Source organism: Onychostruthus taczanowskii, unplaced genomic scaffold (assembly GCF_017590055.1).
Source record: "Onychostruthus taczanowskii isolate IOZ18803 unplaced genomic scaffold, ASM1759005v1 scaffold6, whole genome shotgun sequence".
NCBI lineage: Eukaryota > Metazoa > Chordata > Aves > Passeriformes > Passeridae > Onychostruthus > Onychostruthus taczanowskii.
Genome location: NW_024503679.1, coordinates 3,386,311 through 3,458,399, shown reverse-complemented (window position 1 = coordinate 3,458,399; position 72,089 = coordinate 3,386,311). Strand labels below are relative to the sequence as shown.

General features: G+C 41.6%; 1 protein-coding gene across 1 annotated transcript; it reads left to right on the top strand.

Moving 5' to 3' along the window:
* Window positions 1-37,662: 37,662 nt before the first annotated feature.
* KLF13 (Kruppel like factor 13) lies at window positions 37,663-71,046 on the top strand. The gene is made up of 2 exons (XM_041418711.1): window positions 37,663-38,631; window positions 65,531-71,046. The coding sequence occupies exons 1-2, from the start codon at window positions 38,091-38,093 to the stop codon at window positions 65,821-65,823; spliced, it is 834 nt and encodes a 277-aa protein (XP_041274645.1). The 5' UTR covers window positions 37,663-38,090; the 3' UTR covers window positions 65,824-71,046.
* The last annotated feature ends 1,043 nt before the right edge of the window (window positions 71,047-72,089 follow it).

The window sequence follows — 72,089 nt, the reverse complement described above, 5'->3', positions numbered from 1 at the left end:
GACAAGACTGAAAGAAAGCATTTGCAGCTTTGAACACACACATATGTAATTAGTCTTGATGACTATATCCCCCCTTGACTCCATTTGCAGACACTTTCCTTAATAATGCATTACTCTTGCTTAGCTTAACCCATATTTTATCCACGTTGTCTTTGAAAGATAGATTCTTGGAAGAACTATGTTTGCCCACAACTTACTTTTGAACTTTCAATTTTCAAACTTGTGTGGTCCGATGAAAGGTTGAAGGCACCTGTTGGTATCATTCAGTTTGGTATTACTAGCAGAAAACTGTATATCAAGCAAGATTTCTGCAGCAAAATTAATAATAAATTTCAAGTAGAAAGGTACTTTGAAGAATTTCCCATTGACACCCCTGAAACTGGCAGCTAGGGCTGCAAAGAGAGTGTCTGAGCTCTAGTTTATATTTATGACACTCACGGTTCCATGAATACCCAGCAAAAGAGTGAGTCCTCGTAAACAAAAGCAGATGACCTTAAGACTGAGGTTTTATTGCTGCCATTGAGTTCTCCTTGGAGTTGCTACATCCATATTCACCAGTACTTCACAGCTCCTGTGCACCGAGTCCCTGCAAAACTCCCAGGCTCTCATCCCAGGAACAGTCAGTGCTAGTCAGTCAGTTTCTCACTTCAGCCACTCAAGGCTCAGCTGATGACTAAGGCCATGCCAAGCTCTGTTTCAGCAGCCACATAGTCAATACAGATATGAAGAAAGCTACTCTGATCTAATTTTATTTTCTGCTATGTGTTCATTTCAAAGTAACTGCAACCATAAGAGATTGCAGTGTGGATGGTAAAATAAGATGAACTGCAAATGTTCAGAGCTCTATCCCTTTGCTTCAGATCAAGGAGCACTGAACAGAAAAACATGACAGTGAAACAAAAATAACACCAGTTCAACAAAATCAATTAATTTGGGATCTTTGCCTTGCGTCATGCTTACAGCATCAAGAATTTTTCATTCATTATCTATTTCTTCTACTGTTACATGTATCAGCATGTTTTGCCCTAGGAGTATAATGAGTACCAAAACCCCTGAACTTCAATAAAGCATTTAACAAGTACATAACAAAACATATGTACCTCTGTACTTTCTCCTCAAGCATCCATCAGACGGCTAAAAACTTACTCTCATTATTCATTTTGAAAAAAAAAGAATTCCTCTCTTCTACTAAAGACAAGATAGGGAATGTCTTGATACATAAGAATATTATTGTATTTTAAAAAGCATTCAGATTTAAACTCCTTAGGATAAAGGAGTATCAGAAGACACACCAGAAGAGATAACCACCTCTTGGGAGAAAAACACAGGCAGCTCTCATCTCCCTGAAGGCAGAATGAGCCTCATTAAGCTTTCTGCTTTGCAAAAGATCTTTGACCCAAGCAAACGGCCACTAGAACAGTGGTAGAAAAGACAACCACATTTATTTTCTCACTGCACCCATTTATCTTACTTGTTTCCTTAACACAGAAAAATGAGAAGCACCTACCTCATCAGACTTGAAGAAAGCCCCACATCCTTGGGGAGTGTGTTAGTTACACATAGCAAGATAATGTTCTGTCTAAAATTAAGGTATTCCCCATAGCCTTTAGCATGTAGAGGTTCTTTTAGCTCTGGGAGAGGATGTGCAAACATCCACTCAGGGTATTACCAAAGGCTAATTCCTAATTCTCTTGAGTAAGCCTGCTTGCTGCTATGGACTACTGCAGGCTTTATTCCTATTAGAGACTTACCGGTTGCCAAAGGTGACAGTGCTGTGTCACAGATAATCATGAAAGTGATATGGTAAAGGGTTTCTGAAATTTTAACTTTGAATAAAAAGATCCAAATTTTAAGTCTGTAGCTGTTTAAGCCTGAGAGCCAAGCAGGTATTTATGTTTCAGTTTTCCAGTGTTAGCTGATAGGCAATAAGGTCATGTACCCCTTCCACTCACAAGCCAAACTACCACTGGAAGAATCAATGACAGCAGTTGGGAGCAGGCTGATACCACCCCCAGATGGCAGCAATTAGGAGAAGGTCAAGCCATGTCAGAAAAAGCAGTGCTTGTATTCAGTGTTCAATTTTGGGTGTAGGCCATCTAATCTTTTCTAACCACGTAACTGAAGAGCCAAGGCTGGTTACCAAACACGGGAACAGTGTACCACAACTTGTGTTTCTGTAAGAGAAATTCTGTATTCTACGTAAATTTTGTCAAAAACCTAAATGAGGCAGTTTTGGTGTAGGCTGACTTCTCCCATGGTGAAGTATGTTTAAACAAACTATTTTGTGACATTTAGCTTAGGTAACACAAAGCAATCTTTGCAGGACAGAGTACCAGATAAGAAGCTGTCTTGCAAATAAACCTTCCATTTTGTTTTTATTTGTAAGAAAAAAAGATTACTCTAATGGGCAGGTGAGTTTCCAAAGAGGTGACAAGAGAGCTGGAGAAGTTCTCAAAGTCTATCAGTAGCCACTGAGTTCTTACCTAAAATGCACAGAATAATACCCTTGTATGACTGAAATGACTCTGTGGCCTGCTACTTTTGAAACAATGCTTTAGTTTCCATAACTAGCAAACCATTTAAAATTAATCCACTTAGCAATTGTATTATTTTTCACTAAACTACCTTCGGAGTCCTATTTTCTGCACAGTAGTACATGCCATAAAAGACAGCATTATACAGATTTGTACACTGTTCTAATTATAACTGGCATCAGTACTTTTGTGTGTCCTAAAACCAGCTAGAAAGGTCATAATGAATGCAAACAAGCCCAAACCTTTAATTATTCTTTACGCTTTCTGCATCCTGGATGGTTCCCACCTGGTTTCTCACAGTCCGACGGCACACTCCGAGCCCGTTTCTCCCGCACCCTGCCGTGCGCGCAGCCAAGCTCCCGCACAGCATTCCCCGCAGGAGGCTCGGGCAGAGGGCTCGAGCCAGCCGCCGGCGAGCCAGGAAAGGCGGATCCGCACAGGGCCGGCGAGCTGGCTCCGCGCACCAGGCAGGTTTTCTTCTCACCGTCACAGCTTGCCAGCGGCGTGAATTCCCTACTTATTTACCAGTCCCAGATGTTACTAAACTGCAAAAGCGTGGATCTATCTTCATCCCAAAGGAAGGTAAAGTGACATTTCATTGAGGCTCGTCTGGCAGCAAGCCCCAAAGACCAAGAAACAGGTCAGAACACATCTGGTTTGCACCCCAGAACAAGACTTAAGGACATGAGGATTGTGGGAGAGAGAAGAGGGTCAATAACTCGAATTTCCAGAGGATCCTGAACTTTTTATTGCAGAATGAAACAAAACTTCCAACAGCAAAGAGGAAGCAACATATTCTCTGAAAGTTTCAGCTCTTTGGCTGCATCCTCAGGTACAGTGATCCTTTTCTTAGGATGCTGGATTAACAGTGCAGCATGTGCCAAATGCAATCGTGATTTCTAATCTGCTTTTCCTCAGTCTTTAATAAAGATCACAAACTGAAAAAAATTCTTGCTTGAACACTGGCCTTTAAAGTGAGCCTCTGAAAATGGGAGCTAACACACTGTGTCCCTCTTCCTAGCTAAAGCTGAGACTGTGCAACAGGTTCAGCCAGACAGTATGACCCCAAAAGATGTAATTTCATCTCCCTATACAGAACTCACTATAGCCCTGCTCTTCATACTGCTTAATTTTACTTCCCTTTTAGATCTGTTGGGCCATGCATCCAGTGACTGCCCAAGAGCAATTGTGAAGCCACAAGCAAGATTTGGCTAGCAGACTAAACATTACTTGCCTCAAAAACTCTTATGGCCGAAGGCAGATTCTAACTTGTCCATTTATTTTTCACAGAAGCAGACTATGAAGCAGATTCTCGGGGATAGGTTTCCAAATTAATTTTCAGGTAATGTTTTGAGAATTTTAATACAATCAAAATTCTACAAGCTGGTGAGGTGGTAAATGCTGTACTCACTGAAATGAGAGTAATGTAATTACAATCAGTTGAGACAGTTTGTGGATACTGATCTATTTGAACTACATGCAGTTAGACTGTCAGCAATGCAAAAGCAGTTGATGTAGCAAAATCTAGACAGTAATAAATTAATAAAGCAGATAAAAATTATTAAGAAGAAGCTACTGTTACAACACAACTACATTTTACAGGACCAAAACAAGACCTCTGGCTAAGAATCTACTGCCCCTCTAAGGGGCTCTGAAACAAAGAAAACTGCTGAAGCCTGAGTAACGCAATTAGCAGCATCTTGTTAGAAAATTAGACTTACAGCTGGCAATAAGAGAGCCTTAAAACTATTGTTATTACTTCTGGAAAATAAGGAGATTTATAGCTACCATAAAGCACAATTGCTTCACTGCTATTATAAGCAGTATCAAACCCAGGCATTAATGTTAAACTGCAACTAATCTGAAAAAAACCCAAGATTTCAACTCAGGCCTTGCTTTTAATTAGTTCAACTAAAAAAACCAACCAATAAAAAAGAGAATGAGATGAACATTCATTTTTGGGTTTGGTTAGTGTTCACAGACTCAGAGACTGCCCAGCCACTGCTTAGGATGCTGGGCAAAAGGTATTGAAATAGATTAATATACTTAGGCCCTCAAAGCCCCAGAGCATTTGCCAACGCCCAGCAAACCTTTCAGAACAGTCTAGCTCCCACTCTGGCCCATCAACCTCCCCCCAGCTATTCTTCCTCCTTACCAGAAAGGAAGCAGGTGCTTCACTGCATCGGGCAATTCCTAAGCCAGAGCCATCTCTGTGAGCAAACCCTACTGACACAACCACATGATCTTACTTCCCAAACCCAGGGCTACCTCCTGGGCTGCCAGCCCACATACCAGCTCTGTGCTTTTGTTCTTAAGGTTCATTAGGAAAGAAGAATTTTTAAGTCCCTGTCTTCCTCATCTGCTGCAAAGGTTCAGGGTGTTCCAAGCAGAAGGGAGCCAGAGCACACTGTGTTCATAACACCTCCAGCGGGGCTCATGTCACAGCAGAGACTGGCAGATACACTGGCACAGAGCCACCATCTTTTCTAAAAGGGTCCAAGGAACAATTAGACAAAGGCAAGTAAATGCTTTTCTCTTGTAAAGGATCTTCCTAAGGGACAGTTTCCACTTGCCTATCCCCCATGCTTTTATGCTGCCAACATGGTACAGAGGGAGAATGTATAAAAGGAAAGCTGATCTCACAGTCACTTTCTGTGATGCCTTCGTTGGAAATGGGGTGGGCCAAGGATTTTGAGATATCCTGAGGGATGTGGGGGGCTTGGGCAATAATTGATGCCTTTTTCATAAGCACTGAGTCAATTTCTTAACATTAAACTTAAATAGGGTGGGCCTCTCCCGTGGCTAGGCAGCTTCGCCACCTCATGGCTGACACAGGAAACAGGAACACAGGCAATGGATTGTTTGCTCCTTTTCCTCCCTGTGAGATCCCTCCCAGCCACCATGTGTAGCACTGCTGCATGACAGCTTTGCCTGCCACCCTGAGCACAGCCCAGTGACACAAGTAAGCCATGCACAGGATATACGATGTGATGCTTGTCCTCATTTCCTCTAGTAGCTCATGATTCAGCTCAAAAGTAGTAGTGCAAATCAGAGAGGAAAAAATACACATTTATTAGCTTTCAAATCTCTGCAGTGTCTCTTTTTTAGGAACTCCAGAGGCCTCAATCTATGTTAGGAACAAATTGAAGTCATGAGGAAAGACTCTCACCCATTTACCCAAGGAAAAGGCACAGGAGGAGAACGAAGTCAAGTAATGCACAATACATTGGTGGTTTCTGAGCATCCCAGTGACAGTTCAGTTACCAGAGGTATGCCAGGGACACTGTTGTTATCTATGTCACACATGAGATATTCTCTACGTAAGGTAAATCTCCTTAGCCGTGGAAGCTGTCTAGAATCATAGTAGCAGAAAAGGATAACTTAGGTCATCGTTCCCTTTACTGGAATGTGGGTATTGTGCTCTACACATGTGCCCCGTAGGTGAGGGAGTAAAAGTTGCATGAAGTTGAGGAGAGTACCAAGCAGAAAGGTGGGGAAGGAGCCATATTCCCTTTGGCATGCCATTTGCAGCAGTAAAATGCGTGGAGATCTGGGCTTTCTGGTTTGCAGAAACCTAACCCTAGGCAACACCTTAACACTAGCTGAGGAAGTAAAAGGGGCAGAGGATGAGGATGGACCCAAGTAAAATAGTAGGGAGGGAGTCATGTTGTGGCAGCGCTGTGTGCCCCTCTGAATGCCTTTTCCAACTGCAGTGTGCCTGGAGCCCTGGGTATCCGGAAACCTCACCAGAGGCAAAAGCCTAAGGATAGGTGGGGAAGTAAAAGGTGCATTGGGGTGAGAATGGTGACAAACAAAAAGGTGAGGAAAGAGCAATGTGGTGGCAGTTTTGTGTTCCCCTTGGGATGCCCTTTGCAGCTGCAGTGTGCCTGGAGCCCTGGGCTTTGTGGTTTGCAAAACCCTAAGCCTAGCCCTAACCCTAGCCCTAGGCAGGAAATCAGTCTAGGGCTAGGGCTGGTTGCAGGGAAAAAGCTGTGAAGGAAGGCATCTTGTGGCACTTTTGCGTTCCCCTTGGGATGCCCTTTGCAGCTGTGGTATGTCTGGAGCTCTGACCTTTCCGATTTGCAGAACCCAAACTATAGGCATAACCCTTACCCCTAGGAGCCAGAAGTATCTGTGGGCAATTGCAGTGTCTACAGTAATAATTGTGGATGATGCCACGCTTCTGAAGTTTTGTGTTCCTCTTGAGATTCCTCTTGCAGATGCAGCGTGCCTTCCAAACTGGCCTGTGTGGTTTTCATAACCCCACCAAAAGAGAGCTGGGGCCCCTGAAACCAAACGCCAACCCTTTTTCCTAGGGAACAACACTCACCAACCCAGGTTCCTGATGTCAGTTTGCAGGAGCTGCATGGCACAGTCAAAGCAGCCTGTGTTTGTGCTCGTGGCAGCTTGGGTCTGGAAGGCATCCTGCGATGCGCGGAACCTCAGCATGCAGCCGGCCACTTAGGCCCACAGCACCTGAACACAAATAACGGCCTTTATCCTGGGAAGCAAAAGTCACCAGTCTGGGTTCCTGGTGCCAGGTCGCAGAAGCTGCTTGGCACAGTAAAAGCAGCCCATGTTGGCTGTGGTGGCAGCTTTGGTCTGGGAGGCATCCTGCACCGTGCGGAACTGCAGCAGGCAGCCGGCCACTCAGGCCCCTGAACACCAATGCCAGCCTTTTCCCTGGGAAGCAAAAGTCACCAGGCCAGGTTCCCGATGTCAGTTTACATGTGGCACCCTTGTGGGCTCTTCAGTTTTACTGTCCAAACCCTAAAAATTCTAATAGGTACTAAAAAAAGCCGTTAAGATACCCTTAAAAAAATCTTTTAAAAGCCCTAAAGGTATCCTAGACATTCCCAGAAAATGCCTTAAAAAATCCTGCAAAAAAGCCCTAAAATATCCTTAAAAAGCCCTGAAAACACCGGGAAAAAAAAAAAAAAAACAAACAAAAAAACTACAAAACTGCTGAGCCCCCAACACCTACCTGTAACTCTCTAGCCCACAACCATCATCCCTACCTTTTAACTGGGGTCATTGCCTGCAGCTGCTGGGAGGGTTCTGGGGCTGTCCCACCATCGGGGTCACTGCCTTGTGCTGCTGTTGAGGAAAACTGGTGTTCAAGGGGTGCTGTTTAGGGCGAGCTTAAGGCTGTGGTGAGGGCTGCTGAACCTGTACCCTAACCCTGCCTGGTACCTTGTGGCCTGTCATTTGTACTGCTGACCCTCAGTGTCACCTCTCCACCTGTCAAGCCCTCCCCTCTTTTCCCCTCAGCCCACAATGTCTGTGTGTCACCCCAAGCCCCCGACATTGACCCTTGGCCTCCTAACCTCCACTGTGCACTCTCCACCCGGGTAGGGGTGGTTTTTAGGGTGAGGTTAGGGGTGGTTTTTAGGGTGAGGTTAGGGGTGGTGTGAAAGCTGATTCACTGGTCACTCTCAGGCACCCCCTGCCCCTCAGCCTCTTTGTGTCACCCTCAAGTTCCCCACTGCAACCTCTCAGCATCTCTGTGCCACCCTGGAGCCCCCCTTTGCTCCTAAAGGCCCCTTCTGCCTCTCAGCTGCCCCTGTGTCACCCTCCAGCCCCCTCCCCTCAGCCCACAGCCCCTGGTGACACCCTGCAGCCCACAGACGTTGTCCCTGCCTGTTTGATTTGGGTGCTGTCCTGCTGCCAGGGCTGCACTGTCCCCGTGTTCGGGCTCCCACGTGCTGCTGCAGGGTCACAGGAGGGCGGTGGGCAGTGAGGGATGGGGCAGGGCTGGGCTGGAGAGGGGTGAAGGGTGGAGTGAGGGATGGGGAAGGTGTGGTCACAAAGTACCCGTAGGGGTGAGGATTGGAGATGGGGATATGACAGAAGAGGGCTGAGGGAAGGAGCTAAGGGTTGGAGGGGGCAACTTGTATCTCCCAGACCCAAGCTGGAACAAATTAAAACTCTGGTTGCTTCTACAGTGCCAAGCGCCTCCTGCAAACTGACACCAGGAACCTGGGCTGGTGAGTTTTGTTTCCCAGGGAAAAGGGCCACATTCTAAAAACAATGACTATCAATTCAAAGGCAAAGAGAATAGAGAAGGGATTCTCTTGCTGACAGTGGTTTTTTTCTAAGATGACACATTTTTTTAACAGTGCAAAACAGAAGTTTCTGAATAAAGTTCTTTTATTGTGACTAGTCCTAGAATTAGAAGAGGAAAAAAAAAAATCCTCATTTGAAGTGGTTAGACTCATTGTTTTATGAATTCAGCTATACAACTAACTAACTATTTTAGTCATGAGCTGTGGCTGAATGGGATAATTATGAATGCTGCCAGGCCCACTTACACAGAGGAAACAGACTTCTGCACCTTTTTGTATATATTCTGTAATGCAGAAATGAACAGACTGTGTGCAAAGTCTGGTTCTCCTGGTCTCACACTGATGTCAGTTCCAAAACCAACATTTCCTTCATTCAAATTCCTTGAACACAGGCCTACTTTCCATATTTGTACTCAGAACAAAAAAAAAAAAAAAAAAAAAAAAAAAAAATTGAACAAATATAAGAATACTGTACAGCAGGTGTTGTGCAGCTCAAGATCTTTGTTCCTACTGGGATAGGTGGGGTTTTGTACTTTAATTGTGCTGTTAAAAAGTTTACATGAGTCATTGCCTCACCTCTTTCCTGCCTCATACTACATCAACAGGCATGTGGGGGTTGGACCCTGTGTGTAGTTAAAAGAAACTTGAAGAGCCTCTGCAGAGATTCAAGTGTAGTTGGAGACATTGCTAATCATGATTTTGAATGGGAGAAAAACAGCTAACACTAACAAAACCCAGAAAAGCCAAATCAAGAACTAACCAAATGTACTCTAGCTACTCTGAGTGCTGGCACTCCCACAGTTATTTGATAGCCAAGGCAGAATTAATAATCAGCCAATATTTTTCACATTAATCTCCTGGGAGGGGGAAACAGGAAGGGAATGTAAGTCGTTTTCGTGGAATGTTGTCAGATGAGAATTAAAATTCCAGTCTTTACTGAAGCCTCTGCTGGAATGTGCAAAACACTGGGTACATTCCCCCATGCACATACACACTTTGTGTTTTATTTTTCCATGGCATGCTGCTTTAAAGGCTTACAGCTGCATTCTTACTTGGTTTCTCAGTAATCTGTGTACATAAACACAGTACACCCAAAGCTGCCCTCCTCACCCTGGTACCTTGGCTGAAATAGAAGCTGTTTCACCCAAGAGTGTGACCATCTGGAAGTCCATGCTGGGACTAGGAGGAAGTTGATGTATAGAATCATCTTGAGCTTCAATCCAAAACCAAAAGCTTCTCAAACACGCTACCAACAAAGGCTTAGCAAATCTTCAGTGGCCAGCAGTGGGACAACATGAGGCCTGATTTCACTTTCAGAGTTAGAATTTGGCTTATGCACTAAACCACCACTGTTAAAACTAACCATCTATCACACTGTTGATTGCAGCTGCTCCCCAAAGCACTTACCTTTCACAAACAATAGGATATTCTTTGCAGGGAGAGAAAAAGAGGAGGAGGAGAGATGCAATTTTTCTTGCCAAGGCAATTTCCCAGAAAATGTCTGAACATCAGAGAGAAGGCAGGCCTGTAGAGGGGACAAACCCATCTCTTCAGAAGAGAAGTGTTCATAACAGAATTAGATAAATGTTTTTCCTAATACCAAATAAACAAACTATATAGGCCAGTCATTGTAGGCAACTATTCAATAAATCATAAAACCACACTGTGTGGTAATGAAGTCAGATGGCAATTACTTAAGTCTTTTTACAATCCTTTCCCACTCAAGTCAGAGGCAAATTTCTAAGACAATTACAAATGGACATTTGGAGCCAGATTTGTTCCAGTATTTTTTTCTCAATAGATGCCTCACGATGCAGACAATACTTGAAAAACATATCACTGTATATCTTAATACCATTTGCTTTGCTGTAAATGTTTGAGATGTGCAACACTGAAAATCCCACTAAATATCTGACCTTCTAGGAGCTTAAATAGCTTTGAAGAAATGCATTCCTGCATGAAATTCACCCTGTGCTGGGGCCAGAAGAGGATTTTGCCATCTTTGTTGAGAGCTAAGGAATATGGAGGCCTTGTGATGTACTGAGCAATGAATCTCATCCTGATTACTGTCTTTGAAGTTACACGTGCCATGCTCTCAATTAGAGCTAAAACTCAGATCACAGAGTGTAACTTCCGTATGTGAGAGGAATAGAACAGCTCACAGTACAAGCTGTACATAACAAACAGCAGCTCCTCCTCCTGACACTGTCAAATATGTTCCAGGAAGCCCCACAGTGCCAGAAGAGATTCCCCTTGCATGGGAACTCTTCAGAGACCTCAAGTAAGGTCCAGTTAGCAAGGGCTGGTGACACAGAGTCCTGCCCACGTACCTTATCACTGGTTGGAATGAGTCCTTAGTCACTACCTGCAGTTTCTGTTGGACTCACTGATAGCAATTAGGCCAACAGTTTAGTTTAAATTTTAACTCATAAGTAATAAACACTGTTTTTTCTAAGAGTAATTCAAGTACACTTCAAATTCCATACAAAAATCTCTATTTTCCATTGGCAGAAGAGCTTCTTGGGTTGGACAGCACTGAGCACGTTCAAGACAGCACTGTGCTCCACATGACTGTCACCAGATAACATCAATCAACACACTCCATGAGCACAGACACTGACAAAGTCAGTTTTCTGGGGACCTCACTGCTGCATAGCTCATGATAGTCTCCTTGTCACAAAACTATTTGATCTCTTCCAGCCTACAATGCTATTCAGCCTAGTTTCAGACACTGTTTTGCTGTCAAAGCCACACAAAATTAGCCAGGGAAATCCACATTGCTCAGACAAACAGCAAGGTTGCACTGGGTCTCTCCCTGATTTAGGAATCTAGGCTAAAAATAATCTATCCTCTGCACAACTATGGTTAAATTACTGTTAGGAAAGATCCGGACACTTTTGAAGAATAACATGGTGCCACAGTCTCAAGAGGTTCATAAAGTATTTGTGGAGCAAATCAATCCTCTGAAGACCAAAGGGCAAAAGCATTACAAATGCACACTTGAGACTCCTGTTCTAATGCTGAGGTTTGAAGTGCTGAGGGCGTTCCTGCACTTAAGAGATTACTTTTGCTCTCTTCACCCTAGATACCTCCAAGGTAAACTCTTTCTTTGCCACTGGTTGATTTCTTTTATATGAAAGGAGCTGATAGCAAAGTGTATGGGAAGGAACACAACATTTGTCATGAAAAGCGAGCAAATCCCGCAATACCCAGGGAAACCTATAAAATGAGTGTCTCAGATTCTCCTAACCCACTCCCACTCAGTGACTCATGCTCATTTGCTTTCACACGGCTTTGCTGGCAGAGGCATTAAAGCAATTGGCCTTGTTTTCAGCGCCTGTCACACTCGGGCAGTTGCTGATCAGTGAGATACCACTCCTGCCAAAGGGCTGGGTGGCTGAGTGCATCCACTTGTGCTCCGGGGTAAAGGAGGAGGGAAGCTGCTCCATAAAGTGGTAACAACCTGCTGCTTTTCAGATTAAGACTTGTAGGAAAGGTGCAAAATCGTGCTCCGGGGTAAAGGAGGAGGGAAGCTGCTCCATAAAGTGGTAACAACCTGCTTGTAGGAAAGGTGCAAAATTGAAAGCATCATATGTGGATGCCTGCTCCCCCATCTCTACTACTGACAGAGTGTTTCTAACTAGACTTATCCTTTGTTAAAAATCGAAAGCATCATATGTGGATGCCTGCTCCCCCATCTCTACTACTGACAGTGTTTCTAGCTAGACTTATCCTTTGTTTAAAACAGTGGCAATACAAAAATAACATGCAGGAATGGAAAAACTGTTGCCATAATCCAAAGGATTTAGAGTGAAATAATGCCATTTTTAAATTACTAACAGGAGTATTTTCATTGTATAGAAATAAAAAGCAAATAGAAATTAAGGTTCCAAGGTGCACACTAACTATCAAAGTAATTTTTGAAATATGCAACAACATACTGCAGTACTCTTGGAGTTTAAAAAAAAAAAAAAAAAAAGGAGATAAAAAGGAGATGCACATTCCCTTCCTTAACAGTGCTTTTTTTTCTGGCTGCATTCACACAGGATACTGAAGCAGATGGCTCTAATCCAGTATGGCAATTCCTATGTCTCATTCAGCACAGCCTCTTTTCCTCTTTGATTACAGGGGATATACAAATACATTACACAGTTACACAGCCTCTACAGTGAGACAAAAGCTCTTCACTGGTTTTACAAAGTACGGTTTGTGTGTAGTAAATGATATCCCTCTGCAAAAGGAGAGCATTCCATTCCTTTCTCCACAGCTCAGAGCGTGGGTGGACTGCTCAGTAAGCACACGTCGGCCTTTTTCTTACATGTTTCCCACTGACCAGAAAGAAGGGGAATATCCAGCATTAGCACTTAGAACAGGTGGAGATTCCTGCGCCAAACCCCCGGGAGAAAGAAACGCGGGGGAAGGGAAGGAGGCAGTGTTCTCTCCTCAGGGGACAGGTCAGAAACCCTGGCTGCTTGGCCTGCGGAGCAGCGCTGTTTGCTCTCATTCTCCTGCTCGGCGGGAGCTGCACAAGCCTCGGGGCTGTGCCGCGGGAAGGGAGGCCCTGCCTGTTCCCCGCGGGGAGAAGGAAGGGGCGCACAGAGCGCTCCTCGGCAGGGGGAAGGGGCACAGGCAGGGCGCTCCCCTCAGGAGGAGGAAGGGGCACACACAGCGCTGCCCTCGGCAGGGGGAAGGGGCGCGCACAGCGCTCCCCTGAGGAGGAGGAAGGGGCGCGCACAGCGCTGCCCTCAGGAGGAGGAAGGAGCACACACAGCGCTGCCCTCGGCAGAGGAAGAGGCACACACAGCGCTGCCCTCGGCAGGGGGAAGGGGCGCAGGGGCGGCGCGGGGCCGGGCGCGCTCTGGCGTGTGGCGGCGCCCCCCCCCTCCCCCGCCCTGTCTATAAATAGCGGCGCGGGCGGGCCCGCCGGGGCACGCGAGGACAGCGGCGGCGCCGCTTAAACGGGCAAGGCCGGGCGGGCCCGCCCCCGCCCGCTCGGTACCGGCCGGGCCTCGCCTGCCCCCGCCCGGGCTGTCCGCCGGGCCCCGACTGCTCCTCCTCTGGATCCTCCCGCTCTGTGGCTTTAGCATCGCATTCCAGGCAATCCGGGAGATTGAGCCTAGTAAACAAGGATATGCCGGATATCGAAATCATCCATGTTTCGCATACTCCCTCATTTTTAGCAGCAGGAAATGTTGACGAGAATGTATCTGAAGACCAAAAGCAAAAGTTTCTGAGGTTTAACCTTTCTTACACTAGTACTTCTGCCTAAACTTGTCTAGAATTGGTCCTGACTGACAGAATACCACTTGCAGTAAGGGACGGACATCAGGAAATCTCCATTTCACAGGGTGACGATTTTGTCGGGAAGAAAGGGGCTGAAGAGAGAGCCTGCCCCTCTTACGTGATCCTCACTAATTTAAAAGGTTGGGATAACCCAAACAATGACCTTCAAAGCCTCTCAACTTCTGCTCAGATCAGAAAGACATGACCCTGAATCTTCTGAATGCAAAACATGTGCTCTAACCAAGGTAAGAGCCTTACCAGACAGGACTTTGATCTTATCAGGCCCTACCTGCAAAACAGCAAGCATCCAGCACACTCCTCGTGTCTGAATCAGCAGTTCAGCAATCATTTCACCAGAAGGTCACCGAGAGCTGGAATCCATATCCCATGAAAGGGACTACAGAGTTATACTTGGCTGTGCAACTCGCTTACCAGGAAACGACATTAATTGCTGATTTCCACCTCTCCCTCACTCTCAACAAGCCACAAAACTTGGTACACTACATTCAGTCTTTAGGGCTTAAACAGAAATTACTGGCTTGGCCCTCTGCCTTGCTGAATTAAGTCAACCTTGAACTTTGCAAGATGACTAAATTTATAACGTAGTCAGCAACATTTGTGTTTCCCTAAGTCCTCACTTTGTGGCCTGCACACAGCACTCTGACATAAGCCGCTGACTACTCTTCTTTCTACTCACTCAAGCCCAATCATGTGTAGAAGCCAAAATAAGAACAGAATGAACTCCATGTGCCAGCCAGCTGGAAATCTGTCTCTTGCATCAGGATTGCTTGGCTATTTTACTCCTAGCAGGATTATTGCTAACATTCTGAGAAATTAACTTAATCACAACAGCAATGAAACTCTCATCCTGATTTTTCTGTAGTAATTATGCTCCCTTTTACTCCATTTTCTTGCTGCTACCACCACGCTTGTCACAGACAGAAATCTGAACTTGCCTGTTTTGATCCATCTGAAGGGAGCAGATCCAATTCTACACCAACAGCTCTTTTTCTTTTTCTTATCTCCACCTCCTTGGCCACACAGAGATACATACATACATACTCTCACTTTTTATGGCTTTGGGATTATTTCTCACACTGAAATTTGTATGCAGGAAGAAAAGAAATAATCACATTACAGTTAAATCATGCTGCTCTTTGTGTTTTACATCATGCAGTTACAATAAAGACGCCCACAGATACACAGTTTACAACTGCTATTGTAATTATTGCCGTCTCACAGCCTTTTAAGTGTTTAGCTGACCAGCTACTCTGCATGGTGGCACAATCGCATGAGATTTACCAATACCATGATTTTTCTACAAACCAAACTCTTCATCCACCAAGTGTTAAAACACACTTCAGAATTCGAGGCAAACATGATATTCTACCCCCTACCTCCCCTTGCCAGAATATTATGGCAGACAATGTATTTCGGTAAGTTTATTTACTGCATGTGATTTTCTGGCAAATCACGGTATATTTAGTCAACCAGACCTGAAACTAATGCCTTTGATTTTCCAGTTTTCTATGCCATACAGCCATTTACACATGAGCTGGAATGCTCTGTTACCAGTTTTTTAATGAATCTGCACTTTTGCACCAATGTGAAGTGAAACCCCACAGGGCTGGAATGGTGGAAGTACAGGAGCTAATTTATTTAAACCTCTGCAAACAAGAAGAGAATTATTGTTGGGTCTGTCTGGATTAATACACATTTAATTTGAAAGTTTTCAAAACTGTTGTTTTTCTTGTAAAAAACCAGCTTGTTCTTGCCAACAATCTTTAAGAGTCTTTGCCAAGTTATGAACAATGCTTCATCAAAACATAGTATTGTGCAAAGCATGTAAACATATGCCATAAAGGTTATGCTGTTATTCTTTCCAGCCACACATTACTCTTGTTTTCATAGGGATGTTTCACCAGGAACATCTAATTCAACTAATATGATTCTTTTGGTTTTGAAATTACATACATACCTTTCAGAGGCATCACCAAAGTTTAATCCCCAGCGTGCTGAAAATAATGCATGGCAGTTCCCAGACTTGTATGCAGTTAAATTACATATTCACGTTGAACCCAACAGCAAACAGACATACTGCTGAGAAAGGAAGTCTCAATCAAGTCAAAAACCAAAACAATCTACTTAGCCCAAACAAATTCAGTGATAAACTAACCTTCCTACTTGGGGATAAAATTTTTTTTTGTTTACTAAACTTTAGTCACATGTGTATGAACATGCAATGGTAACAGAAAAAGAGGTGAAAAATCTTTAAAAGAGAAGGAAAACAAAAAATAAAATAACAGGATAGAGGGGAGCTGTTATGACTGGCAAAAAGCATTCAGCATTTCTAGAAGAATAGGAAACTTTTTCAACAGACAGACAATAACAAAGTTCATAGGAACCATGGAAGAAAACTTTGAATGGGAGGTCAACAGGAAAAAACCAAAAAAGCTGAGGCAATTTAGTGAGGAAAAAAAAGATGCATGTATATATCATATATTTAAATAAATGAGCTGCATGAGCTATTTGGAGTCCATTAAATTGATAGGAAATGGCTGACATTGAACTAAAATATAGCAGAGAATTTAATTCCTTATAGTATTAAGGAATGTGAAAAATATTCTTTGCTCTTCAGCTTTTTGGCATCTATAAGCAGCAGCTTGTACTGCAGTAATACCAAGCTCAAAAGTCTCTCTGCCTAACAGGGCTGAGTTCTCAGTATGGCCTGGGATCATGTGGCAGCAGGATTGGAGGTGGTGGTGTGACCCTGCTGCTGTAGGTGAGGCTGTGGAGGTGGGGCTGAAAAACCCAGCATTTACCAGAATGTTCTTTAGTTTTAGATTGTGCAGTTTTGGATAAGCTAAGCACCGGCTGTGCAGACCACCTCAGGTCCAGCTGGAAGCCATGACAGTTTTGTACTTGATTTAGCAGCCTCCAACTCTTCATCCAAAATAAAAAGTCCAAAAGGACTGGAAAGTTTTGATATACTTGAGATTAATGGCTTGCCAAAGGCCACACAGGAGATCTGGCATCACTCAGAAAGGCAAACATAGCACATATCAACTTCAGGGGGACTTTATTATTTCAGTGGCACATTTCCTAGACTCAAGTAACATAACAGACAAGATATGTCTATGAGCAAACTTACATGCTTTTAAAAGTGTTCCTTAAGAAGGAAATCATTTTGACCTTTCTGAAAACAACCCCTGAGACACTGTAAGGTGTTGCTGAATCCAAGAGGTTTTGAAAATTTACCTTCTGCAGGTTTGGACCAAAGCAGCCTGTTAGTCTTCCAATGTTAAGGTAATTTATAATGGAAATTGAATATCTAAAACTAGCAACAGCACAGTTTTCAGCCAGTGCAGGAGAATGGGCTGCTCTTTCCTGAACTGCACCAAAGCAATAGTGATAGAACCTGCAGTGAGGATGGGCACAACAACCTCCAGCAGCCACCACCTGGCACTGGAACACACCCCCATGGGGACAGCTGGGCAGAACAACCTATAAAGAAACCTCTGGCTGTGTTAACACACTGCCTGGCTGAAGAGGCATGGGCCAGAAGGAATCGCTGTTCGCAATAGAGGAAACCCCACATCAACATAATTCGTACTTGTGCCCCAAAACTTAATCCTAAAGGAAAGCTAAATGTCACTTGGAGCTATTGTAAACACTTGGAAGATATTTTTACCATGAATGCTAATTTTCAGCTCCCAAAGATGAGATATGTCATTGGGATTATGCATAGCAGAGGTTAAGCCACTAGAGAGCTGTCTAGTTGCTAAATTTAAAATAAAATTGAATTGTTTTAATGCAACTTTTTGTTTCCAGTCTTGTTCCTCCAAAATCTGGATTAAGTCTTATTAAATACTTATCCAGCCTTGTTTGGGACTTGGGACAAAGTGAATCAAGGAGAAACAGAAGGTAACACAAGTTCAAGCAGTTTAGGTAACACAAGTTCATAGGAATCCCTGGGGGATGTGTAGTACAAAATACATTTAAGATACCCAAGGCTTGAATATTATTTACTTTTTCACAGCATAGGGACACTGCACAGACTGATACTCCTGAGAGAAAAGCATTCCCATAACAAGTCCAAACCAGTACATGTCCTATTAGGAAAACATTTCAGAGTTGTGGGTAAACCCTGAATCACAGGCATTAAACTACATATTTTGCTTAGGCATTAGTCCAGGCAGAGAGATCAGACAGACACAGTATGACACCCTTACAAAGTCTTTCTTCATCAGTTCATATTACAGCTGCTGACAAACAAATGCATAATGCCTAACCAGGGTTTCTGCATGTTCTGTGCCATGAAACCCTTGGAGGAGTTTGTAGATTAACCAATGTAATTATTTTGTAATATGCCTTTTCTTTCCCACAAGCTCCATATCCCACAGGGGTTAAATGGTACAGTAACAGAGTTAAAATAGATGCTGGAAAGAACATAAGACTTAAAAATAGATGAGGAATCCAGGAGGCAAAGATACAGGAAGAAGTCTTCCATACAGGCTGCAACAAGCATATGAGGGGGGCTTTGGAAAAAAAACCCACAAAACTTGAAATTTTTTTTGCCTCATTTAAGTCAGTGTGGGTTTGCCAGTGCTGTTTACTGAGGCAGCACTTCATGCACAGAGAGAAAACTTGGATTTGATCATGAAGTGAATGAAAAACCACTAGTGTAGTAGGAGACAGTGACAGACACAAACATTTCACTGTTTATGTGGAGTGCAGAGTCTGGTGGCCCTTGAAAGACAGAGATTGGGTTCAAGTCTGCCTTTATGCAAGCAAGTCTGATAGCTTTTACAAGAAAGTATTAGAACAAGATATGCTTTTGTTCTGCAGGGACATAACACACTAGTTATCCAGTCACCCCCCAGCCTTGTGTTTTTTAAGGAAAAGCAAGGCTGGAAGAAGCCTCACTGGGTTTGAAACAATGAAAGTTATTAATTCACAAATCTTTAGCCTTAATGCAGCAGTGCAGCAGAGTGTTTCAAGCAGTAAGTACAGTGCATGCTTAAACACAAGGACTAACTACACAGCTGAGTGTGTATACATTTTCCAGTGACATTCTTGAGGTTCTTTAACCTACAACATACAAGTAACTGAACTTAATAAACCAACAGTGTAACCAGTACATACTACAGCAGCAGTTCCTCAAACACCTATTAGCATGTGCTGACAGTTCTGAAAGGAAGGCTGTTGAGCAGTTATGCTGGGAAATAAACATTGCCTAACCCTAAAGGGTAACCACAAGAACAGAAAAACAAGTGTTACTGCAGCCAGTGTCTGCCTCCCACAGCACTGATCCCTGACTACTGAAATAAAAAGTTTGAAAGCCACTTGAGGATTTAACTGATGTTTAAATAACTTTCTCATATCTATATACTCTGCAGTTCAAAAGTCTGGTAATCACTTCCACCTCATTACTCTCCACTCCTCCAGAAACTCTGGCTACTAGCAAATACATTGTCTACAAATACACTGTGTCTCAAAAACTTTCTACTAGGTGTTTTTACAATATGGGTATGATCTTAGAGTCAAGGAGAAATAACTGCTTATTCTAATGTTTGGATTCATGAGCCCTGTAGACACAGACACGTGGCCCAAAATGAACAGCAGCTAAAATCCATTTGGAAAATTCTGATGAAGATTGTGGAATTTTGAAACCTTTTCTTAGAGGAAACTACCAAGCCTCCTACTAGTTACCATCCTTAACCATCATGATGTTATGCTGGAAGATAAATTATTTGGCTTGAGGGGAATGGAGAGGGCCAGAAATCAACAAAACCTCTTTGCCCTGGTTCTTTTTCAAGGGCTGGGATGAGTTTGTCTTGTCACTTTGAATGTGCTGAATAATCTTGAGACTCATCCTCCTTGGAAAGAGAACACTTAGGTGTGAGGCATCTGGAGAGGAACACATCTGCCATATGTAGATGAAGGATCAGTGAACCACACATGGTGATATATAGAAACACTGGACACGGGGCAAATGTGTGACATGACCTCAGAACATTTCTGCCTGATACTCCCAGCTAGAAATAACAGATGCAACAAGGGAGACTCCCAGAAATTCCTTTCCACCTGAGTATTAGGCAAGCTCTTCAGAGGTTAAGATCTGCTTACCCTCACACCATAGACTGAGATGGTAAACCAGAGATTCAGCAGCACATCTAGTTCTTGGCAGTAAAAAAGAAAACACAGCATGGGGTTGAGCAGCTCTTCTTTCATTTGTGCCCCTATATTTCAGAGGGTCACATTCCAAATCCTTGAACAGTTTAAATCCCAAGCACCTTCTGGCCAAACAAAAGTCTATGGACATCCACCACTCGGCACACAAAAATTTGGTGAGGATGATCCTCCATAACAAGACCAGCCTGTGGAAGGAAGAAAAAAAAAAAAAAAAAAAAAGTGAAATACTGTTGTCTCTTTATCACAAAAGTTTCATACCTTCTTGGTATAATTTTGTGGGCAGCTCTTCAGAGCACTAACTCTTTCTTCTTCACAGTAGCCACCTAACTCCAGTTCCTCCTCAACCAGCCAACCCACTCTTTTATAGCAGTCTTCTTATTATTGGTTACAGCTGTGGCCTGTTAAAGTCAGGCCTGCTCCTAATCTTTGATAATTGGCCCAGCTGCAACTCCTTAGGGGTGAGATTACTTTCTGCACTATCTTTATTTTCTTATATTCTATACCCCCACAAAATAACCCTGTGCTGTACATTCAAATTTCAGCCAAGAGTAAAACTGAAGTCAATGGCAGGAATTACATGTGTGTTATGAGGCATGAAGCCAGAGCTAGAAGAATTGCCTCTATTCAGTGTCTCAGCTTTAGAAACCAGGAGTAGACAAACAATTAGACAATGGGTTTGGTGTACAGTTTCACTGCACTGAGTCAGAAGTGGTGGGGATGTATAGATTAGTACTCTTGGAGAACACACACTTGCACAAGGATGAACTGTAGCCCCATTAGTGCTGATCCATGAGAAACCTAGCTGAAATTGAAATGCACTCTTTCCCCAAGCCATGGATACCACTTACTTGAAACAACCAGGAATGCCTGCTACAGTTGTCCAATGTCAGGATTAGACTAAACTGCATGGAGTAGTAAACACAGGGAAAACACATTCCACTGCCCTTTGATGGGCTTTGGGGCAGGGGCAGGGGTGGCCAAAGAAGATTTCTGTACTTTAAGGCCTTGGCAAGTACAGTCTTCATCCAGGCTCGACTGCCTACTTTATTCACCAATTTCAGTAGACACTGGCCTTCCTCCAGGTACTGATGGGAATTTTTAGGCAGTTTTTCCTTTCCAGCAATACCCCTCATATGCCTCCAGCAGCCACCCTGGGCCTCTGCAAGCGGGCCGTTTGCTGCCCTTCCTGTCAAGGCACTGCCAGCTGAGTACTCCTGTTTGATCAAAATGCCAGGACTTTGGCCAAAGCTTTTAGCTGCTCCTTAAACAAACCCTCAGCTTCAGGTATCACACCCCCAATAGCACATGCTATAAAAGATGACAGTATAAGAGTATAACAGTAACCACCTTAGCTTGTTTGGTGCAATCTGTGAGTAGCTCTTCTCAAACCCTCTCTTGTCTTCCTGGTGCTGAACACCTGCAGCAGAAGCCACAGCATCTCTGCAGTTAGTCCTGCCTGTACCTGGGAGGAAGAGGGGATTTCCCCTTAATAACATGACATTTAATTTCTTTTTAATTTTCATTTTAATTTTCATTTAAATGTAATTTCTGGGCTATACTGTGCTTCACTAATAATATCCAGGCAATGCAACAGTTGTTTGTCTAATTTGTAGTGTTCTCTCCAGTGTAGTTACTCTGTCTTTAGTAACCTCCTTATCTATCAGGGGGCAGCTTCATGTTCTGAATGAGGCTTGTGAGTGCTGTGCGTGGCAGGTGCTGCCTAATTGCGTGTTTGTCCCACAGCTGCCAGTGCTCCTCTGTCCAGCTGAGCACGTCAGGGCTCATCTGAGCCATGGCTGTGGTCAACAACAGCCCAGAACAAGGGACTGCTTGTTCCACAGTGGTGACAGCAAAATGCCATGGGGTAGGGCTGACTGTTTGAGTTTTTCATGATTTTGCATAGCATAAGTGCTGAACAAAGCACAGTGAGTGAGGGATGTGATGTCATGCATTTTCCAAGAAACCTAGATATTAAAAAATTCATAATAAATGCCTTCAGTGAGTGGCATGCTTTTTGGGGATCCAACTGGGCCTTTCTGATAGCAGTGTATTTATTCCATAGTGCAGAACTGCCATGCTGTGTTTCAGAATAAGAGATATAACATCATGATATAATCTCATTCAGTGACTTTGGCCGTGTTTGTGTCCTTCTCGCATAACTGTCCCATTTTCTCAGGTGTACTATGAAGGCTGAGGCTTGCAACAGAAATCTTGTACAGACAAAATAAGGATGTAGGCTTAATTACTTCTTGCAGTAATTTGTATAGTGCCATGACAGCACTTGTTTGTAAATTATAAACCTTCATTTAATAAGTAAAGTAAATTTTATTTTCATTCTTTTTGTTTCAATGTTGTAACTTGCAATACCTTTTAGAAATAATCCCATACAGTTCAGATTGGAATGTGATGAGACTTAATAACATATGGAATTGCTTTACTGATTATATAGTGAAAATATTAAATAATACACTTGATGCCATTGTTTGGGTGAAAAGTGTTAATGTGTACGTTGTGGGGCTGTGAGTCAGAGCACACACCTTCTAGCTGGAGCTCACAGAGCCCACAGAAGTGAAGAAAATGCCTGTATATTTCAAAGTAGCTGTACAAAGATAGTGTTGACTCTCTAGCTCATTTCTAAACATCCGATTTTCTTTGGGCTGGGGGAATTCCCTGCAAATGAGGAAGCAGCAAACACAATGAGGCAGTTCACAGCAGCTGACCCTTAGTGAAAGGGTAGGTGAGTTGTGGTTTCTTTTGGGCAGGAAGGAGTCCATCAAGTACTCACCTTAATTGGGGCTCTGCTTTCCAAGTCTTCTGCCTGCCACCAGTGAGGCCTTTTTACCTCTCAGGTCTGGCTTTTTTCCTTGAAGCTGTGCTCCAGACAGTGTCCCTGGTTTGCAAATAGTAAGGGCTGCCTAATTCTGTCCTTAAGATCCACCAAAATCAACAGTATTTTTCTGAAGCAGGACCTTAGAGTCCTCACAGAGGCAGGGAGTAGAGCTGGTGGTGCTGCACTGCATGGGTGCAGCTCAAATAGAGAGAATCCAGAGAACAGAAATGTTTAATAAGAAAAACTAAGGCAAATAAATTCAAATAGGGAGGAAACAAAGGGGGAGGGGGAGAAGACTAAGTATGTAAAAGACAATAGCAGCAGCAAAGAGCCACTTTGAGATACTTAGTCCAAGCACTATCCTAGGTTTGGAAACCTTCTCTCTGAATTTCTCAAAGCTGTCTTCAGGGGATACATCATATATGTTATGGAGTATGCACCATCTTTTGTCAAGATTGCTAGAAGGACTTTATGTAAGTAGTGAATGACATAATTAAAAACACAAAAAGCATTCTTAATCTGAATGAACCATGGGGCAAGGATACAGGGTTCCAAGGGGGCCTTTCCCAACCCCGGAGCTCACTGCTTGTAACCCAAAGGATTAGCTATGCTCTACAAAGTGTCCATTGTATTCTGCACACACACTGTTCCTGTACATTTCCAGAGATGTAATGCACTGCAGGAAGTAAATGGCACAATTACAGACAAAGCCTTTGGAGGATGTCTTGGAGAGGAATTGAGCAATAAAACATCACACTCTTAATTAGGATGTTCCATGTAGTAAATAAAGATGTTCTGATAATCAAGAGAGGGAAGGCTGTGAAAACATGACGGTAAATTTTGCTTAAGCAAAGACTGCATTTACCTTGTGGGAATATTTCCTGTGAATGGTTTATGCAGTATTAAGAATAGGGAAGTCCTGCAGTTTTGTGTTCAGGAGGGAATCTGCTGGAAGAATCCCATCTCTCTCATTTCCTGCTGGAACAGGTTCACCATGTCACCTTTCTTTAATTCTCCAATTTCTTTTTAACACCCCTCTTGCCCTCCTGCCATAACTCAATTTAATTTAGGTCTGATTAAGTATTTGCAGAAGTGCATCTTTCCAGCAAGCTGGTGGAAACCCCAGGGCTGTGGGTCAGAGACAGAAGAGGAACAATTAGCACAGTGGAGTTTCAGCATTCTGTTGCATCTGTTATATAGATTATCCACAAGTAACCCATCAACTAAGACTGCCTGTTTAATTCCCTGATAACAGAGATTTCAGGCTCTTCAGAAAAGTTCTTCAAAGACTCTTGACTTCCAGGAAGCCTGGGACTTCTGGTGTTGGAAGCAGTGCAGTGCTGTGCTGGTAGTAGTTGTGGGCTGGGGGAAAGTCCCACCTGCTGCAGATCTTGCTGTTAAAATAAGCAGGAGACTCAGCTATTTCCCCATTCAGCAGGGGCTAAGTGAGCCCGAGAGACAGACAGGAGAAAGGCAGTGCAAAACATTTGTCTCCTAAAGAGCTGGGTGTGGAACACAGGAAGAAGAGGTTTCGTTTTCCAAGGAGGAAAGTGAAGAAGTTGGTTGTGCGAGTGCAGGAGTGGAAGAAGGCTTGCTCCTTTCAGAGCAGGGCTCTTGGCTAAGAGAAGAGGGAGAGCATCTGGTGCTTGGCTTACCTGCAGTGAGAGGAGGGGGTGAGTCAGGGGCTTGGAAAGGTGGAACAAATGGCTTTGATTTTTGTCAGCCTTCTGCCCGTTACTTAATTTAGCTGGTAGCCATCAGTGAGGGGGAAAGGATAGTTTTTCAGGGCAGCAGAAGAGGAATCATTTGTTGTGCTGGTTGCCATGACACTCCCCAAAAGTATTTTAGGAAACCAACATTAAAATGTTGAAATTAATAAAGAAGTGAGTGGTGTGGGACAAAACTTGCTATCTTTAGGTAAAAGCTTGCTGCATTCCTGTATCACATGGATTATTGGGTAGTCTTGTGCTGGTTTTGAATATGTTTGCTAGAAATTGAAATTCAAGAGTGACAGACCATTGAGTCATTGCTTCTGTAGTAAGACAGAGCCTTTGAGTCTGTGGTCATCCATTCATTGCCCTTTAGGAAGGTTGGGAGCAGGGAGCACAAGGGCTACATAATTTGGCCTTTTTTTCCTTTTTGTATGTAGGGTAAAAATTTTAAAAAGCATCAAAGTAATTATTTACCTTCTCTTTTGACATATCTTGGTATTTCCACTGAGATTAAACCCTCAAGTTGTCAGTTATTTTAAGAAACAGTTTATATTCTAGACTAATAGAGGGTTACAGGGAATTATTCTTATTTTTACACATTCTTTGTAAGATTCATAGCCTAAAGAGAAACAATAAAAACAAGAACTGTGATTTCTGGTCAACTTTGTACCTATGGGCTGTGATTCATTTTGTTCCTTGTGCTGCAAGCAAGAGCAGGCAATTCTCAGCAGGTTCTGACAAGTGGCACGTGCAGTGAGAAGAGGAGGATAAGACATTATGAGAGGGGCTGCCAGTCAGTACAGCAGCTTTGTGCAATGCATTTCAGGCCACTTGGTCATGAGAAGCTGTACTCTTGTCACCTGTGACAAGGAGCTCCTGCTTCACCAGGAGCAGGTGTGAGTGGCAGTCGGATGAGTGCAGACAAGCCAGCAGGAGTGCACTTCAGCAAGGAGAGGAGTGAAAAAGTGAATGAAGACCTGAGAGTACCTGTAACACAGCAGAGCTCACAGTTAAGGAGCAGAAAATGGCACTCAAAGTGAAGGATTTGGGAGAGTATTGTTTGAGTATTGCAGTATTTAATGGATCTATGATCTGTCCTTTTTCCTTCTGTCCCTGGAGCAGGTAGCAGTAGGTAGCAAATACCTAATGAGGGATACGAGACAAGCTAAATGGGTTTCACATTCTTGGTTTCAAGTCTGTAATTGAATCAAATGTTCAGATGCATGGCTCTGACTCTGTAACGCTGCATTAATTGTATAAAGTATTTGTAATCTTCTCCCCATCTCCTATTACCACTCTGTTCTGGTTTGAAAGCAAAACCAGTGACAGACTCTAAGTCAGAAATACAATTTATTAGGAAAAGGAAAAAAAAAAACCCCAAAACAAATACATGCAATAATACAAAAGAAAAACCACTGACAGAGTCAGAATACAATCTGACACCCTGCTAGTTAGGGTGGTGGCAGCAGTCTAGATGAAATGGTCTTGTTGAAGTGGTGATCCTGTAGAAATGATCTGGTAGCTCTTATCCTCTGGAAACCAGTGGGTAAAGGTAGCCATTCCTCTGGGAATCCAGTAGAAAGACTGCCTGCTCTGTCCCAAAACCCAGATTATTTCCAGGTGGGGATGCTTAGCTTCTCCCCCCTGGGCAGAGCACCTCACAATGGGCTGATATGGTTCTGAGTCATGGGTGGGTCCTTGATTGCCTGTTAAACAGAAATGGCTCCTGCAGGGACTTATCTCTGGGCCATGGGGAAAGGCATTGATGGGCCCATTGACAGGAGATAAGGAAAAACCAATGCCCCTCCTGGTTTCAGCAGCTCTTGAGGATGGGAAGAGAATACATTGTTATATTGTAACACACTCACAGAACAAATTTAGGGAAATTTTGAAATCTTTTCTGAAATCCTGTGAATGCTCACAGGAGACCAGTAAATCTTTCATTCCTTCCAGCCCCAGCAGGGAATCCTAAATTCATTGTCTACTTAAAGTACACAGGTAAGGCTTTGTCCTAAATCCAAATGACTACCAGCATGTTATACACACTGCTGAATGTCACTGAACTCATCCTTTTGCTGAGCTAGGTTTTTCTTTTTTTTCTTTTTCTTTTTTTTTTTTTAAATACACAAACCACCAAAAAGGAAATTAGTCTTCTCAGGCAGGGAATAAATATTCCCACTGCAGAATGCATTGAACCACTTAACTGCACAGAACACAAGCCCATTGCCTAGCAGTCCTAGCCAGACCACATTTTCCACTACATTTTTATTTTGAAAACAGCTGAATGTGCAAAACAAGTCAGTTTCATTCCCCAAGTAAATAATCTGGGCTAAGAGTAAATCAACCAATGCACTTGGAAAACTATCAGTCTGTATTCTTAACGCATTCCAGTTAGTGCTATTTGAGCTCTTCTATGTTGTTTTCTTTGAATCTGAGTGAATGCATTTGATTCACTCAATAACAAGTGAGTGAATCAAATTCACCACTCAATGGTGAATGATAAGTCCTCTGAAGAGCTAAGTCCACACTTCTTTTTTCAATGTTTACTTGAAGTAAATTCTGGATTACATAATTACTCTGAAGCAATATAAAAAGATGCATTGGAAATCCATGTTGCCAGCGCTCTCCTATGGCAGTTATATTCAGGAAATGCATGAATTATGCTACCAATTTTCAAAATGTCTTTGAGCCCAGTGCTCTCAGAAATGGAGAGCACTGATATGGCTTTGCAGGGACATACTGGACGATGGGGACACTTGTGGGCCAGCTCCAGAGCACCAGCTGGTACAGCTCATGCTTGTGCCAAATGGCACGCACTGCTTTCCCCCTTTGCCTGGCTGCTCTGGAAATAACTCTAAGTTTCTGCACAGAGCTTAGTCATGTGTGTGATCATTTCTGTACTTCACCCTGCAAACTGAGCCTTTTTTGTAGTTTGATGATGTATTTCTGCAACTGTCCTCTGCTATAGAGATATGATCTATCTTCTACATCAGGAACTGACTCAGGAGAGGAAAACATGCTGTCATGTTAAATGATGTCATTGTCACCTAGTGTTCCTGAAAAAACCCCAAGAGAACTCTGTGAAGTCTGTATGCATATGACACATAGCATCTAAATTGCATGTCTACCACTTAATCCATTTATTGGCATAAACTATGCTGGTAAAAAGTATTTGCTTTAAGGGTGTCAGCAAAACCTGTGCCTGGGCATTTCTGAAAATGCAAGGATCAGATTCTCAAAACTCAAAGGTATCCCAGTTCTCATTCTACAAGAAAGTTGCTTGGTTGGACTTGAGAGTGCCTTTTTCTAGTTTAGATTACCTTCCCACATGGATTAAGTTTGGGCATCTATGAATTATTATGGGTAACTCATCCTATCTCCATCAAAGTATCTGGATTTTAGGCATCTGTAGGGTTGATACTCAGGTGTCAGTATGTGGGTCTCAGGGTTATTGTAAAGATGAAGTCATAACACTGTCATGAAATGCCAGCACAGTGGAGCAGGAGACACGGGCCAGACACAGGTGTTGTGCTGATAGTGGATAATAGTGCAAACATGAGCAGGAAACAAGAGGAGGAGAGAAGAGCAAATCACTGCTTCATAAACAGTTTCTGTTCATAAGGAATCATACAGACACTGCATTTAAGAGACCACATGTGTTAAATACATAGGAGACAATGAATCACAGAGTTTACAGTAATAAGGCAGTCAAGCAGTGTGTGTTCACAGATGAGAAGGGCTGGTTTAGCTTCTCACTCAGGCCCTGTTTCTGGGAGCAGGATTATCTGCTGGCTAAATCACCTTCACAGAAGAGGCAATAAAAGTTCTTGGCTGCAGAAGAACTGACAAACAAAAAAAACTGGCTCCAAAAGCATCAAAAAAAAAAAAAAAAAAAAAAAAACCCCAAAAAAACCCAAAACAAAACAAAACAAAAAAAAACCCAAAACCACCAAAACCAAAAAACAACTCAGGAAAATCTCTCATTGCTGCCAAGAAATTCACAGCAGAGCAGGAGTCACCAAAAGCTGTGGGTTGGAACAGGTGAAACAGAGCACCAGGACTGCCCAGGGGAGGCAGAACCAGGAAAAGGGACTGGTTTTCATAGAGAGGATACAGCAGTAGGAAACCAAGTCCCACAACAGGTGGGGACTGCTCCCTAACTCTCTCCCCAGTGGGATGAGGGAGAGAACTGAAAGGGAAAAAGTGAGAAAACTCGTGTGTCAAGATAAGGAGAGTTTAATCAGGAGAGGAGGAAACAAAAAACCACACCAAAAAAAAAAAAACAGTGATACAAAAGCAATTACTTAACAGCAGGTACACCAATATCCAGCCAGTTCCCAAGCAATGGCAACCCCTGGAAAACTCACTCATTGCTGAGCATGATGTTGTAGAGTGTGGAACATGCTTCAGTCACCTGGGGGCAGCTGCCCTGGCTGTGTCCCCTCCCAGGCTCTTGCCCACCCCCAGCCTCCTCCCTGCAGGGGCAGAGTGAGAAATGGAGAAAGCCTGGGCACGGTGTGAGCTCTGCTCAGCAGTAGCTAAAACATCTGGGTGGTATCAGCACTGCTTGGTGACAAATCCAAAGCACAGCACTGCACAGCTGCTGGGAAGAAAATTAACCCCATCTCGGGCAAACCCAGTTCAAGGACTCACTCACACCCAGTTAAAGCTGACTGAACCTTGTCAACAGCCACGATCCCATGCTCAGCCTCCAGCTACATTTGAGTAATGGTTTCCAGAGGAGTGCAATTTAGGCTTGGGTGCCTCACTCTCTTTAATGAATCAGTAAGAAAGAGATTCACTTATTTTACACAAAACTCAGGGAGCTGATTTGCACAGCTTACCCAGAAGGCTGTGTGCATAGATGGACTCACCACACACCTGGGCTAGTGACCTAGATGCAGACTAAAGACAGGATTATAAAAGGAAGTTTTACTGCACAAAGGCCAGTGAAGCTGAAATCTGTGCTGATAAATCTTTTTAAAAAGGACACCCACTTAAAAACTGTGTTCCTGCCCCAGACCTGGGTAACACTCTTGGACACACTGCAAACTCTGCTGGATTTGGTTTCTGCAGGGCACTCCTACCCCAGGGAGCAAATTTTGCAGAGGTGGGATCTCCCAGACCCATGTACATTCAGACTCTGGAAATGGGTAAAAGTCTCCCAGTTAAGTGGACATTTTGGGTTAACAGTTTATTCCTTCAGTGGCAACCTTCAGGCAAAGCAAATATACAGATCACATGAACCTGCTGAAAACCAGTTACTTTTACTTTACATATCACAAGTTACAGGCTCACATAGACACAATAACAACCCACATGCACTTGCCCACTTTTTCAGCAACCTTACAATAACTCTCTAACATCAGAGGTCTCTGAGCAATCTAGTTCAGTGTCATTCAGTCTCACTCTCTCTTTAGCTGACCTTTGAATCAAGCAGCAACAAACCAGATTTCTGTCCCTCCATGTGCTTTCCTCCACCAGCACTATGCTTATACTTTCCTTAAAAGAAAAAGGCTAAGCAGAGGTGTTTTTAAGTGTAATTTGTAGCTATTTTGCTAAGCTCTCATCAGCCTCATGACATAATCACTGCTCTTGAATCTCCATTACACTCTCACCTTTATGTCCAGATTCAGATTATAAATAATGTTCTGCCATGGAAAGCAACCATTTTCTTACTCACGGGGGCTCCACTGGGATGCACAGCCACCCAGAAATACACAGAATTTCACCACATCATGATGCTGTCTTTTCATCATGTCTGCTTGCTTTTGTTCTTTGCAGTGGCCCAGCTGAGAGGCAGAAGAAAAACTGACAGAACTCCCAATTCCAAATTCAGTTTGCAGTCTCACACAAACATGCCAACTGCTCAACAGCAAACATTATTTATCAATTGTACCCAAACATCCTATCTTTTTGTAATGATTCTGCAAATATAAAATGCTGATTTTTGAGCATTGACTACTCCAGTATGCTTATCATATTACTCATCTGACATTATAATATCTGCTTCAGAAAGGATATTGCAAAAATATCAAGCATTTTTTGCAATATTCTGCAGTGGTGTTTTCACCTGTGAGTCACTGCTGACTTACAAGCATGAACATGAATGAATGTTATGCAACTTTTACTGAATAAGCTACTGGATCAATTCACCCATCTGAGCACTTCCTGATGACGTGTTGGTATTTTCTGTGCTTTTGAATGAAAAGCAGCTTAGCAAAAGTGACAACATGCAACATTCACACATTGCAAAAAGCACAGAGAAGTTAAGACACAGAAATAATTAACGGGCAAATCGTAAAAGACCAAAACCAACACTGAAACGAGTTAAACCAAGCTCAAAGTAATGATTCTGTGGATTATATCCAGTGGAAGTGACTATGCTCAATACATGGCTTCTAACTTCATCACTTTCTGCTTCACAGCTGGCAAAACCTGACAGAAGTCTGGTTACAGAGTGAAAATAGAAGTAGTAATTATTTTATGTTTTACCTTCCCATATTTGCTGTACCTTAACTTGAATATTCTCCTTTTCTTTGGTAAATTTTATTCAACTTGATGTTGCATTTAAAGGAAATTATTTTCTTTTTCTGACCATATTCCTCACTGATACATATCAGATATAGAACTTCATGTCATCCTTTCAAGTTCTGTGATTTTCTTATGGCAGGAAATTTGCAATTCCCAATATTCTTAAGATTTTACATCAACAGTTAGAAGGCCCTTTACTGGTGCATCTGCTGATTTATGATTAGATATCTCAGAACCACTGGCCATCAAACATAACTCCTTCACTTGGAAGTTTTTTCGTAGTGTGTTACAGACCACTCACCCACAGCTTGTCTCTCAATGAATTGGTCTTCTGTAACATAGGATGAACAGCAACCTTGTGGAAATGAGAAGATAGAAAGGTAAAAGGAAGATAAAAAAGGAAATTAACAGCAAACATCCTGAATGTTTAGTTGTGGGTCACCACTTCAGAGGTCTCACCACAACAGAAAAGCAGGTCTGTAACTGGAAATGAACCAAGGCACTCTTGTGCCCCAGCTGCAGAGGTCAGGCACACCATGGAGCAGGCCTGCTTGGTCTATTTAGTGATGTTGATCACTGTCAGCTTTTGAAGATGACCAGCTCATCATTATTGCAAGAAACAGCACTAGCACCTTGAAGTCATCTTCTCCTGCTTTGTGGCTGAAAGAAACCAGAGAAATAGTCTTTTACAGCCCCATTCATGATATTTGTTTGATCACAGCTGTCTCAGAGGTTGTCTGTAAGAAGGAATGCCATGGGCATAGCAACTGCAGGTGTCTCCTGTGATCTGCTGAGATCAGTGCAATGTCTGACAGCTGAAACAGAAACTGAATTTCAGCTAACAAAATTTCAGTTTGCTGCTCACAAAGGAGTGCTTGACTTCTGCCTCTGGGCTTTCCAGCATGGAAGGGGTAATGTCCAGAAGCCACAGAACCTTATGAGCACATAAGGCAGCCCAAAGCCTCCAGTCAACATTGGCACTTAGAAATTCACAAGCATTATTTGCACACACAGTGGCTTTGATGATTCTGTGGATAGTGTCATTGTGTTCTCCCAAAAAAATCCATTTTAATTGATTCAGTTTACATACATATCATTGCTGCTCACTTCTAAGATCTAAACTATCATTTCATGCTTTGTGACAGAAAAGGACTAAGCACTGAACAACAAATGTGCTTCCTTTTGTTTCTCAGCTTTCAGCATTTTCCACAAAGATACAACATTACCCAGTGAACACCAACTCACCCAGAGCAGTGGGAGGGAGGCCAGCTGGGACTCTCCATTTCCCTGCCCCTTACCTTGCCATACTGGTCACTCCAGTCTCCTGCTGCAGAAATGAACAGCTGAAAAAAACCCCAAACCTTTCAATCACTGCTCAGTGCAAGATTGTGTTTACATTTGTATTAAACTCTCTTTTCCACAGCACACACAATAGCACAAACTGATGTAGTACACACCAGAGAACAAAATCTCTTTTGTGTTCTGAAAGTATCAAAATACTTCTTAAATGTGAGATTTTTTTTTCTTTCAGAGCTTATTTTCCTAATTATACTTTTATCACTGCCATGCCAATACCTTCTCCCATTTTGTGTGCAATCATTAGTTACAACAGCACCATGGGCAATATTCTGGCATTTTGGATTCCTGTCACAGCCAGTCCAGGGAGCTCAGTGACAGAGCACACTGCTTTCACCAGAGCTTACAGTGCTTTCTCAGCCCTCCAAAGCTTCTTGCTGGGTTTCTGAAATGTCAAAGTTGCTGACTCACAGGTAAAAATGGCTTCCTGACTTTTTTAATATTCAAGCCTTATTACCTCCACCTTTTGCAAAAGTACTGCCAAATGTAAGCCACTAGAGCATTTTTATTTTTTTTACCAAATCTTTAACAACTGGAGACTTATTAGTGTTGATACACATTCAAGCAATTACTTGATGTAACACAGTGATTTGTCCAAATTCAAATGAGCTGAAGCGATTCTGAAGATGAGGCTAAACATCTGATACTCACTCTTTTATTGAGACACCAGGATGCCTGGTAAAAACAACTCTGTGCAAACATTCTGGGGAGAGTGTGGATCACTTCTGGCAAGAACCTGTTCATCGCCTCCCTCTCTTCTGCACTTCTGCATTATTATTAACCCGATACCAACAAAACAGTGTTAGGCAAGCTTACCTGTGAGAGAGCTGCAGGCCATAGGCTTTATAATACTGTCCTCTTTCATTCCCTTTTCTTTCTAGGGCCTCCCCTCAAACCATGAAACCACTAAGGAAGAACCAGCATTCAGTCTGTACTCAGACTGCTGGATTCTGTCAAAGTATAGTTTTACTGCTGTTCCTACAAATACTGCAGGAACGCAGGCAGAGACATCTGCTGTTTACCCTGTTTCCCTTTTTCCTTGTTTCTTCTGTTTAATTGGAAAAGGAACTATTTACATAGACAAAATGAAATGAAATTACATCTTTTCATCTTACAGATGCTTTGTAGGAACTGAAACAGGGAGAGCATCCATGTGGCCTTTTCCTGTTCTCATACAGAGCTTCCTGAGATGATATAAAATAATGTTACTTCCCTGAAGTCCACACAGCTCTTGTGGCTTACGCTTCTTGTATCTCACTCACTGGATCTAAAACAGAAGTGTATGAAAAGAGGAAAAAATTACTGAGCAAACTCAGGCAGGAAAAGTGCTGATGAAATATCTGCTACTATAAAACTACATGTTTAGATCTTATCATGTTCTTCAGAATAGTAAACTAATTTCTCTCAGATAAATTTCTTCGTATTTCCCACTCATAAAATTCTTCCTTCAGATTGCCCAATTTTGCATGTGGCAGTTTTCCACTATTATGTGGTTTACAGCAAACTGTTAATCACAATAACAGTTTTTGCACCAGTTATAAAAAAATTTTGCTAGAGCTCAATTATTTCTTTATTTTGGCCATGCCATCAGTCTGGCATTTGTAGAAGGACTTTGTTCTATTCTGTTTAAAGTTCCTGTTAACAGAGTCCATAAAACTATTTTCATTTCACAAAGCATTTTAGAGTTTCTTATTCCTGTAAATTAAAACAATGAGCTATTTTGGGAAGGGAAAAACAGAGTGGATTCCATGTAAAATTATTCTGCTGCCACGCACTTGTAGCTAAACAAACCTCTAAATTACGTAATACAAAAACAATAAATATTAAAACCTCTGCCAAAAACCAGGCTGTATTTCTTGAGGGGATAGAAGAATATTGCCATAACAGAGGGAAAAATTCTCACCTCAGTCTTTGGGACAAATGCCTGCAGGTAAGAACACGTCAACAATATAATCAAATAAGAAAATTAAATAAGGTGGTAGGATGTATTTTTATTACTTTTTCTTGTAATCTCAGTTTCAAAGTTCACGTCCTTTGGTAAGAACAAGTCAGGAATAAGATGCTCAACAGAAGTGAATTCAAGATTTACTGTGTACTTACAGAAATTCACTTTTCCAATTAATCAGAAAAAATAACATGCAACAATTATCCATGAACCAAGAGGCAGGTAAATATATATCATTATAAAGAGGAGTTGATACATGGGCACAGTATTTTGTCTAGTGATTTTCCATAAATTATTTTTGTTCTAGGGATCTAATGGAATGAATGAAGTTCCTTGCAAAGCAGACTGACCCCCTACCCCTGCTGCTTGCAGGGAGGTTATTTACTACTGTGTTGGTTCACACAGCTGCATTTGAGATTTGCAATCCTGCACTGAAGCCAAAGCGGGTCCCACTGGGCAGCTGGAATGATGTCCAGGTGACAAATACACTTACTGCACACCCTGCTCTTGCACATGCACCAATAGTGATTTTCATACTAACTGTGTGCAAGACATTACATTTTTTTTTTTAGTTCTAGTGAGCTATTATGAAGTCAGAAGTGCATTTTTGTTCACAGCTATGATTTAAGACAGCAATATATCAACCCTAACTGGACTATATAAACATCTGCTGAATATCATTAACTTTTCTTTAAAAGCTTTTCTGTTAAAAGTAACCTTCACAACACCGCTCTTTCCCAAATGAAGAGGGCAGCTCACAGGGTTCATCCAACCCAAGCGGGAGCACGTTCTCATCCAAGCACACCTCCTCTCCGAAGCCCCCGGCCTGGACGCCGCTGTGCCACGCTCCCAGCCCGCTACGAACACCGGCGCCGAGCGGCAGGACAACGGGAGAGGCCACGGACCACGGGGAACTTGGTCACGGCCGCGGGCTGTACTAGAAAGGCACTCCTACACAACAGAGCTGCTATCAGGACAAGGCTTTAACCCAACAGATCATCTGAAAAGCAAGTCCGCCCTTCTCCCGGCCATCAGCTGTACCAGCCATTACCCGCTCACAGCCATCGGGCCCGGCTGCGCACACGAGGCTGCGCCGCTCTCCGCCGGCCAGAGAAGGCAGGAACGCGGTGAGCCGTGTCCGGCCCGCTCACGCCATGAGCACAAAACACGAACAGCAGCAGATTGTCCCGCACAGAGCCCCCCGCCACAGGGACACCGCCGCCCGCACCGTCCATGCCGGCACGTGCCCGAGGGACGCCTCGCACTGCATGTAAGGGCCTTCCCCATTGGCCGGGCCGCCCCGAGGGGGCCGGCATAGCCAATCACAGCTCTCGTCTCTCCCCTCACGGCGGGCAGGCGGTGTGGGCCGCGCTGAGCTCGGCAATTCCCGAGGTGTGCGAGGTCTCTGTCGGCTGTGGCAGCGCCTCTGCCCCGGCCCGGGACTGGCCATACCGGCCCCTCTGACCCAGGGGAAGGCACTGCTGCACAGCAGGAAAGGGTTCGACCAGAACAGCGCGTGACGGGGTGAGAAATCGTCGAGGAGAGGCGGTAGGAGAGGGGCCCAGCGGCGCTGAGGCGCCTGTGTGGGCTGAGGGCACTGAGGAGGTTGTGAGGGCTGAGGGCACAGAGAATAACAGTGAGCCTCTAGAACCCCCCATCAGAGCCTGCTGCTGGTTGGCAACCAGAATAGTCCAGGTCTCCCTTTTACTGTACATTTTCTGATCATTGTCCTTGATCCTCGAGTTAAGACTTGAGAACTTGAGCCTAAGTATTGCCCTTTCCTCATTTCCGTGAAAATGGCCCGTTTCTTCTCAAGCTGAAAGAGCTGCAGGGTTTCTTCTCTGAATCTACTACTAAAGAACCACCAGGTAGGTCTGCTTAAGCAATTCTTCTCTCTCAAGAAGGAGGTTGAGCTTGAGCACAACTAGTATTTCTTTTAAAGATGTTTTCCACAGAGTTCCTTTTTCTTCTGACAGGTTAAGTCCCAAACTCAACTGTTTTATTTGTGTTAACATTTCCTGTAGATCTACTCAGAACAAGTGGTATAGTATGGTGTGTGTGCATCAAAATGTTCTGTCTCAATTCAGCATTAAACCACATCCTCCTGCACTGGGTGCACCTTATTTCTCTCTTTGCTACAGAGACAGCCCCACAGGCTGCCCTGTTCTGAGCAGACATGGGGCACTGGCTACCCCATGACCTGGCCCTGAGGGGCAGTGCTGCACGGCAACATAAATTCCATTTTTCACAAAGCACAGTGGTAGCATAAGCAGACTTTACTTCTGAATGTGGCATTTTCACATGTACAGAAACAACTTTTTGCTCGACCTAACACCAAAACTATTTGGGTTTCTGCAATAGATGTTCACTTCCACTCACGCCGCCTCAAACTCCACAAAACTTTTCCTCCAGAAAGAAGGGCTTCCAAAGCAGCCCTCCTCTGATCATCTCTGTCTCAGAGGGAAAAAAAGTCATGAATTCATGAGCTAAGACATGAATTCCATAGGAATTACTCTGGAGACCAAATATGTTCTAGCAAAAGGTCATAGGTGTCACAAGTGCTTTCAGATCTCCATTCAGATGCATTTCTTTACTTCTCCTCGGTAAGTTACACATACAACTCCTTGATTCAGGTTAATCTCTATAAAACTGGCCGAGCTGTATCTTTTACAAGCAGAGAATAACAATGATACCCAAGCTATTTGCATTTGTACTTTTAAATACTTCCGAGGCTGCGGGGTGCTAGAGTTTTGACGGGAAGGTGATTCCGAGTGTGTTCCCTGGCAGCAGGTTAAACCTGTCACAAGCCATTAAAATCCACACGCGGGCTCCATCTGTGTAGCTGCGGTCCCAGCCGTGCAGCCTCGCTCCTTCCCGTCACTTGCACCAGTGCCAACTTCACAGCCTTTTCATCCTGCGAAGTTCCGCGCCTGTTCGGCTGTCCCAGGCAGTGCAGCTCTGACTCGGCTGTTACCGAGTCGCTGCTGTCCGTCGGAGCGCGCAGGGGAGGGAAGGAGGGAGGGAGGGAAGGAGGGAGCCACCGAAAGGCCCGGCAGCTCCCCGGCCGCGCCCGGGGCCGGCGGAGGGGTCCGCGCGAGCCAATCGCGCGCCTCCTCCCGTCGACGGGCGCTGCCCCCCGCGCGCGCCGCCCACCTGCTGGCGAGGGCTGCGGCCCCGCGCTGACGTCACGCCCAGATGTTGCCCAGGCCACGCCCCGCGGGGTCCGGGCGGCTCCGGGCAGCGATAACGGGGAGCGCCGGGTCCGCTGTCACAGCGCGATGGCAGGGCTGCGAGACCGCGCCGCCGGCTCCTTGCCTTCTTGAGAAAACGGCGTTAATCCATACTCCGAGCAACAAGCTGCCAGTGCCAGGATCTATCTGCTGTTCTTTTTCTCTTCCATTGGACCGCCAACGCTTTTTCGATTTAGTGACAAGCTGGGTGTGATCGTCACGAACAAAGTGTGGGTTTGATGGCTGCGATATCAGCCTTTACTCCTACAAACCGATCCTAAGAAATAAGGGAGGGAAAAGTCTGCTTGTGCAATCTTTTTAAAAAGGGAAAGAGCGCAGTTGTGTTGGGTTTGTTTTTTCTTTTTTTGTCTTCGTCCGTTTGGATTTCTTTTGAAACTTATGAAAAATGGCAACAGCAGCATATGTGGATCATTTTGCAGCAGAGTGCCTTGTTTCTATGTCAAGTCGTGCTGTTATCCATAGTCCCAGAGGGGAGCCTGATCCCCAACCTGATGCAGCAATACTTCCTTCATCCAATGGAGAAGATAGACGGGAAGTCAGAGAAACCGGGAAAGACAATGGATCATCATTACTTGTGGTAGCTAGCATTTTAGCAGATCTGAACCAGCATGTCCCAAACTCACCTGCTCTAAGGACGGAAAAAACAGAGACGCTTGATATAACAGAACAAATACACTTTTCTATTGCTCCTAAGGAGTTTGGGGAAGAAAGTCTGTCTTCAGCTGGTAAGAACGGAGGAGAAAGAGCAGCCACACCTACTAGCCTGGCTGCAGTAACTGAGCCAAGCCCCAGACAAAAGAACAAACGCATAAGAAGCTGGACTGACCCTGGATCACCCCAGAAAAAGCACAAATGCCACTATGTGGGGTGTGAAAAAGTTTATGGCAAATCTTCCCATCTTAAAGCTCATCTAAGGACCCATACAGGTTAGTTACCATCCAGCCAGAGATTTATTTGTTACAGCTTGGTAATTAAAATGAAAAACAAAACCAAACAAACTTTTATTTGGCCACTGTTATGGTTTCACCTCTCGGAACTCAAGCTCGGGAAAACCAAACAGCAACAACAACAAAAAAAAAAAAACCCTCTGGGAATAAACCCTTACCGGGCATAGATTCAAAGCCAATGTTGCCCTTTTTATTAATGCCATAAGGAACAGCATGCGGGTCACCTGTGTGGATTGTACCAAGCTGTAATTTTTAGCTGCTGGCCTTCTTGTTCTGTGTGTCTTCTACTTCCCTTTCCAGTACCTCTTACCTCCCCATTTTTCCTACTCCGTGCTCCAGTCCCTCTTTTTATACCAGTTACATCATGCAAGTATCGAGACTCCTGATATTTTAAAATTAAATGTTCTAGAGGCACCTACATGGCTGTGTATCTGTTTCTTTCTTTAGCAGACACTGTGAAAGCTAGAGTAAGCAGAAGGTAGATGAGAGGCTGAACACGAGTCACAAGGAGACACCATGAGTGAGGAGAGAGGGGGATATGGGCAGTGTCTGAAATGCTCTTGGCAGCTGGGTAGAACCAAATTCAAAAGAAAAAACATTTGAATGCAACCAGTAACTTGTACTCATCAGTGTTCAGTGCTTACTTCTTGGTGAAGGCCGAGCACTTTTTTGTTGCTACTGTAATTTATGAGACACACCCACAGAAAAAGTGGAAGTCTTGCAAGCCTTGAGAAAGTTGCACTGGAAGTATTAGGAGGGCCATCTTGAAATAGGCCCCATGACTTGCCACACCTCACGCCTCTGCCTGGTGCTGGGAAACAGGATGGCTTCCAGTCAGAAAGGGGACACCAAAAATTGAGGAGTCCAGCCTGTGCTGAAGGCACCAATCACAGCACATGTGTCGAGGCACCACACCGACTAGAGCAGACTTGTGCAAAATGTTCCACTGAGTAATTTCAGATGGCAAATTAGTTTACTAAGATGTATGGTCAGTTCTCTTAAAAAGAGCAGTAAGAAAGAGACCCTCAGAATTAAACATGGCATAACTCCTGAGCAGTTTTAGCTCTGAGGTGTCAGCCTCACCCATGCTGGCCTTACTTGCAGTGTGCCTTCAGCTTTTCTTGTTGCCTGCCGGAGATAAAGTAAGAGCCAGTCTAATTTGATGGTATGCTTTGCTCTCTGTGGGAGAGAAGAAAGCCCCATCAAATTGGAGCATATGGATGGACAATTCCCTGTGGCACACAGCCAAAGGAACAGCGTGTTCCTGGCACCCCAGGCAGCCTGTCCTGCTTTGCACTGTGTAACTGCTTTTTGCCGCCTTGGGAGTTTTACAGAAAAGGTGTTTCCACTTGGCTTGCAGGGAATTGTCTCCATTAATTTTCAGTTCTTTTGCATTCTTATTGCTGGCATTTGCCATTGTCTTGAAAGCGCAAGATAAATTTAGCAACATTTCTGGGTTTCCAAACCAACCAGAGACCAAGAAGGGGAACTCCAGCCCCTGATAAAGAGAGGAGGGCTTGGCATGCCCGCCCTGCGGGGAGAGGAGGGAGGGCAGGGCCGGCGGGGAGTGTCGCTCCAGGCTGCCGGCGGAGCGGAGTCATTCGGGGACGCTGGCTCGCCTCCAAGTTCTCTTTTGCTTTTTTTTTTTTTTTTAACTCTTCATTTCCTGTATTTTTTTTTCCAGGACTGTAGCGCTCAATTGGTTGTTGCTGTGGCTAATGGCACTAAGAGAGCACGTGTGTGTGTATGAGAGCTAAAGGAAAAGCAGGGAAGGGACTGTTTTTGCCCAGGGAGTGGCAGGACCCTGAGGGACTACAGCTTCTTTGTTTTCTTTCGTCTCCAGTGTCTGTGTGGGAAGCCTTAAGCAAAGCTGCCAAGTTTCCCTCCTCACTGGCAACAGGTCTGTCTCTGTTTGGATTGAGTTTTAAACAGGCTTAAATGCCTCTTACTCTCCTTGCAGAATATTTTCTAAGGTGTTTGCATTTTTTTCTGTCTTTAAAAGAAATTGTCACAGCCTTGAAAAAAGTTTGTAAGTCAATAAGAGTTAAGCTAACAGAAAAAAATTATCACTTCCAGGGCTGGTAAATGTTTGTTCTTACAAAACACGTAATGGTGTTTTACTGATTTAGAACGAGGGCTTTGGGTCTTCTCTGCTTTCTAGTCATCCTGAACTAGTTAAGTAACACATCAGTCTGCCCAGCTGTCAGATAGATAGGGTGATGGCTACCAACTCACAGAGCAGTGGTGAAAGTGCCCCAGGTACACATGGAAGCTGCTTTAAACACCCATCCAGCTAAGTCCAAGCCATGTTTGCTAAGAACGGTCAAAACTTCTGCTGTGGAGCAGAACTTCTTCCATGTGCTGTAAGACTAGATGAGCTGGTATTTAGGGGTGACCTGAAAGCTGAGGACAGCACTGCAGGCTAGAAGATAACTGATGATCATGCAAGAGATACTTGAGCAGTTTATGATCTGCTTTAGAAACTTGCTTGTCCTTGTCTGCTACTTTACTGAGAAAATAAAGGCTTTGCTCTTCATGGTTTGAGGAAGGATAGACCAGATCCTTGAGCTTATGTCAAAGAGATACAGAGTCTTCCAAGTACTACTGTATCAAATCCAGCCCACATTGATGGGGACTGAGAGCTGTTTTCCAGCTGTTTGATGCTCCCTGTGAAATCCTTCTGATAATTATAGCCAGATATCAGAGCTTAAATACATGAAGTAAAAACCATAGTGTAGAGGATGATAATTCTCCTATTTAAAGCAGAAGAACCAAGATGGAAATACCAAGAGCATCTGTTTTTTGTCCTTTACTCAGTGTACAGTGTTTTTTAGTACTCCTATTAGGACAAAATGTGCTGGAGCAATCCACAGTTTCTTGTGTGCTTTTTTGGTACATTACTGGTTAACCTTTCTCAGCCTTATGGATACTTCAGTTTTATTACACTGGAAACTCTTGAACCAGGCAACAAAAAAAAAATTCACCAAAATCTTCTCTGTTCTCTCCACCAGCTTTCTAAGTTCCCATCCCCCTATGTTTCTTTTCATGTTTATGTTTTCCACTCTAGTCTCTCACTGAATGTCCTGGAGTTCAACATGATCATCAGCCACAAAGCCCTTGAAGTTTTAATGTTTACCAGAAGGTTATATTTAGTGTCAGTGGGTACTTGTCAAGTCCAAATACTTTTCCTGTGGATCTCAGAAGCTCTGTTGTGGTCCACAGAGGCAACACCCCTATTTATTCTAAGCTATACTGACCTCACTGATAAAAAAAAGTTTCACTGATGCACGGATTTTAAAAATCCTTTCCACTGAGAAAATCCCTAAACACAAAGGACTTACAGAAAATCAGATAGACAATTCACACTACAGAATTCCCCTTCATCTAAGCAGGTTTTCAGCACAAAGGTCTGGATATTTTTTGGAGTTACTGGAAACCAGTTAGTCTCTTGATGCACCAGTGGTAGAAGGGAGACAGTACAGAGCCTAATAGCAATCTACAGGCTACAATCTTACAGAGCCTTGTCCACGACCACTGTGTTCTGAGAGGCTGTAGAGAGTCCCAGCTTATTGCATTATATTACATATTTATATATGCATAGAGAAAAAATGATGGGATTTTGGGCAGGAATCACAAGAATCCTCTGTATTGCAGCTCCCCACCAAATCACTGTGACCTCTCAAGATGTTGGCCATCTCCATTAGCACACCATCACCAGCAGAAATGCAGAGGAAGCATGAAATAAACCTTCGTGTAACTGCTTTAAACTGTCCTTCTAAATCGACTAGTTCTAAGCACTAAGCAGCACATCATAACACAGAAACAGCTTTTCGGTCAGTCATCAGAATTAAATGAGTCTGCACAAATTAGCAGAAGTTAAGGAGAGCTGGGCACCAGTCTCAGCCTGGAGTCCAAGTAATTGGTATTTGAAAACAATCTGAGAATAAAGCAATCAGACCTCACTGTGACAAGTATGACAAGAGCATAACAATTAGGCTGGACAAACAGGAGTAGTATATGGCCTGTGTTCAGGCTGGTAAAGAGGCCTTCATGTAAAGTACAAATTACCCATTTTAAATAGGGGTTTGGATTTCACTTTCAGTTCTAGTAAGTCTGATTTGCTCACACTATGTTAATTCAAAACAAAACAGCAAAGCACAGATTCCCTTAAGTTCTGTATCAAGATGCTATGTGTAGAAAACACATATGTTTCTACACACATATGCACAGCAAAGCACAGATTCCCTTAAGTTCTGTATCAAGATGCTATCCGTGTGTGTAGAAAACAATTAACCAATGTAGGAAGCAAGTTTTTCTATCATAAAAATAAACTTTATGTTCCATTTTAGCACCTGCCAATTACCAGAAACATTGCTAGTTAAATAAAACCCCATGGACTAGACCTGGCTGAGGTTTCTTTTAACTTGTCTCTAGGCACACAGTGACTCCTGAAGGTGTATATGCGTATGTGTGTAGCAGGTGGGCAGTGTTGGTGAACACCCAAGGCTTTGCAGGAAAAGATTACAAGAGAAGAAACACAATCTAGGGCCTTCTGTGCCACTCAAGAGCAGTGCAAAGCAGGACTGCAGACAGCTCTTGCCTACAGCAGGATGAAATGAGTGGTGTTGGTGCTTCAGTCCTTCCTCCCGAACTGCCAGTTTGGCTGCTCTGCACACGGGGACTTAGAGGGAGCTGCACTCCCTCTGAACAGAATGCCAGGGGAAATTGGAAAGGCCTTTCCCCAGCACAGATTTCCCAAAGGCAAAAGGACAGACTAAATGAATATGTCCCTCTGTATGTTGGGCCTCCTGGGTTTGATTTCTTGTGTTAAAAGTTAGAAACAACTCAGGCTCTGCATGCTTCCTCCAGTCTCATTAGCATACACCCAGATTATCCAAAAGCTGCAAGGTGCCTCTAGGCTGTTGTGTCCCTTAAATGCCTTCCACCTCCTTACTTTGCTGAGTGCATCAAAACATTTTCTACAAGTTTTTTTTTTTTTTTTCTGAGATGGGCCCAAATGGTGGCTTCTGGACAGATTCAAATATCAGCCTCACAAAACAGTTGTGTTTCCACCCTAAGGCGTAACCCTTTTTTCTCAGTGTTAAGAACTTCAGCAGCCTGCTACTTTTTCTCTGAAAATTGATAATCTTAACTCTTAATAAGCCTGTATTTTTAAAAACAATACAGATTTTCAAAGCATTGTTTGTGTTTTCTCTGAAAGAGCTTTGCAACTCCTTTCTTACTTCCTCTAAGAAAATTTCAACATGTCAGAAAAAGTCAGTAGGAAACATAGAGCAGCTTCCCTCAAAGTTCTGCCTGAGTCTTCACCCTACAACACAATTCTCAAGACTAAAATTCTTACTTAAAAGTATTTATTTTAAGCCTGGATCAAACAATCAGTGGTCATTGAAGAGAACAAAAAAAATAGATGTGCTATAAGTTTCTTAATGTAAAAGTCTTTGAAATAAACACAGGGCATAAACTTCTTAAAGAGTAAGCAAATTTTAAAACATGTTTCAAAAGGACCTGATGTCAGGAAGAAGAGTACAATGATTCCTACTCACTGCTTTTTCATGACTGTTTCAAGACTGAATAATAAGACTCAGTTAATTCAGCTGCAAAAGAGTTAGGGCTAAATTAGTTGCATGGAGAATCCAGCTGGATGACAGCTGTATTTACCACACACTTGATTAATATTAGCTATGAGGGGGAGCTACCTCTCCTGATGGTTATACAGGTTTCTCTGTGAAAGGCTTCCCTTTATTTCCTTTCCCCCTCTTTCTCCCCAGTCTTCTTGGAGCTATTAATCATGCAGAGGACACAGAAATGAAGTTTCTGGTAACAACAGAATTTAGATACTGTAGCTAAAAAGCATTTAAAATAAACCTGTATTGTTACATTGTTACAATTATGTATCTAATGAAAAATCAGAAACATCACAGACTTCTCTTTCCACAAACCATTTTTCTTTTAGCATGGAAGTGGGACTTAGGTCCAGTGTAATGAAACCTATTACTATTGGAAGTAGTGAAGATTGATGACCCTCCAGTTGTTTTCCTCATCCTAGACACTGGTAGTAACACTTTCCTTCTCAGTGATAATACCTAGGTCTTACAAATGGTTGGGAGTAAACTGGCAAGCAAGGTTTTTATGAATGGACAGTTGCAATTGATTGCTGTGTTTGTATTAGAAATTGATCACAGCCCTATGGACAAGAGTGTTCAGAATGATCTGCAGAAGACCTTCCTGCAGTAGTATTTCTCTGCTAGACACTGGAAAGTGTATGTGACAGAAGTTTTGCATAAACAAACCTTTTGCTAAACTGGAATTCCTTATGAAACAAACTCACAATTGGATTCCATCTGAAGAAAAGGCACCTTTAACCATTTAAAACAACTGTTCCATTGTGTTATTGTCTGGCTGAACATGCTTATGGCACGTCCAAGACCAGAAACCTGGAACTTGTTTATATTGGACATGTGGTTTCTAGTTCTGTTTTTTAAGTTAAGCATGTTCCAACTTTCCCCCACCCCCTTCCAATCTTGGATCAGCTGTCTGGAAGTTGGTGCTGACAGAGCCAGAAAAATACTCTGCTGTTCACATGCAGGACAACTTTTGAAGGGTCCTTTCTGTAGGATTTCTATAGGTATACTTTTTTCCCTTTGTTACCCACTTGGCTTTTATGAGGTAGATTTGCATGGGCAGTGAGATCATTATCTTGCTGTGTCCAGTTTAACAATAGCTAGACAATGTGGGTTATTTAAGTGCAGGCACTGAAGTCAGACACACATATCCTGTATTTTTCAGGTCTTGCAGATTCAGCAGATCTTACAGGGCCTCCACTTAATATAAAAGAAAAATTTTAAAAGTTCAGAGTGCCACCGTTGTGGTTACTTGTAGAAAAACGACCTCAGGAGCTTTTTTGCAGCCTAAACATAAAAAGCATTTACTAACCAAGAACTTGGCACAAGTCAAACGGTATTAAAGTAAGCATATCCTGAAATGACCTCTAGTGCAAGGAAAAGATTTGCTGTAATCACTTACAGTCCTTTTGTGGTGCTCTCAGGAAATATAGACAAAATACTGGTGACTGGGTATCTGCTGATGTTGCTGTCAATGGACCAATAAGCTATCTTAGATTTATTGCACACTATATTTCTACCAGACCACTCTCTCTTATTTGCTTATAAGTTATATGAGTTTTTGGGATAGAGGAGCTTGAAAAAGTCAGTTGACAGAACAGTATTGCTGCAGCATGTTTTGCATCTTTCCATCTGCCTGGGTCCTGCAGCTAGCTAGAATACCCTTTGATAATAAATACCCAAGCAGAATGGCATGCTAGTTATGTCCTTACTACCTTCAACAGTAGTTTTCAAAGCTGGTAAAGGAGAGCAGCAGAAATGCTAACTCTTCCAGGGTAAGATCAGGTGAGGTACTGCAGCCAGAAGTGATGTATTGAGCTTTTTAAAGTAAACAGTATTTTAAATACATCAGTATTTCCACTACAGGAACTTAGAATGGAGGCAGCTGAGAAAGATTAGTACATTTTCAGATGTTTCCTGCAAATTTTTGGTGGAATTATGAGCTATTTGTTAATAGATTAGGGAAATATTTATTTTGCATTTTCAGGGTACATAAATGAAATTGCGTTGGTACGAATTTGCATACTATACTGGGACTTCAGAGACTATTTCACATTCTTGCAAACCTCCCAGTTGAATATAGTGCTTTCCTATGTTCTTAATCTAGTAATTTAGGCCTTATTCTGCTATAACAAATAGAACAGAGATGCTGCTAAAACCTCACAGAACCATGGACTAATTTTTGTTATTTATATGTAGGGGCTTACTGAATTTTACATTCTCTTTTAAATGCCAGCAGGACTGCAGACGAGCATTAATACATGAGGGCCATGCAGTTTTGGATTGTTCTGGTGATTTCTATATTTTCCAAGCCCTATGTGAATTGTATAGATCTTTCTTACACTTTCAGAACACTGAAAGGCCTGAAAGTCAATGGAAACTTCCATTTGCTGTATATAATTTATATGTAGGGGCTTACTGAATTTTAATTTGCATTCTCTTTTAAATGCCAGCAGGACTACAGACGAGCATTAATACATGAGGGCCATGCAGTTTTGGATTGTTCTGGTGATTTCTATATTTTCCAAGCCCTATGTGAATTGTATAGATCTTTCTTACACTTTCAGAACACTGAAAGGCCTGAAAGTCAATGGAAACTTCCATTTGCTGTATATATATCTATACAAGCAGTGTCAATAGAATGTTTAGTCTGACTGTGTAATAAATTCAGGATGTATTTGTAAACATGTCTTCTAAATTCTCCTAACATGGCCAAAACAAAACTGAATTTCTTAGATACCCTAAAGGATTACTTTCAGACAGGATTCTCATTGATACATTTTTCCCCTTTATGCAAAGATGTACCATATTTATGCTTTCAATTTCCCTCAGCTTTCATCACTGAAAACTACTGTGTTCTTTGCACTGACATTTAAGAATTACTCAGACTGGCAACATCTGGTACCAAATTCTAGCTTGAATAGAAATGTGTGAGCAAATATATGAGCAAACAGAAAAGCAAATGCTTTGGAATTTATAGGTACCCCTACATAGTTATGTTACTAGCATAAACAGACCTATAAGAAATGTTTCAAAAAGCTCTTTGTTTTTCTTTTTCAAATGACAGAGAAGATGTAGAATTTGATCATGGGACAAAGTAATTCTGATTACTAATTTTAGTAGAGGCTAGGTGTGAATTTAATAGGGTCAATTTTACTTCAAGCTATATGATATGAGGTAAGACTATCTCTAGCTAATCACCTACCCCTTGTCTTAAAAAAACAGCTCTCAGTGTCCCTAATAACGAAACACATATGGGGTGTTTTAAGCACAGAATCTTGTGTTTCATTGGGAAAGAAACCTCTTCCTAACCAACCACCTGCAAATATAATATGCATATATATAGTATTGCATTAATAATACGCATAAAAGTGGGTTTGCACAGTTAAATATAACTTTTTGTGAACCCTAACTGATTCTGCTGCTCCTCTGTGTGCTGTTGAGACTTTGAAAGGGAAATAGGCCTGTTGCAACTTAGTAGCTTAACTCAGCGTTGCTCAAACAGTGGAACCTGGAGGGAGAATTCTCCCTGTGCCCAAAACCTCCAGCTCTTACCTGCACTGCAGAATCCCTTGCACTGTTGCTAAGGTAAGTTTTCAAATGACTGCCAGAGTTTGAGGGGGGGTCTGAAACAGGAACCTTAAGAGGAGCTTAGCCGAAAGTTGTGGGAACAATGTTGCTCATCATTCATTGGGGTGCTCCACAGCTTTCTTAACAGCTCATCTGCAAACGAGTTCAGTTATCACACGAGATTGAGGTAATTACCATGCTGAAAGATTTACACCACTTTTCCACATATTCCTTCAGTTTGAGTGAGTTTTGTTGTGTTGGCATCTCCTTTCAGTCTGCAGGATAATATCATTAAGGGCACCACCTCACTGACCAAATCAGATATGATTCAAGCTAACATCTGTTGGAGCTTGGAGTGCAAATTTAGCAGTGTTAACTTCTGGGGAGCCATGTTAATTAAGAAGTGTCATTGGTCACTTTCAGAGGATGAAGCAGATGGGCAGATTACAATGTTATCTTTGCTGTGCTCACTGATGTAAGCAAATATTGTACAACAGCTGGCACAAATGTTTTACCATGAACCTTGTCCCAGACTTCTATAACTGGGACGTGCAGATGAAATGTGTTTAGGAACATGACTGTCAGATACCTTATACTAAAGTGATAATTTACAAAGCTCTAACTATATACTGCAGAGACAAAAGTGTAATGAGAAACAGCTTTTAAACACTGCTTGTCAAAGTGCAGATGTTCAGCACCAGTGTCTTCTAAGAAAAGTTTCAGTCAGTCCCCAAAGGGGTGTTCTTAAAAAAAAAAAAAAAAAAAAAAAAAAGAACAGAACATTTTGTGATTCTGCTTCTTACCCTACTGCAGTATTTGGAATTGGCTGATGTTTCCACTAAGCAGTGTGGACTAAGCAAATACAGCTTTCCTCTCCAAGCATAAACTCTCACCCAACTCATACCAAAAGTGCCTGCATGGTGAAGGGCTACACATTTTAGAGACTTTTTGCTAATGGTGCTTACTGGTGAAAAGTCATGTAGAACTCACGTGTTTTCTCTGCATTTCTGAATGTGATTTTTCTGAGCAGTATGACTCAGAAAAAAACCTTATCAAAACAGAATCACCTCTGCGATAAAATGCTGGTTTAAACCTATGTCTTTTGCTTGGTACTTCCTTTTCTCTCCCCTTTAATTTCAAATGAGATTGTTTAATAGGCTGCTGTTAATTCCTTGAAGTCTTAGGACTCTGTAACATGAAAAAATCCTAGCTCTCCTTTTCATCATGTTTGATAGATTCATAAGGATTTGAGTACTTCCCTCCTCTCAGTCTAACACTAAACCTCTCAGTGAAAAAAAGAATCCTGACTGGTGTTCTTACAGATTGTTTACAGGAACATAATTTAATTTCTACTTGCAAGAGACTAGTCCCCCTTGATTGTACAAATCTCTAGATTAATTTTTGTCTTTCAGGCAAAAATTACTAAAATTTACTTTTTGCCATCAAGAATATAATAAGTTACAAAAATGTTCTGAGAGAATGTTATCTGGCTGGTGCTTTGCTTTTGTAACGAATTCTTGAAAAAGCAGCTATACTTTCTGAGGTTATGTCATCAGATTGTAGTCCTAAGGTTAGCATTTGCAGGTGAATTACAGACTAATTAGTTTGGAAAAACATTCCATACCTCTGCTGAACTTCTGTCCAAATGTTTGCTTAAAGCTTCTTTCCAAGAGCCAGCTCTGGTTCTGTGTAGAGCATCCTTGGAAAAATCATACATATACACTGTCACTTGGATATGACCACTGTTGTTTGCAAGTGACTCAGACTCATTCAGTATAAGCTACATCTTTCTGGTGTTGGCATACAAATTGCTTTCTTAGATGTTTACACAAATTTATTACAGAAAGACAAGGACCTGGTGTGATTGGTGTGCTTGATAGTTTTTCTTCTTTGAATGCTGTGGAGGAACTGAGTTGCAGTCTCATTTGCAAAGAAATCCAAATTATCACATAATTGTTTCCTCAATCAAGTTCTAAGGAGGCTGTACCATTCTCATCTGTGCCATGTAAGGTCTGTGGTATTCCCTTTATGAAGAAGTGACTGTGCTGGTACTTTTTTCATTTGAGTACCTATGTTGTGGTTTCACAGAGTAACACAGTAAGAACAGTAACTTTCACTGCACAGCTCTTTCTCACTTGGAAATCAGACCACCTTTGGATTTTTAATATCTAATTTTTTTAAAAAATATAAAACGAGTCCTAAGTTCCTAGGTGAGTCTTGTACTTGACTCTTCTGATTATAAAACACAGGTCAATGAGCATGCAGACAGCATGGTATACAATTTATAGTGCTGAAGTATTTCTGTTCTGAAAAAAACGCTAAACACATACCTGGTTTTGTGCAGTGTAATGATTAATAATTTTTTTCTAAGATTTAAGTTTTTCTCTTATTTGTCCATTATTCACAAAATCTAAAATTAAGCTCTAAAAACTAATTTTAAAAAGAAAGTAGAAACAAGTTCCAATGAATTGGCTGAAAATCAAGTTCAGAGTACTTTGTGCATCACATCTTTTGGGAGGAATAATAAGCTATCCCATGTGGCACTGTCAAGCTGCAAGAGCAATAATTGGATCATATCAATCCCTCAAAGCTAAGTCAGGATACAACACCACAACTCATGAATTCTTTGGGTTTATTCACAGTCTGTCTGTTGTAACAGAACCTCCTGATTACTCAAGTTTATGAACCATGCAGTTCTGCATATTGCAATTCCTGAATCTCCGCCCAGGACCCATGGTTGCCAGAGTTGTGCTCAGCAGGAGCTAGGAATATGGGCAGGAAATAAGGTTCAAATACTTTTGTGGTCCTCAGATTTAGGACTGGATTAAGCAAGAGTCCAAATGGAAGTAAGAACAGCAGGGAACTTCTGTGATCTTTTTCAAAGTAAAAATCATATCCTGTGCATAGGGTTTTGGAACTAGCCTGCAGACTTACATGACACTGATATCTTCTAGAATTTCATAGTAATGGTGCAATTCCTATTATATTTCATACAAGTTCCCTATCCCAGGAGTCTTCTCCTGAAAAAATAAGATCCTGTATTTTAGAGTACTTCATTAGCCCCTGTGCATCAGGCGTGTTAAGTGTGGTCAACTAATTTCCTGCAAACACAGGAAGCAGGTCCTCCATCTCAAAAATCCAGAAAGGCCAGTGGATTTCCTCTCCTCACCCAGAAGAGTAGGTCTGTTAGAGAATAGATCTGCACACTTGATCAAACAAGTGTGGAAGAGCAGCAATAAATGTGCTGGTGACACTAGGAATTTTTATTTTGGGAAGTAATAGGGACCTTTCTACTACAGCTTGCCTACATTTACAGCTACTGAATTTTTACCTGACATATATGGACCCATAGAACTGAGAATCTCTGCTAAAGAATCATTGATCTCTCACAAGGTGAAATGGTTTCTACATGTGAATAAGGTTTTTAAATCCTTACAGAGAAAATGGTGGCTGCTGGGCAGCCCTTGTGGCATGATTCATACATATAAACCATATTCTGCAGTGACATGTAACTGTGTTTAACAGAGTTTTAACACTTTACAGAGTGCTCTGTAAAGGCAAGCAATGAAGACATAGGTGCAGCAGGCAAGGGAAGACAGAGCTGCTAAAGGGACCATGACATACATGTGTATATTTTAGAAATTTTAAAATAGTATAGAAGTTTCTTTCAATGCTACTTCTGAGATGGAAAAGTAATAAAAGAAGTATTTGCTCATGAAAAAAGGAATCCAGTCGGTTTCTCTCTGTGAGTCCATCGTAAAATAGTTTTTTAAAAACACCTCTCTATTTTTGAGAGGTATGTTGTATATCTCAAGATGCCCTTGGAAAAGCTGTCTTTGGAATATGTCTGTGTTCTACGTAAGATCTCAGCTTTTCAGTTATGTCTCACATCCAGAGTCATGCTCAGATAATTAGCTCATGACTCGGATCCTCCACAATCCAGCAAATGCTCCATTCATTCAGTTCCAGCCCTGGCCATGGCCTCTCTCCTACGCCGTGACCTGACATGTCAGGCACAGCTGGTGGGGCCGACTCCCTCGGAGCTGCGCCCGCTGTCCTCAGAACCGACATCAAACGGGCAGGAGGGCGGGTGCTCCCGGCAGCTGAGCTGCACTTGGCTGTGTCACACCAGGGTGTTAACAAGAGAAGTGCTGAAAACCGTCTCTTACTTATTTTCTGATTTGATATAAGAATGAAGCCTGCATGAGTATGTGCTTAAAACATTCGTAGAGCAGGTAACTTGTGCTCTTTTTTCCTTTTCATACAGCTGTGGTTGAAGGGGCTGCAAGGAGATGCAATATAAAATAAACAGGGAAGGTACTTACAAAACAGAACATGGAAATGAGACTTGCAAGAGTTGAATGTTGAATTGCAAATTGTCTTTTCTAAAAAGTTTACCTGTGTTAAAAGTGGGCAGTTTAGAACATTACAACTGTTACAATATAATCTAATTCCTCTTTTGTACAAAAAACCTGAAGCTTTGTTTAAACGGGGAGAGTGGTTTAACAATCTGGCCAGAAGATTTTGGTGTGTGTGCAATAGTTTTATGCATACCTTGAATGGTAGCTGCCTTGTGTCAAGTAACAGATCTAGTGTTTGATTATCAGCCCATAAAACTACTTTCCAGAGCTGCCTGTTCCCTGAGGCTGGATTCTCAATATGGCCATTGGCAGATGCTGCTCATAAACTACTTCAACACCACCTTGCTCTCTGGCAAAGAATCCAGCCAGAATGAGAATAAAATAACATGAAATCCCACTCCCTCTCTCTTCCATACAGTTGCAATAAACTCTCAATATCAGATTTTTCACTTAGCTTTACAGCTTTAGCTGTGCTTATAAATGCTGAAGCCCCATGTTTCAGGCATGCTGCGTTACTGTGATGTTGTTGATTGAACAGTTCAAAAGTTCACAAGGAGACATTTCACAATTACAGCCAAAGACAACTTCACTAACTTCTGTTTGCTTGGCTTCTAGCAAAATGAAATCTCATCCTGTCCCCAAATCCTGGAAGCTGCTGTGCACATGAAATGTCATAACTTACCCGCAAGGTCTGTTCATGCCAAAGTATGTGCACTTCAGTTGGAGGCAAATGACATTCAACGTCTTCCAGAACTCAGATAAATAAAGTGCAGGTCTCAGATTAAATGAATAATCCTTTAGTCTGTTATTTTGCATAGCAGGACAGCCTTTCATTAATTTGATAAGCTTTGCTTTTACAAGCATTATCCTGTTTTTAGTAGAATAGAATAATAAAAAAGTCATTGATATGTCAACAGAGAAAAGACTGATTCATGAGGTCATATGATTTCTTCTTTGCAGCTATTCATGCAACTGCTGGGCAGAGCTCATGGAGCCAAAGTTGCCCAGTTTCAGCATGAATTCACCCACAGTTAACACCAGATTAATATAATTGGTTGTTACCTATTTAATTGCTCTCCCACTTAAAACTTTTCCATTGTCTAATCAGAGATCATGAACATTACCATGCACATTTTTTTAAAAGCCACCACAACTAAAAATTTGTGAGGTAGACTTCCACTGAAAGCAGTTTAAACCATTGCAGAGGTCGTTCCTGTGGTCACTGTACAGACAGGGATGGTTTATGAAGTTTCGGTTTGATTTCAAACATTCTTGAAATACAAGCATCTTCAGGTTCAAGTTTTTATCTACGGATATATGTTTGCAAAAGAATCTCGTGAAAAAAGTTATGACTTTAAGAAGTCACTGTGTGCCATTTTTGGTTCCTGCCATTTGACCTATGAGTACCTATTGGTTAGTTCTGCTACATATATAATTTCTCTATGCAATGACCACACCACTGAGAATGAATGGCTTGAGAGCCTGTGAGCTCTGTCAGCATGTCATCCTGGGCTTCACAAAGAGAAATTCGCAGACTGGAAGGAGAGGTACAAGTGTTCTATAGGGAGAATGTAGTCTTTTGTCCACTGTAAAGAGTGGGCTGAAGAAGGATGGGATGCCAAAGAGTGTCATGCTCCAGAGCTCCCATGGAGCTGCTAACAGTCAGATATCTGATCTGGAGCTGTTCTGGGTTTGCAGAGTGGGCTGGGTAACAGACTGAGCAATTCTGAGGTAGCACAGGAAGGATCCGGACAGGAGTCTGTAATGGAAACCTTGTGCTTCTGTTGGTACCTTAACTGCACCATCCCCATAAATACATTTGGATCTGTTGTTTCCACTATCAGAAAGACGTTTTTCCTTTCTGGAGAAGAAAGAATCTAGTCTGGGGAGTTTGTTTTCTTGGCTCCAGTTGCTGTCTGCATAACATTGTCATTAATCACCTTGTTTGCTCTAACATAGGGTGAGTGGTGCAGCTGAAAAGCTTGTAGCAGACAACAGATCAGCATTGCTAGGGTGCTGCAACAGGAGTAGCACGAGACCTCAGGTGACTGAACAAGGCACATGTACTCATCAAGGGCCACATTATTACTTTCAGCTTTTAACTGGACTCGTTCAATAAAAACAGTGCTTATTATTACATGCATTTGGAAAGCCCTACTCTTGTCCCTTGTCACTTTAAAAGGTTTGAATTGGTTCATCAACAAGACAGAAAAAGAACAAAATCCCACATACCTTCATCAATGTTAGTCTGTTTGAAGAGGCCAGACTTTTCTGACCTGTGCTGAAGCCCCAATCTTTGTATGAAAGGAATGAAGAAAGTCCCTTAAACAACAAATTTTTTGGCTCAAGGCAAGAACTCTAGGCTGAAATTCCTTTGCTGGGGTGATGCAATAGGTCAGATTTGCTGATTAGCACATGGATTTTTTGGATTTTCAGTATTCTTTTCAAGTATATTTATTTAAAAGTTTAATTGACCAATGAAAAAGGAAAAAAAATCACCATCATTTAGTTTTTTTGTCATTCAGTAATACCTAGATGTGTTTCAAGGCTCTTTTACAGATGTTTTTTTCTTTTCTAATCACAATAGATGTTTAAATAATCATCCTTCTTTATTACATTTATACAGCTGAGTAGAAAAAATTAGAAAAATGCAGTAATTAAAGGGCTACTATAGTAAACTTTAGAGTTCCCTTCTTTGCTGAGTGTCATACTTCAGTGTGGTTTGCAAATGACACATAGCTAAGATACATCTTCCTCTCCCCAGAATTCATCACTTCATCATTTCAGCATAACACAATTTAATTATCTGGCATTTAAATGCAAAGTCAAAGGGTCAGCTATTGATCTCCATTCTTGGAACAAGCCACAGGAGAGAGAAAATCAAGTGGAAGTTGCTGCTCTTTTAAATTAGTGAATTTCAGCTGTTTTACTGAGCGCTGGTCTAGGATTTAATACCTCAGAGATAAGGAGCCCCAGTAAGAGTTTTAGGCTTAGTGAACAGAAATTATGTGCAGCGATTGCTGGTACTTCACTTTGATAGAAAGCCCAACATTTAGTTTGCATTATCTTAGAACTTAAACTCTATCACTGAGGCCACTGCCTTTCATTTTTAAAGTTAGGTTTGTCATTGGTATTCAGTGTAAGAGCTTTATTTACCCATATATTCCAGCAAGAAGGTAAAAAAATGCTGCTTTTATAATTGGCTGTGGCCAAAGTCCATGCAAACAAAGGCATTGCACTTAATGGAAGCACAATCGATAGGCGTTATTCCTGTGGGGCAGGCAGGGTCCATTCCAGTCTGCACTCTCCTAGATATGGAAGTTGTCCCTGCTAGCTGGGTACATTTCCAGCCTCATGGGTGTCCTAATGGCTCAGATGTCTCTCTTTTCATAGATGAGAGGTCTCCATTTTGGTCATGTGTCCAAACCTTTGAGAAGGAGTGAAATAGTGAACTTTACTATTTCAGAGTTAAAATGGAATCCACAAAGAGCATTAGGTAACAATGATAAATCCATATTGGACTATAAGGAGATTAATACCTTAATTTTGAAATTTTATGCATTGTAAACACCAGCTCATACAATTGTGTAAATTACCATTTTTCTTGATGATGGAGTCTCCTTTGTAGGAGATGGCTAGAGTTTTGATTGCTCACAGCTTTACAGACTTAACAGGTAATTCTCCACTGGTAGTGCATTGTAAGTGTCCATGCTATCAGTACAGTCACATAGCAAAACTACAGCAAGTATGACAGAAAAGGGTCAGGAGAGAGATAATATTTATGTAGACTTTGACAAGGCCTCCTGGAAGATACAGCAGTAATGCAGTTGCTGCCAAAAAGTTTTTTCTAGCCATGAAAAGAAAACTACCTGCCCTGTGAGATGTGGGGACCATCCTTCATACTCCTGTAAGGACAAGACATGTGTGCATCTCTTCCTTAGCTAACATGTCTAACCAGAGCACCCAGAGCATCAATGAGCAAGTTTACATCCGAGAGGACCTGCTCTTACTACATTTGTATATGATCAACCCTAAGGGCCCCAGAAACACCTTGGTAGGATTTGGAGCTGCTTTGCTAAATTTCAGTGCTTTAGATACCAACAAGAAAGAGCATTGATTCTTGCCTTCTTTGTTGCAGCTCCTAGCAGTTTTGTGATGGGAAGCTGGGGAGGGGAGCAAAACCAAAGATGCCCTCATCAACTTTTACTAAATGAACTCCCATCATTTCGCTAGTAATTGCAGATTTGTGACCCTTGCTTAAAAGAGTGATGAGGAATCCCTAAGCCATAGGGCTGTTTTAGACATTACATGGCTCTGTTCCTTCACACTCCCTTTCTCAGCCTTCACTTTGAGAGTTACCTTTCTGCTGGCTTTTCTATTCCACTGGATTCCTCTGATGCATCAGATCAAGTCATCAGATGCACACATTCATATCTAAGTGATGAGTGGATGACCAGATTAGTTAATTATTCAGAAAGTTATGGAAGTGCTGTTGCTTCAATGTGTTGTTCAGCTAATAATGTTATGTGTTATTCAGCTGCTTTGCTGAAATAGCTTTTAAGACTCCAGTTACTTCTAGAGAGGATGAATCCAAAATTTGTGTCCCTATATGTAGTCCCCATAACAAAAGGAAGGAATTTGAATGCTAAACTCACCTTAGTGATTTTGTCTCTGGTTGTGTTTCAAGAGAAAAACTCTTTAACATATTTAACACACCCACACCCCCACCCACCCCCCGCAACTGTGCTTTATTGTTTATCAATTATATAGACTACATATAGTCTATATAATTGACTTCAGAGCTTCACAAAGCCTTGGCCTAGTGCAGTTGATTTTTGTAGTTTTAAAAGAGAAAGGAACACACAAGACAGGGAGGGGTTGTGTAAGGAGGAGACAGAGCATGAACTCTTCTGAAACCAGGAAGTGACAAACTGCTCAGGAGAAAGCCAAATATTGGCATTATGTGTCTTAGTACAAGGATGCAGTAAAACAAGTAGCATCTCATTGCTCAGGTCTACAGATGTGAATTTCAAATTGGAAATCCTGAAGGGATTTTAATGGCTTTTCTGTGATCTTCAGTTGATAGGAAAGAATTGAATTTCTCAATTGCCCAGCAAGACTACCTGTGTTTTGGAGTACTCTCTAGCAGAGTGGAATAGCAGTGTGAACATAGCTAGAGAGAAGAAAACCAAAATAAAATTCACAATATATCTATGGAATTACACTGTAACAGTGCAGAGATCATAAAAATACATATTTGGAAAATATGCTTGGTCTTTCCAGCATGAGCTCTGGGTTGGTTGTTTCTTTGTCGTGGCAGTGCATGGCACGTTAGTGAATCTTTGTACTCTTTGAAGGGAGAACTCAAAACAGACACAGTGTTTTGAAGGCTGCATCACTTTACCACCAGTTTGCAAAATGACTCCAGAGGACAAAAGTAGAAGGAAGTGAAAGCAGCTCAGCGTAACTCCGGAAAATGTTTCTTGTACTTAACATGCTGTAGGGAATCACCCAAGGCTTTTTGGGTCAAACTGCAATGCCACAGGGCATATTCTCAGTCACGTTTTCAGCATAGATCTAAAATCTATTCCAAGATTTCTCTGTGGAAGATAAACTTTCATGGTCATTACCCTTGGCTGTCTTCGCAATTCCCTTGTGCTTATAAACACAGGGAGTTTAGTGGAAGTAGAAAGCACAAATGAAATTGTTTCCTTCGAAGATCACATCTCCAGTTAGTCACTTAATAAAATGTCTTCATGGATAGAAAGCTGCCAAGAAATGTTAATGAAGAATATTAGAAATTTTGTATTTCTTTACTAGCAAGAACTACAGGAACTACATTTTTTGGTGAACAGTTTTTCAATGACAAGTAGTCAGAAAATTGTTTAAACTGACTTTTTTTTTGTTTCAGAAAAGTTATGTGTTAGTGTGTTTTATTAATTCATTTCAGATTAACATCCTCACTGTCTTGAAAACTGTTTCCAAAGCAAAAGGAATTTAAATAGTGTTACAAAATCCATACCGAAAGAAGTAAATCATTTTGGTCAACTAAAAATAAAATTACTATGGGTTTCTTTGTTTGCATAACTCTGCAATTCAATGAGTCTTTAAAATTTTTCAATTGAGCAGGAAAAAGTTATCCACATAGTTTTAGCCTTTATTTCCCTTTTCTATTCAAAACCTTAGCAAAGGATATAGCAATACCTTTTTTATTAGATTTGAGGCCATTTCATTTTAAAGCAAATTTGCTGTAAGATTTATTTTCCAGATCCTGAAACATAACTTCTAACTACTTGCTGTTAGTGTGAAATGGTCTGGAACTAGGTTTCAGCTGGGAGTGGAACACAGAACTTAATATATTGTACACACAGTAGTGTGCAGAATGGTCTGGAACTAGGTTTCAGCTGGGAGTGGAACACAGAACTTAATTTACTGTACACACAGTGGTGTGCAACAGAGATGAAGCAAGAACTAAACAGGAGTCAATCAGGAGTTAAAATGGCAGGGAGAAAATGACTTGGTAAATCAAATTTCAGATTCTTAATTCACTGTGCAAAAATACAGGATAAAAAACATGGATATTTTTTAAATGGTAAGATATAGATACTTGGAGCAGTTCAGCTTGGGCAGCCCTGCTTGAAAAGAGATTCAGTAAATATGATGGAATGCATATTTTAGACAATAGAAAGATTATGTGATGGAGGATCCTGGGAGGAAAAAAATAGATGGAATAGGCTTGAATGATTCTGCTTTGACAAAAGAGAAGCAAATGTAGCTGATAAAAATACAGTTAAGTAGTTAAAATTATTATAAATGGTGTTTTTAAGACATCATCGAACAAGTTTGAAATAAAAGCTGAGAATATAACTGACAGAACGCAATCTGCTTTAAAAAAATTGTTTCCATTTTGGTGAAAGTGAGTTTTTATTTTTTTAAGAGGACCAGATATCTGCATGGAACACACCAAATGACTATTTTGATTCTCAGACAGACCTGTCTGTGGTTAAGGCTAGGGCAGGAATTTTTCACTACTTCTGTTTCTCTGGCATTGTAGCTGTTATTATAGTATCTCACTGTGTGTGCTCGTCATTTGCTATTTGAGTTGTTCTAGTTACTATGGCTGTAACAGATAAATCACAGGGTGTAATCTGTGCTCCCAGATGGAGTAATACAAACACTTCCACAGCAAACGGTAACACACATGGACTTCAAATATAAACTTGCCACTTGGAAATTCCCCTTTCAAGAAACATTCATGTCTAAACAACTTAACGAAAACCTTGAAGTACAGAAAATAAACCAAGGATTTCAGTCATGGATGTTATGGTAGCTGTTGCACTCCTGCTCAGTAGTAGTTTCCTAAGCACACAGGAAACATAAGATCCAGTAATTTATAAATGTAGTGACTGGATTTGTTAAGGTCAAAATAAAGACGTGCACACTTCAAAGTGAATGAACTTTGTAGATGCCTGGGTTTGTGCCTGCAGGAATTCTGAGAACTCCAGTTCCTGAAAAAAGGTCACATGACAGATAATGGAATTAGCAGGAAGGACTTTGCATGCTCCTGCCTGCAGGTCCTAATGCAACCTAGCTGCTGTTGCTGTGTGTCCTAGGGGCACAGGACTATTATGTGCCAGTGTCCAGTAACATGGGAACTCTAATGGGAGCTTTTCTTGGATTTGGACATTCATATCACACTCCCACACTGGGTTTCCGGTGTCTAGTGACAGTCTAATTCACCCTATAACTTTTCACTGAGAACATTACTAAAACATCCTCATTTCCCTGGAACTAGTGAACCTTAATATTGCTGAATTTGCTACCTCTGCTAGATGTGTGTGAAGGTGGCCAAGATACTCCAAAGCCATTGGACAGACACAAAAAGCAGATATTAAAAAAAACCCGATTGCATTTAGCTTATTTGGCTATGAAATATCACCCCTAAAATCATTAATTTAAAACTAAGTGGTTTCATCTTATAGGAATTTGAGATTCTGAGGCTTTGGAAATTTTTGGTCCCTTTTTAAATACTTCATAAAGAAACCACCATTCGCCTAACATCAAAGCCTTATTCTCTCTTGCACTGAGATTATGCCTTTGTTATTTGACCATGCAGAAGGACTTTTTTATAAATAAGAGAATATCAGAAATTGAAACAGCCATAAATACATATCAGTACTATTGAAGAATGAACTTTCCTCATTTTTTTGAGGGTTTTTTTGTTGTTTTTGGTTTTGGTTTTTTTTTCCTAGTAACAGCCCACTCTCAAGGAACATAGTCTGCTTGGCTGAATGTTTTTCCCAAGATAGCATTTCCTCTCCTGGAGGAAGGCCTCTTCAGTCACATCTCTATTTAACTGTCTGCCCCTCATCCTCCCCACCCAGCCTGCTGATCTGTGTTTCCAAATATACTCTTAATTATGTATATGAAAATGTAGAAATATAAGAATAGCATCCAGCGGCATGTTCAGGCTTCTAGTCTGTTTTTATAACAACATTAAACCCTGTTCTGGGAAGCAGCAGAACAGATCAGAGATCACAGAAAATTGTTTCTGGTTTACTGCTTCTGGTTTTGCAGACACTCATGGAATTCCCAGGATACAAATTTCTTTGTTACTGCATGGCCTTGACATGTGCTTCAAGATGCTAACATAATGTGCAGAGCTATTACATGAGTTAAATTGAAAAAAATAGCCCCCAGTATGTGGTTTGACTTGACAATACTCTAATCTGTAGGGCAGTGGATAGGACACTTCAAATACTTCACATACAATTGCCTAATCTTTGCATCTTAAGTTGGAAAATGGTTATGTTCACAATTGTCTCAAACTGTTTGGGCATTTCAGTCATTAGTAGGTTATTTTTAAAGTATTCTTAGGCCTATACAGTACTTGCTATTTTTTTAATTGACATTCAGATGCTGGATATCAGCCAGATGCATTGGTGAAGCAGGAAGCAGATTACTCCAGGGTCTGTACAGGAGGCTCACTATATAGGAAAAGAGTCCTTAAAACTGTATGTGCACTAAAAGGATTGTACAAATCAAGTGCAGTAGACATCTACATACAGTTGCCTCACTATATAATGATTGAAAAAATACAGAATAATACAAAGGACCTTTATGTAATATCATAAGAACAGGCTGGCTCTAGTTACTTCCGAATCCTTTCCAGCAAGAGAGGATAGAGGTGCATTTTTTTAATGCTGTTTCTATAGCCCAGGCAACTCTGGGTTTCCTTTGGCAGGCTGCTCTGCCAGACAATGAGCAGCAAGGCCTGTGCCCCTGAAAGGAATTCAGAACTCCGTGCACCTGCAGAGCTCACGTACTTTCACTTCGTGAGCACTGCAAGTCTCCTAATGTGGCTTTACACTACCTGCTTTGCTTTTTTTTTTTTTTTTTTTACTGGATGAAGTTCAGGAAAAAGCCAAAAATGTTCTTGCTTGTGTAAATTTCAGTTGAGATCAGCTGAATCTAATTCTCCAGTGTGGTGTTTTTCCATCAGTTTGTGTAACTTAAACACAAGTTAGATGCCATGTGCCCTGGCAAAGGAGCCAGAAATGTTACCATTTAGTAGGATTTGGAACATGGATATCCAAACCTATTTAAAATTGTAAAAAAAAAAAAAAATTACAGTATTCCTTATCTTTTAAAGGCATCTTTTGCCTGTCTCTCCAAAGATAAAGAAGGCAGAGTTGCATTTTGATTAATTTATATTCAAGCATCTTTATCTTTTGGAAACTTAGGACTCTTGGAGACCTGTAAGTAAGGCTCATAATGCACAAAGGTACTGCTGCTGCCAAGGCACAGCATTAAGACTCAGTATACATATTCACATGTTTGATATGTTTCCTGCCATATCTAAGATATGTGAAAACACTTCTACAATTATCTATAAGATCAAATTCTTCACTCAGTGTATAAAGGTAAAATTCTGACTTCAGCATTTCCTGAAATGGAGCTGAAAGAATCCTTATTGTGTTGTGTTACAGCCATTTTAATGGTGAAAGCTCTCTGTTGAGTACAACATGTCCATGGGTTATTGCTTATGCAGGAACGTTGTACTGTGGCTGCATGTTCCCTAATGAGATTAGGCAATCAATTCATATAATCTCTCATTCTGTTGATTGCTTTACTGCTGGTAAAAGGACATTTATATAACTTACCTGCACAGAAAACCACATCCCTTCTGCTTGAAAGATGAGAATGATGACAGACTGTGAATTTCCATGTGTGGTTTTGGAGCAGCAGCTGGGTCTTGCCTTAATTAATACCCCCTAGCAACTTTTTTCCAGACTGTGTACTAATTTTTTATGAACAATAATAATGACTCTTGTATCTTCACACAAGGCACACAGCATTTCCTCACAATACAGTTTTTCTTTGAAGAGGAATTGCTAAACCTCAACAAAGCTGGGAAGTACTCTAGAGAACTGTTACCACTGCTAGAGTGATGCCAGCTGTCAGTGGAAAATCACTTGGCCAAGAAACTTAAAACCAAGTACCAAGAAGACATAAAATCAAGACTAGAGAGGACTGAGGAGGAAAATAGTCCCTAGGAAGGAGAAGTACAAGATTGTAGAAATATAGTGGAAGAAATACCACATTTTTTGGCTCAGCACCCAAATCCTCACCACCATCAACATCAAATCAGACACATGAGTGGGAACCTGAATGTTCTCATCCAGACCTGATGTGCAGTGAGGAGAAGGGGAGATAAGTTGTGCAATACCTTCATCACCTGCTAGTGCTGGATAACACTGAGCTTACGCAATTCTGCTTCAGAACCACCTCTCTTTAGGAACTGGAATGTTGTGCCTACTGCTGGCTCCCAAATGCTAGAATCATGGACAGGAGCAGCTGGTGCCATTAAACTGATTGGAACAGAAGGTACCATTTTCCCTGTGCTTCAGGGTGGTGTCAACATTGCATGAGAACTTGTGCCTTCCTTGTCTGAAAGCACTCACTTCATGGGACAGTTCTTCAAGTGGAGAATATTGGCTGATACCATTTGTAATGGAAATAAACAGAAATGTTAACTCAGGCAACAGAAACCTCCAAATACCATTGTCTTAGCAAAAACTGATGGCACAGCTCAGGGATGAGGAGCTGTGATTCTGCAGGCCAGATCTACCCCAAGGCAGTGCCTCACTGTCCTTCTTACAAGGGTTCTAAAGTCCTCTTAGATGTATATCTGTAGTATGACCAAAACATGGGGAAAAGACCAGTGAATGTGGTCGCACAACAGGGCTGTCACACCCCAGGCATGTCCCACCACAGGCAGGAACACATCTAAGAACACAACTGGATATATGACAAACAGCCAGAATACATTTGTTTCCTGTTTCTAGCAGCAGATGGAGAGTTCAGTCCCTGACAGTTTGTGGGCAGAATAAGGCTGAGGAGGACACTGAATGGATTTGCATGGGTTATTTTGTGCAACAAGACTATATCCTTTAAATTCAGTTGGTTGTGGTTTTATTCCTAAATTCATTTGTGTAACCCTGAATTTTTTAGGCTCTACATCAGGGGAAGCCAGTTCTGTTCATCTTTGGTGCCTTATGCAGTTCCTAGGTGGGGTGGTCACAGTTCTCCATACAACAATATCTGTGTGTACTGCACAGATGCAACCACTGCACGATGCATTTTGGTTGTAGGTGTCATGAAATCCACCAAATGTGCTTAAGAACAATTGGTTTTAATGAGCTTTGGTCTTTCTCCTAAATAATCAAGGAAATATCAGGGACAGTTGCTCTCTCCAGATTCTTGAACAAAATGCTATTTCTAAAATCCTTGCTTGTCTGTTCATTGAAACACTGTTTGAGATTTGGCTGAAGTATCTCGGGGGCCTCATGAACAGAGAGAAAAGGAACCTATAAAACTATTTTTCTGAGCAGGAGCCTCCTGAGCAGATTCTGGAGATAAATGTTATTGCCAAATCTGTGAATTTAAAGCAGATTATTGTCTGCTTAGATTAAAGATTTGCTGGGGTCAATTTTTATCTCTGACAGTTTTAATTAAGGTGTATCGAATTTCTCCAGGAGGCTAATTTCTTTCTTTATTTCCTATTCAGTGTACTTTGGAGAGAACTTTTAATTCTTATTTTGGCCCAGAATTTATGTAGCTCTTTGAGCGTCTTGAACAGGCTATTCAGAATTAGAAATGCTAGGATTTGTGCAAGTAGGAAGTTAATAAAATTACAACTACCAAAAATGCTAAGTCTATGTATTTAGGTATTCACAAAAGAATAAGATGTTCTCAATTAATAACAATTAAAGAACGTGTGATGTTCAGACTCAGTGACAGTAAGAACCAAACTAATAAGCAGATGTAGTAGACAGCAAATTTAATGATTTACCATTTTCATTTTTATGAAATGGAGAAACTAAGGATGGAAGCAGATAATATGAGGTGCCCAAGCTATGCAGCACATCAGTGATGAAACTGGGAATAGATTGCAGAAACCCATCTATCCAAAAACAATACTCCTGTCTGCAGCCTCTGCAGAGCTTCCTAGGCTGCACATCTACCACGGTGCATGGCCCTAAAACGGCACCAGGCCTCTGTCCCATGGCTGAGATCTGTTCAGAACTGCACCAGGTCACCAGATCACTCCTTCTGAGAGCTCACTGCTCCTTGCTCCCAGCTCAAGTGCCACAGCTCATGAGGTTTATGTTAGCTATTCAAAAAAGGCTGGTGCCTTCAAGGTGACACCTGTCCCCTGCTGGAATACAGCACTCCCTGCCTCACTTGAGTGAGACCCAAGGCAGGGAACAAGGGAAACTGCAGTACTTCGTAGCAAATGCAGAAAAACAGGCACAGCTGTGGAGAACACAAGGGGAGAGCCTACATCCAGAGCCTCAAAATTGCCATTTTGCAGTTTTACCATAACTTTTTGAACAGCTGAAGAACAAAACCCCGTCATGCCTTCTGAAGTTCAGCACTTGGTCAGACACATAGGGACAGCTTGGAGAAATAAATGAATATACTATAAAGCTCAGTACAGATATTATTAAGTCATAAAGTTCAACAGATCACAGGAGATATGAGATATCCATGAAAGGATCAGGAGCCCAGCATCCCTGAAGACCCAGTTATCAAACAAGGTGCATGACTAGTTTGACAGCATTTTTTAATGGGTTGGAATACCACAGCAGCCTATTCCAGCAGAGGGTAACACCTCCATCCGCTTATTGCCAAGTGGCATTCACCCTGCTTCCAACCTTTTTATTCTATATTCTGCATCAAAAAAATAACCCATGGAAGACACTGCTCTCCCTCTAACCGTGCCGTGTTTGCTCCCTGCAGGTGAGCGGCCTTTTGAATGCAACTGGCAGGGCTGTAACAAGAAGTTCGCTCGCTCGGATGAGCTGGCCCGGCACTACCGCACTCACACCGGAGAGAAGAAGTTCAGCTGCCCGCTGTGCGAGAAACGCTTCATGCGCAGCGACCACCTGACCAAGCACGCCCGGCGGCACGCCGACTTCCACCCCAGCATGCTGAAGAGGCGGAGCGGCAGCGGCTCCAGGACAGGCTCCGTCAGTGACTACAGCCGCTCGGACGCCTCCAGCCCCACCATCAGCCCCGCCAGCTCCCCGTAGACTACCTGCACTGGATGTCAGCACTTTGCCTCTAATGCCTAACGTGGAGTTTTGTTTGTGTTGCACACATTTTAAAAACTCTGTTGCTTCCCCTCCTTCAGTTCCCGCCCTCTCTTTTTTAAAAATCAGTAAATAGCTGCCTCCCACTGCAATTTTTAGTCAGATTTTCTTTACCCAACCACACAAGTGGCTATTCTAACCTCATGGACAGACAGACTTACATGTTACACTTAGTGACTCCTGCTGTCTCAATATTTCATATATTTTGCAACCATTTATGGATCCTCTTCATTATTCTTTATAAGAAAATGAAAAAATCTTAAAAAAAGGAAAAAAAATCTGCTTAATTCACCTCAGGTGTCGAAGTAGTTTGTAAAACCAGATTGCACAATATAAGCATACATACACTTAAAAATCAACTGTGTTGGATTTGTGTCCCCCTTCTCCTTTCTCAGGGATGGATATTTATGTTACACAATAATTACAATGAAGACACACCCTAACCACGGCCTTACTCTGTAAATATAATTGCACTCAGAAGCTTTTTGTTAGGTTCTTTCACACACTGGGGAAAAAATAAAAAACAAGCAAACAATACAGAAACCAGCCCAATACTGGAATGTAGTACTGGACTCTTCCATTGCTCATTTTCCTGATGATACACCTGTGTTGGGGAGTCTCCAAGCAGGAATCTTGTCTTTCTTCAAGCTGCCCTCTGCCTGTGGTAGCAAGCTGTCTTCTCACTTCATGCTGAAGATGCTCCAAAACCAACTTCCAATTGCAAAAATCTCTGTGAGGTTGATAAACTTCTTTGTTGGTTTGTTTCATGCTAGATAAAATTCTGAGAAAAATTTGTCAACAAGATGCCTTAAATGAGTAACCTAAATGACAAAGAAACAAATTTACACTGGGTAACATTTTATGGCAAGGTGGCCTGGAATCTCCAAGGCATTCTGTTGTCACTCTCCAAGCTGTTAAGCTGTCTGCACTGCCTGCTCAGTATGGGACCAACAGAATATTTAAATCAAACCACACTGACTTGAACAATTTCCTTTATTTCTTCTTCCTTTGTTTTGTTTTGGTTTGTTTGGGTTTTTTTTTAATTACCTACAGAAATAGCATTACTGAACCAATGCCCACCAAAACTGTTATCAAGGTACTTACCTACTGTACAGCTGTATCTTAGAAAGAAAAATTGGCCAAGATATAGTTTCTGTATTCTGTTGCATCAAAATTGTGGTAGTTGATAAAAGGAAGTGAAAATCATAAGATATCTTCTGACTGGAATAATAAAATATGCATTTTTAAGTTTAAAATAAAATGACATTATAGCTCAGCACTACTTCAAGTTTCTCAAAAATACACATACCAGCATAAAGCAAGGTGCTCTTATTTCTGAATAACTGCTTAATAACAGAAAGGGAATATTGGCTAGTTTTCCATAACTTTCAAATATTTAACACTAGATAGAGCACAAGGTTTTTTATGTTTTATATGGTAGAAAATATAGTAACAGACCAGAAGCATAGTGATGTACTGAAAACTTCAGTGGCAGCAAATACACATTCCTTGGTTTTTCTGAGTCTGATGGTGCATATTATCAATTCAGGTCCTTTTGATTCTGGAATTTTGGGGTGTTTGCTGTTTTTTCTGTAGGGTTTAAATGCAGTTAAGTGTAGCATGGTGAAAAGAAACTCTCTATGCCAAACCTGGATATTCAGTGAATGCCTCCAGATTCCCAATGAACCTGTATCTTACTTGCTGCTTTGCATTGATCCAGTTTTGCAAGGTTTTATTGTACTGTATGTTAACTGTGAGAAGCTAATATAGATTTCCAAGTAGTTTCATAGGTACTTCCATAATATACATTATTCCTAATACTACATCTTCTATTACTTGCCCAGATAAATACTCTAAGTATTTATCAATACAAATACAACTATAAATCTAAACAAGTGCAGATGTATTTTTTCAGTATTTTTTTCATGTTCATTTGCTTCAGGTTTCACCTCTGTTAATTTCCCCCTTTGAATTGGAATTTGTGAGAGGCACAATTCTACTGTTTCATTTCACAGAAAATGAAAGAACATAGTAAGGGTTTTTTGCAAGGTGACAAATAGAGTTAATGTGACGAGTTACCCAAGCTCTGGAGTTGGGGGAAAAGCAGATCTGTTGGCCTCAACGGATTTCCTTTTTTTTTTTTTTTTTTTTTTTAATCTCATGTACTAAGATGCAAAATTTTAACAACTTGATAGAATTCAGGTAACAGGAATTCACATTCCAATAATTTCTGTCACTCCTAGAAGTGCTCTTGTGCTGTAGTTAGTAGAGAGGCATTTCAGATACCTAGCTCAAGGAATTCTACAGGTCACCTCTGTCTTGTGCACATACTTCAAAACAAGTCAAACACATTTCTCATTATCATTATACCTTAAGTGAGGTATATGGAGGAGGGGGGGAGCAAGAAAATCAAAAGGAGCACTAAGTACTGGCAAACATTACAGACTTCATGTTCCAAATTCATTTTGCTGTAAAATCACCTGTTCCAACAGGAGCATCATTTAATCTTCAGGAAAGGAGGAACCACTCCATTTCACTTATTTAGGACTTAACAATTCAGCATGAATTAGTTTATGCAATCTTTATTACAAACAAGTTGTTTTATTAGCCTGGAGAAGGAATATTTGCACCAGGTTTTATTAGTACTGAGATTATAGGCTATAAAGGTTTTGGGACAACCTCTTCTGAGGGACATAGAACTATGTAATCTTTAACTCAAACAGTTAAGTAATACTTTGCTCATATTCTTCATAGATTTTACTAATAATTTTTCAAGTTTAAGCAGGAGAAAATAAATTGGTTCAAAGTCAAAATTCCATTTCAGTCAGTTAATTTAATGAGAACACCATGGGGCTGTATATAGCCAACATAGTAACACTTTCAGGAAATACTCTGAAATTGGTTGTTAAAACTTTTTTGTTTTTACATCTTGGCTGTAAATACCTCGGCATGTATTAGGCTGACAGTCAAGTTACTGTGTTTTAAAATCCCAGACAGAGTTTCAAATATCTCCATTAAAAGTTTAATACTTTGTAGTTTTAGGATAAAATGATAAATTCCAAACCACTAGTATTTTCCAAAATTAAATGTAAACAAAAACTTCTCTTAATATTTTCATATGAGAAAAGAGTGGGGTTTTCTAGCATCTGCTAGAAATGTCTGATGATCAGCAAGGTCATTAGACTCCATTCTTATGATGGTTCCTCCTGAGTTTTGCAGACATGAGAAGTCAGAACAGCTCAAATTATGTTTTGAAATCTGTTTGCTGATCCAAACTAACCTCAGATTTTTACCCTTCTGTTGTTTCACCCAGCAGTGTAATCTAAAACTGTCTCCTGGCACAGGAGCAAACATGTCATACTCAGGAAATGCTGCTCTGGCAAGGTGCAGGCTTCTCCATCTGGAGGAGTGTGCATCTCTCCTGCCTCCTCCTTTCCTCATGCAGTCTGTTGAGGTGTTCTCACAAAATACAACATTGCCGTGATTTATTTTTTTCCTTTGAGGTGATAGCAACAGCTTTGTTATTATTATGAAAGCCCTGGAAAGTTTGTTTTTCTCCAGCCATGATTCTAACTTCTCTAAGTGTTGAGCTCAACTGCCTTTCTACAGGAAATTGGTGCAAGTGAAAATCATGACCTTGCTACCAGGTGAAACTGAAGATGCTCTTAGAAACTCATTCACCCCTTCCATTAACCTCTCCCTGTGCAAAGGTCTAGTGGTAACATGAACTCAGTTTTCATCCTGCTTCTTAGAAAGCAGTGCTGGTAAATTCCTGGCAGCTAGATTTTGTGAGAATTTTTTGTATCTGCAAATTAATTGTTCCTTGCTTTTATAATACATGCCTAGTATCTGTTTACATAACTGCAAAGGTATATATTTTTGACAAGTCATCAGAAGCCTCTGTTTGATGGTAACACCTAATTCCTGTCTGTATCCCACCCTCTTTACTGCATTAACCCTTGCAAGAAGTTGTAGCTTTGAGAGCCTCTGCACACCTTTAAACCTCATTACCCTCTGCCCAGACGTTCAGCACTCTCCTTGTCTCACAGCCAGGCAGTAAAGGCTGTGTGAGGAGCATCCTATTTCACAACTGCTCGTCTCCAGTGTTTTGTCATGAGTTACAGGATTTGTACTTTGTGAAGTGCAGTGTTGTTTTTGCCTTTTCATTGTCATTAGATTTACTAATTTCATCAGGTCATGCCTACAAACTAACTTTCAGGTGCTCTTTTACTCCATCACACCATCTGTTTGTGCATTGGGTGCTAACATCTAGTCTATGTCAGTGAATGGTATGATGAACATCTGTATTTGTAACTCTCGGGGATAAGAGCTATAGCCTTAGGCAGAAGAAAATACCCAAATTATTCTTGTTTATCCCATAAGCCAGAATATAGAATGCAAAAGCCCATCCACTGGTATAGGTTTTTATAAATATATATATATTTATATATATGGATTTATATAAGTATATGCACACATATATATATAAGTAGATATATATGTGTATATTGTATAGTGTATGTGTGTATACATAAATACACTGCAGTGTGTCTATACTACACACTGACTAATGAAGGGATGTCTACAGAGCAAAAATAGGTATCCATTTCATTATAACCAGTGATGGGCCTGAACCAAATTCCTAGATCCAATTGCCATTGCATTTGGACATTTTGAACCTGTTGGAGATCTGTGGTTGAGTTTCATCTCTGGTTACAGGTGCATTTACTGGTGTTGTTGTGCATGTGGGGGACGTGTGTGTGTGTGCACGTGTGCTTTTCCAGCAGCACATGCCCGAGTGGGGGCCGGGGGCGCGTGTGCCGGGGAGTGTGCACGTGTCCACAGCTAAACTTGCAGCTGCAGTAAAGCTGCCAGTGTCACCCTCACTTGTACAGGTTTGTCAGCAGCACATGAAAGCTTCTGTGGCTCACTTTTCAACTCTTTAAATCACTACATTGAAGTATTACAGTTGTACAGTTATATGTTCATCTATTCTTGCTCTGCTGTAACTTTTTATGTATTTTGTATTGCATAGATTATATATTGTGATAATGTCCTATGCAACTATAAAAGGAAAAAAATGAAAAAAGGAAGAAAATTAAGAACTGTAAAATATTGTCTTAACTTGTATGCATGGTTAGTGAGGTTTACATTTTCCAAAATAAAACTTATAACTATGAAATACTGGGTTTCTCTTAATTTCCTTCTCTATTTACCACCTAAAAAGCATCAATTGTTAATATTTCTGCTATTAATTTGAGACTTGATATCTTGTTTGGTGTCTTTATTTAAATTTCACCCAGTGCTATTGTTTAAAAATGGGATTTCTTTTAACGTTTGAGAGAATGTTTTTGTGATGTTTGTTTTGTATTCTGTGCTTTAACTGATATTTTGTAGTTGCATAGTGAAATTCCTTTCTCAAAGGTGGAATATATATTGCAATTTTTACAAGATAGTTATGGGATTAATATGCGTGACCTAAAGTTCAGAGAGTCAGCCATCCTTTCTTTCAAAGCTCAGGTTTTTGCGAATTTCTGATACTATCTCTGCAAGTGGCAATACCATGTCAAACAGTGACAAGGTAACCTCACAGTATCCTGAAATGGTCTTTCCTAAGTTTAAAGATAAGAAAATTGAAACACAAATTTGAGCCACTTTCTCAAAAACATAAGGCATTGGCAGATGTGAAGGAATGAAGTTTCTTGAGAATACAGGTTACACAACACTTGTAGGCGCTGTTCGTTACAACAGGCCCTAAACAGTGGCATTCCCAAATCTTCCTACAGTGAAAGATCCACCTCGTGTTTGATTACAGGAGAGCAGTCAGAGGCTGTTTCCTAAACTTGCTAGCAGGAAGAAAAGGGAAACAATTCCCTCCAAAGGACTATGCCTGTACACAGTCTGGAGTTGCTGCCTTGATGCTGTAATGTAATGTGCCTCCCTGCCCACGCTCTGAATGTGCGTTAACACATTCTGTCCTGCTTCTCCTCTGCAGTTCCTAAATGCAAGGAGTGTGCATCTCTCCTGCCTCCTTTTTCTGTCTTGCAAGGTTTCTGTCTTGCCTGTGACTCAGCGTTTGCCATAAAATGTTCATAGACTTGGCAGGAGCCCAGCATTTCAGAAGAGAACCAAGAATAATGCTAGAATTAGGGTGGGATTTTCCTATTTCCATTTACCTGTCTATAATTTCTGGCTTCAAAGCAATC

What these genes read in the sequence shown, in the direction of transcription:
- KLF13 (XM_041418711.1), top strand. Translation starts at nt 38,091, where the DNA reads ATGGCAACAGCAGCATATGTGGATCATTTTGCAGCAGAGTGCCTTGTT. An exon ending in TCATCTAAGGACCCATACAG is followed by an intron (nt 38,632 to 65,530) that starts GTTAGTTACCAT and finishes TGCTCCCTGCAG; the next exon opens with GTGAGCGGCCTTTTGAATGC.